This window comes from Lutra lutra, chromosome 8, assembly GCF_902655055.1.
Source record: "Lutra lutra chromosome 8, mLutLut1.2, whole genome shotgun sequence".
Lineage (NCBI taxonomy): Eukaryota > Metazoa > Chordata > Mammalia > Carnivora > Mustelidae > Lutra > Lutra lutra.
This window is the reverse complement of record NC_062285.1, coordinates 90,728,940-90,789,887: the sequence shown is the minus strand read 5'-3', so window position 1 is coordinate 90,789,887 and position 60,948 is coordinate 90,728,940. Positions and strand designations below refer to the sequence as shown.

Sequence of the window (60,948 nt, the reverse complement as noted above, 5' to 3'; positions counted from 1 at the left end):
CCTTTGTAGGGATGATGGGGTTCTGGAAGACTTTTATTCTCCACCTGGCCCAGCGCCTCCATTCCTTATACCACCTGGTAAAGAAAGGGTACATATGGGACTGGAGATCAGAGCAGCAGTGAAAAAGCAAAAGTTCAAGTTAAGTAGATTAAATCTCTGGGCATCTCTCAAGCAAGGCTTCCGTTTGAGTTACATGTGTGTATGACTCCAGAAGGGATGAGTTGAGCACTGTGGCAGAGATAACAGAATAGGGAGTGCCCCTAGGATTTTGGTCCTGGCTCTGTAAGGGGACAGAAACCCATTTTACCCCAACAGAGCAACAACTCCTAGTGGTGGTGATCCCTGTGTTTCTCCAGGGAGAGCCTCTCACGTAGCCAGTGCACTGAGCTCAAAGCAGTTTGTCTGGTGATCACTCATGAGTCCTGGTCATTAATCCTTTGTACTAACAGTGGGGCTGTTTTCAGAGGGATTAATCCTATGACTTGGACAATGGGAAGCCAAGGGATGGATGATGATACATAAACCCTTGTGGGGGCTGCATATGTGGAAAGACATTTGGGTCCATCTGCAAGAGCCTGTGGCACTCTTCGCTTTCCTCCATGTCCCAGCTCACAAGGAACGGATATCCCCTGGCCGTCAGAAAGCTGATACTCTAGCTCAGTTACAAACCCTAACTACTGACCCTTCAATAGATTCAGCAGATGGGGCGCATAGAAAGAGGGACCACTGGGGCACCTGGGTGGCTCAGTTGGTTAAGTGTCAGCCTTCGGCTCAGGTCGTGATCCCAGCATCCTGGGATCAAGCCCCGCCTCAGACTCCCTGCTCAGTGGGAAGTCTACTTCTCCCTCTCTCTCTGCCTGCCATTTCCCCTGCTTGTGTACTCTCTCTTTCTCTCTCTGTCAAATAAATAAAATAAAATGAAAGAGGGACCTCCACAGTGCCTGGTGGGAAGGCATATTGCCAAGGATGCTGGATTGCCCTTGAAATACAGTGACTTGGTTCATGAAGTAACAGCACACCCTCTGTATCCTTCAACAATGCCCAGGACAACTGCCGAAAGATTCTGGAACCATCCACTGAAGTTTCCAAGCTGTAAGGAACTGACGAACTGATTATATTAGCCACCTTTCTCCGAGTGAGGGTTCTAAGTATGCCTTAGTTTGTGTGGACACTGAATCTGACCTAATCCAAGCTTTCCTCTGTCACTGGGAAACCAGACTACCACCATTAGGAGATGAGAGAAGCTGAGTATTAGGAGAGATGGTAGTGAGGGGTCACATTTCAAAGGTCATGATGTACAAGACTGGGCAAAAAATTGACATTGGCTGTTCCATGTTCTCTATAAATGGCAAGCAGCAGGGTTGGTAGAAAGGAAAAATGAAATATTGAAACAGCAGATTAATTAACAGGTAAAACCACCTCGACTGAGTGGACTAAAGTACTATCCCAGGCTTTAATAAATTTGAATGATCAACCAGTAGGGCCTGTCACCCCACATGCCAGACTGGGGACCCTGGCTGAGGCACAAATACCATAGATGTATGGAAGTCTTGGGAAACAGCCATTGACCTGATTCTCACTGAGGATCAATGTTCCATGCTGTTGAGAGAACAAAGCCATGTTATGACTGGGGGAAAAAAAAAAAAATTATCTCCTGGAATTCGCCATGGTATATCCCCCAAGATGAGTGAGCTATTTGCACCCTCTGGGTGAGGGGAAATTATTCAATCTCCACTGAAATTCTGTTGTCCTGATGTAAGATGGACCATGTTGAAATATATACATGGAATATAACACACATCACTAAAAGAGAGGAGAAGATAGGGGTTCTGGTCTGACATATCCTGTCCCCAGGCCATCTCCTCATGCCTGGCAGTGCTGCCTCCTGCAGAGGTATGTACAACCAGGTCAGGTTCCTAAAACTGCCAACCTTCCTCTCCTCAAGCCAGGTGGGCACATTCTGTTTTCTACTGGTTTCTTATTTGGCTGCTATCTTTGCTCCCCATTGGTTTAGAGGAGGTTATGGAACACAGAGAAGCCCTTACTAAATTCACCCAACAAGCCTTAAATGATAGTCAACACAGCCTGTTCTTACTGAATGCCAAAATGACTCTAATGAGAGTCTTCAAAAAAATAGAATGGCCTTAGACATTATCCCTATGTCTCAAGGAGGCACCCGTGCCATTATCCAAACAGAATCTTATGTGTTCATACCTAATACATCTGCTAATGTATTATCTTTATTAAGTCACAGAATGATAAAGGAAATGCCCTAAATGATCCAACTCCCAGCGCAGGGGACTTAATAAACAGTGGTTGGGATCTTGGTTGCTTGGTTAAAAAAAAAAAAAAATGTGTCACTGATTTTGGACTCATTGCTTTCTCTTACATGTACCTGTGTTATTGCTGTGGCATCTGCCTCCAGGACAGCCAGAGGGCCACCAAAGGAGCCACCTTCATGCTGGTGAAACCCCTTGCTGACTGCTCAGGGCACACTGTAGAAGAAGGAAGTATGTGAGATTATAAGATAAGAGATAGTCATAAAGGATGGAGTTTTGGGGAAGGTCATGGAAAAGGCATGACCTTCAACTGACCTGTGAGCTGGACCAGCAATGTGTAGTTCCTCATACCCTTCCCTGTCTTTCAAATGTACGTTCTGGGTCACCTGGGTGGCTCAGTGGGTTAAGCCTCTGCCTTCAGCTCAGGTCATGATCTCAGGGTCCTGGGATAGAGCCCAGCATTGGGCTCTCTGTTCAGCAGAAAGTCTGCTTCCCCCTCTCTCTCTGCCTGTCTCTCTTCCTACTTGTGATCTCTATCAAAAAAAAAAAAAAAAAAATCAAATCAAATGTGGGTTCTGTTTGCCTTTCCTGCTCCCAGGAGCTGCTCCAAGGATTTGAGACAGTGATGTGATGAGAACACCTACCTAGTGTGCATGGTTGAGCCTAGTTAAGGCTTCTGTATAAATTTTTAATATTTGGAGGGTGGGTAGGGGATTAACTAGTCTTGCTGCCACCTGAGACAGGCCTTGTATGTAAGTTCCCTTTGCTTATTAAACCTTCCACCTAGTAGCCTGCCTGTCTTTTGTCCCCCTCTTGCCCTCTCAGTAAGGGAGATGAGGCTGTTTCAGATTTCAACCAAAAACAGGAAGCTCCCAAGGGCGTTATGAGACAAGAAACTAATGGGAAATTGGGGAAGTATTTGAACTGAATAAATATGAAAAATAAACCAGAATTTGTTGCATACCACTACAGTTAGTGCTAAAGGGGAAACATAAAGCACAGCACAGATATATTTAAAAAAAGAAAAACTCCGAAATCAATGAACTGAGCTTTTATCTTAAGAAATTATAACTAGAAGAGCAAACTAAAACATAATTAAGTAGAAAGAAAGAAAAAATCATTGAAGCTGAAGTTAACAAATAGAAAACAAAAGTAATAGACTTTATTTTCTACAAAAAAAGTAATTTCAATGAAGAAAAGAGTTTCATCAAGAAGAAAAATGAACTTTTCTTCTAAACCAAACTAATTTAAAAACAAAAGACAAAAATGAACAGTATCAGGAATGAGAGAAGTTGCATTAATACAAATTTCTAGAGATATTAAATGACAATAAGAAAATACAAAGAAGGGACGCCTGGGTGGCTCAGTTGGTTAAGCAGCTGCCTTCAGCTCGGGTCATGATCCCAGCGTCCTGGGATCGAGTCCCGCATCGGGCTCCTTGCTCGTCAAGGAACCTGCTTCTCCCTCTGCCTCTGCCTGCCATTCTGTCTGCCTGTGCTCGCTCTCTCTCCCTCGCTCTCTCTGACAAATAAATAAATAAAATCTTTAAAAAAAAAAAAGAAAAGAAATACAAAGAAAAATGTAGGTTAAGAAATTAAATATTTAATAAAGTGGACGAATTCTTTGAAAGACACTAATGCCCAACAAACGACACTCAAGAAAGAATTCTTTAAATGATATTACATCCATGAAACTGAATCTATTGTTAAAAATCTTATAAAAAAAAAAGAAACCTATGTCCAGATGACTTCAGTGATAAACTATATCAAACACTTAAAGAACAATAGTACCAGTTCCACAAAAACCTTCCAGAAATTGACATTGAGGAGTACTGCTCTAAAACATAAACCAGACAAAGCCACTACACGAAAAGCAAATTACAATCAATATTCTTCATTAACACACTTGCAAAAATTCTAAACCAAAGTTTAGCAGAATTAATCCACCAATATATTAAATGATAATAAATTCCAAGAACCAAGGTTGGTTTACCCTTTTATAATTATTCAATGTAATTCATCATGTTAAAAAATTAAAAAGAAAAAAACTAAATATCGATCATCTCAATAGATGTAGAAAAAGCTGATGTAGACAATCAATACCCATTCCTGATAAAAATCTCTCAGTATTCTAGGAATAAAAGGGAACTTTTTCAAATGAATAAAGAGTATCTAAGAAAAATATACAGTTAACAGCATACTTAATGGTATTAACACGGATTTCTTCCAAGATCAAGAACAAAATAAGGACATACTCTTTCACCACATTCTTTCAATGCTTGCTAGAGGGTCTATTTAGTATATGAAATCTAGCAAGGAAAAGAAATAAAATCATCCAGGAAGGAAGAAATAAAAATGCTTTTATTTATAGATGACATGATTATCTATGTAAAAATCCATGGAATACACCTACACACACACCACATACAAATTATTAGAAAAATAAGTGTTTCAAGATCTATGTTGGTATAAAAAAATTTTATTGTAATTCTATATACTATCAAGAGACATTTGGAGATTAAAATTACAAATGATGACAATGCCATCTCTAGTAGCATCAAAAATATGAATATATGCTGATAATCTAAGAAAATATGTAAAACATCTATACAGAAAAAATTGCAAAACCTTGCTTAAAGAAATTAGAAGAACACAAGTAAATGGAGAGCTATACCTTGTTTATGAGTTGAACAAATCAGTATTTTTAAAATTTCAGTTTTGCCCACATTTTTCTAATAAGGTCAATGCAATCACATTCAAAATTTCAACAGGATTTGTTTGTTTGTTTGTTTGTTAGGTTTAAGAAATTGACAAGCCAATTCAAAAGTTAACATGAAAATACAAAGATGTAGATTAATTGACACAGCTTTGAAAAAGAACAACATTGAAGGGTTACCGTGAAGGGTTACATGATTTCGAGAAACTGATATTCACAGTGGTGTTGTAAAAATCTATTAAGTAAGTCAACAGAACAGAATAGAGAGACAGAAATCGACCCATCCACATAAGTAATTGTTGACAAAAGCACAAAGGCAATGTAGCGAATGTAGTCTTTTCAACAAATGCTGCTAAATCGGTTGAGTATTTATGTGCAAATAATAATAATAGAAAGAGAGAGAGAGAGCACTTTAATACGTGACTCACAAACTAACCCAAAATAAGCTATAGATTTCCATGTAAAACCTGAAACTATAAAATGTCTAGGAGGAAACACAGGAGAAAATTTTGTCACTTTGAGTGTGGTAACAAGTTCTTAGAAACGCCAGTAAAAACACAAAGATGGACTTCATCAAAATTTAAAACTGCTTTTCCAGAGAATTAAAGTCAAGCCATAAACTGAAAAACAAAAAAAACGATCAAAATGAAATCTGATAAATTTAGGACTTTTACCCAGCATATACAAAGGGTTCTCAAAATGTAACAATAAAAAAAAAAAAACCCTTAAAACTTCTCTGAAGATTTGTATTAACGTTATCAAAGAAAATATGTAGATAATAAATAAGCAATATAAGCAAATAAAAAGACCTCAAGATGATTTTTCATTTAGGAAATGCAATTTAAACCACAGTAATATAGCACCAATTACAAGACTGACCATACCAAGTGTTAGCAAGGGTAGATGGAATTGGAACATTCATACATTGCTGTTATGAATACCAAATGGTACAACTTTGGTAAATAGCTTGGCAATGTCTCAGCTGAACATACACCTACTGAGTCATCCTGACATTAAACTCCCAAGCATTTACCCAAGAGAAGAGAAATTCTATGTACAAACGAAGACTTGTACACAAATGTTTATAGCACCTTTATTTGCAATAGACAAATACTGAAAACAACCCAAATGGACATCAACAGGTCATTTATCAACAGATTGGGGTATAATCATACAAGGGAGTAATACTCAACATTTAAAAGGAATGAAAAATTGATGCAAGCAACAAGATGAATGAATCCCAAAATGGTTATGCTAACTGAAAGGAACTAGACCAAAAATAAACAAAAAGGCATGCTGTTTGACTCCATTCATATAAAATGCTACAAAACATAATCTGAAAGCTAGCTGGTGGTTGTCTGAGGAGAAGGTATCGGGGAAGGGGATGATAAAAACAGGAGGGATGGAAATGTTCACTATCTTAATTGTGGCAACGATTTCAAGGGAACATGTTCACACATACGAAGATTATTGTGTAATTCAAACATGTTCAGTTTGTTATATGCCTATTAAACATCAATAAATGTGCTAAGAAAGGAAAATATCTTGTCTTCCTAGGAATGATACAATTTTTGTTTTTTTTTTATAAAGTTGGTGCTGGATTATGTACAGTAAAATGGAAAGGCTTCCTTTAAAAAGGAAAAGAACCTGTGAAGGAAGGTAGCAAGGGAATAAAAACACTGAAAATAGAAGGAATACTTCTGATTCCACCTGTTTCTATTCAGCTATATTTCCATACCTGGCTCAGTTTGTTTTTAGTTGAGTATCTTATTTTTGTCCTGTGTGTTTCTGCACTAACACACAGAGTTGGGAAGAGCTCATTTACAAATGGTGTTTGGTTAAGGAAAAATAAAATCTATTATTTTTACCTCAGGCCCCATGTTTCTAACAAAACTATTCTGAAGGATTAAAGAGATTAAGCTGTCCTTTGATAAAGGATGAAAAAAATAATTACAGATTTCGAAACCAATAATGAATTGTGATTAATTCACTGAAAAGATCATTCAATTTGTAATTACCTCCTGGGACATCGCAAATGCCCCAAAATGTGATGATGTGGGGGAGGGGGTGTTGTGTGTGCATGTGTGTATCTAGTGGAATCCAGAGAAAGATCACAATTTAAAAGACCAACAAGTGGTAGATTTTAACATTGAGAACCCAAGTTTCTGGATTCCAGCATGGCCTTTTCCCCTTTTCTGTTTCTTCTCGGGCTGTGTTTGCATGCATTTTTCCATGCATCCACCAGGTGGGCAAGTTCTCCATGTTCCATCTTCTATGTGGTTTAAGAAGGTGAGGGGAAGATGGTACTGAGGTAGAGGATTGAAGAGGAGTAAGACTTTAAAATAAAAAAAAGGGAAGGCAGGGAGACTTGGGACAAGCTAGGTGAGAAACACAGAAAGAGAGAAAGATGGAATTAAAATTTCTGATATCAAAGTGCTAGGCAGCCGAAAGCCCAGTCTCTGCTAAGGAGTTCTGCCGTCAGCTAATAACAAGCAGTTCTCGGGCCTCTCATAGTTTGCACCTCATTAATCGAAGAACAACTTAAATTCCAGAAGAGAATTCTCCTTCCTCCTTCTTCCAGAGTCTTTGAATTCACTGTGGTCTCAATAGATTCGCCTTCTTCTGACATATACTGAATGCCGTTAAAATGCAGTTGTCAGCAAAAACAGCTCCTCTTTGTAGATAGGCACAACTGCCTGAAGGATAGATCTGGGAAACAGGACCCTGGAGTCTGAACCTGCAGATGGCGGGGGGGGGGGGGGGGGGGGGGGGGGGGGGGGGGGGGGTAAATTTACTGCCACCTTGTGTCAGAAATTTAGCCTTGTCTTAAAGCTGCAGATCAGTAATGAATGTGGGAAGATAAACTGGAGAGAAGGTCTGAATGGCTAAACGGGCAAGTCCTTGTCTGACAGAGGTGGAGAAGGAGATGTTCCTGAATTTCCCCCAAGCTTCTCCCTGACAAGAAGAGGACATTATGTGGAATGTGGAAGCAACGTCACTAACACGTTCAGCAAAAAATAGGAAACTTACAAGTGGGGCATCAAAGGAGAGCCGTTCCCAGAGCCATGAGCTGCTGGGTTTCCTCAGAGACAACCCATCCAGAACGGAAAATTGGAATGGGCACTCGCTTGCCGGATGAATTCCTGTGGGGAGGAATGTTTATCTAAAGTGATGATAAAGTCAGTGTGGTCATTTTACATTAGATTCACAAAACCAAAGAACCAAAAGAGATCTTCGACATCCTTTCCATGGTTTTACAGACCTATTTACTGAAGCCTAGAGATACTATGTAAGCTCTCTATCCGAGGTCATGCAGTCATTAGCCAGATGAGGCTAGAAAATAAGTAATTTGATTCTCAAACATGTGCTCCTCTGCCAAGGGAGTAAACCCGATTTATTTCCCTATAATGCACCACTTCAGCCCAACGTACCACCATAAAAACTCACCAAATCATCTGTGCTATTAATTTTCAGCATCTGGGCATCCAAAGACAAGCAGTTCTCCTGGCTTTTTTCCCAATTAAATGGGCCAGAGGAAAATCGGTAACAGTTTCTTCATGCCAGAGCCAGTCTTGGGGACAAGGACCTAGGAAGTGTAGCATATCTGATCAGTGAGTGATGTCTGAGTAAAAATATTTCTACAATTCTTGAATCAATTTTCCCCTCAGGACTGTCACGTGCAAATCATCTCTCTTAATTAGAATGGGGGGGGTGGGCTGGGTGGCTCAGTCCTTAAGCATCTGCCTTTGGCTCAGGTCATGATCCTAGGATCCTGGAATCGAGCCTGGCATTGGGCTTCCTACTCCACGGGAAGCCTGCTTCTCCCTCTCTCACTCCCCTGCTTGTTCTCCTTCTCTCTGTGTGTTCTCTCTGTCAAATAAATAAATAAAATCTTTTAAAAAAATTAGAATTATGTCCAGTCTTCAAAGACCTCAATAGATCCATAGTCTTTATTTCTCTTAAAGTATCCTGATTTAAGTAAATTAAATGAAAAATAAGGCTGTTCCAAAGCAAAATTTGAGCTGAGACATAACTGTAGAATGTGACCTATTTTTTATAATTATGTTTGGAAGAATGGAAGTAAGAGCTCAGGGAATGGATCCATTAATAGTTACACTGCTATTAAGAAGATATGCTCCGGGTACGGAGCTGACTCACTCAGTGAAACATGCAATCTTAGTCTTGGTGTGGAGGCCCATACTGGGTATAGAAGTTAATTAGAAATAAAATCCAGGGTGCCTGGATGGCTCAATAGGTTAAGTGACCAACTCTTGATTTTGGCTCAGGTCATGATCTCAGAGTAGGATAATGCCTCTTGGGCTCTGTGCTCAACACAGTCTGCTTCTGGATTCTCTTCCCTCTGCCCTTCTCCCCCTCACAAAGTGTGTGCACTTTCTCTCTTTAAAATAAAAAAAAAAATAATAATAATAAAAATAAAAAATAAAAAGAAAGAAAATCTTTTTAAAAAGATACATTTATGCATTTTAATACTTCAGGTTTTCAAATAATGAATTTATGCTTAAATGTTGTGTTTCCTGTTCCTAGGCATGTGTTGTCCAATACATAGCATATGTGGTATTCAAACTACCTATGTTTCTTTTAATTAAAAAAAAAAAAAAAACTTGTTTTAAGTAAACACATCCAAGTCCCCAAGGTGGGGCTCAAACTCATATCCCCAAGATTAAGAATCGCATCCTTTATAGACTGAGCCAGCCTAGGGTCCTTTTTATTATTATTTTTTTTAAGGAACATAATAGCACTAGGTTGGCAGTACTTTTCACACATTAACACATTTAATCCTCCTAACAACAGGATGAAATAAATTCCATTCATTTTCTTCATCTGGCAGATAAAGGGGACCATGAACCTTGGCAGGCTTGCTCTCGTATCCATGTGTTTAATCACGACAGGCACTGCCTCTCAAACTTCTGAGTTTGAATCAATTGAGGAAATATCTTTTGGGGCCCTTCAAGATGTTTTGATACAGAATCTAGGGGTAAACCTGGAAACCGCCATTTTTAAAAAGCTGCCATAGTGATAATGTTGTCAACCAAAGACTGACAGCCACCACTAATTTCTGTCCTGAACATAAAGTCCCTGACTGAAGACTCCACGCCTTTCTAGCTAGACGACCTTCTGCAAACCACTTGTTTGGTAACTTTTCAGAATCTTCTCTCTTCATATCTACACTGTGGACTACAGACTTGTTAGTAAGAAAGATAAAACTTGTCTCAAACTTAAGGAAACCGGTCTGTTTTTTTCCTATGCAGTATTTTATTATTAATATTTTTGAGAAACTTCTCAAAGCTGCTTGATGAAAAGCAGTACTTTATCTGCTATCTCTAAATTGGCCTTTATCTGACACTGTCAAGGAATGGAACATGTTACCTGGGACGTCTACCAGTGAAAAACATTACTTAATATTTTTGATTGGTTGCCCATGCCTGGAATCTCTGGGAGATGGTTCTGGATGGTCCTGACGTAGATGTAATCTCATAAAACTGATAAAAAAATAAATTTTAAAAAAACCTGTTTAACAGCCCATCGGGGGAATAAATCATTGGTTGGTATGTAGCTATGTCTGTTTATATGAAGATTCCTATCTTTGCTAGATTAGGCTCCCTCCTTTATACCTTCTTAGAGACACCACATTTTTTGGTTTCCTCAATAGCTCTCTCCTTAATAAAGACATTAAATACAGGTTTGATACTTGCTAAAGGTCAGTTTGTCTAAAAATCTCTGCTTCTTTTGGAAATTTAAATAACCCTATAAATATTGAAGGGATTTATTAACTCCAAAACTTTATTTTAAAAAAGAAAAACTACAGGGGCGTCTGGGTGGCTCAGGTTAAGCCTCTGCCTTTAGCTCAGGCCATGATCTCAGGGTCCTGGGATCGAGTCTTGCATCTGGCTCTCTGCTCGGCAGGGAGCGTGCTTCCTCCTCTCTCTCTCTCTCTCTCTCTCTCTGCCTGCTTCTCTGCCTACTTGTGATCTCTCTGTCAAAAAAATAAATAAAATCTTTAAAAAGAAAGAAAGAAAGAAAACTATCATATTATCACCACTTAACTTCTCTGGCTATCAATTTTTTCCTCTATAAAATAAAGACCTGGGGTATTTGTGAACTGTTACTATATAATCTGTTTTCAAAGAAATTGCATAGTTCAGATCAAGTGAGATGTGCAAGCAAGAATTGGAGAAATCTCTGCTTATTAGTGGCAATTAGTTACTAATGCTGAGAATAGGGTACTCATTCATACACTGCCAAGAAAACAATGCATCTTTGAGAATAATTCCATCTCATATCCCTTAAATCTCCCTGTGATGAAAAGCATATACCTGATTTAATCACATGTTGTCCAAGACTAAATGACACAGATAACACTGTAATAACATCAGAGTTCACATCATCATCCCCTTCTTATAGATGCTAGTATTTCTACCTGCCTCCTAGATTAAGATTAACTTAATTCTTATATAAACTGACTTCCTGGGCTCTTTATATTTTTTTCTTACCTAAAGTATCTACCCAACACTTCCAAGTCAGCCTACCTCCATTCATTTTATTTAAATTGATTGTTGTATACTTTAAGAAATAGGGTTACAGAATAAAATTAATGTAGACCTTCCCAGAGACAAAGGAGACCCATAGGGAAAGAAATCAATGATTAAGATATTGGAAGAGAAGGAAATAAGAATTGATGTCAAAGGGTAAGGGCAGAAGAATTCTTCCAGAAAAATCTCAAATCTAGATTTTAAAAATAAAGAAGAGGTTCTTATGAGAAAAGAAAATTTAAATCTGCCAAAAAACTGCACTTAATTAAATCAGGTATCTCAAGAATTTAGCAGAGGGAAGGGTGAGGATGATAAAAATAGAGAACTTCTGGTGTCATACATTATGAATATATGTCGATATGTCAATTTTGTGCCTAGAGACATTTTCAAAACACAGTTAAGTATAAACAGAGCAGTTTCCACTACTTCTTTTCACCTCTCCATCCCTCATACCTGAAAAGTTTGCTGCTTTCCTCAGAGCCTCTTGGAGATTCAGGTTCTGCTGATGAAGTTCCATCTGTTTTTTGAAATTTTCATCCAGCTTCTGGGTAAGGGTTTCTATCTTTTTTTTGAGTTCCCTTTCTGACTCCTGGGAAGCTTTTTCTGTCTGGCGCTGTGCTAAGATCTGTCCCTCCAGTATCATTTCCTGGTTAGTGAGGTTTGCTTGCTGTTGCTTTAGGCGATCAGACACCTGTAATACTAAATGACAGCTGAAATAAGAACTCCATTACCAATCCTGAATAAAAATCCCTCCACTGGATTTTGAGGAAATCGAAGAATCAAATCAAATAATCCATTTTGACAACGATAAACTGCTGGAAAATTACTCAAAAATTATGGATTTAAAAGTTATTGATATTCCTGTACTATATTTTTTTAATGTCAGTAACTGTCACAGGCACATTTGATTAAAACAACAACAAGGATTTTGCTTGTTACTGATGGTTCCAGACAAGTTTAAAAGCAATCATAAAATAAAGGTATGTCAATGGCATAAATAAAATGCAGACAATCTGAAATAGATGCCAACCAGACTCAGTGATTAGTAATAGTTGTCATCAATGACTTACTCTATTTGTGTTTTATTCCTCTGCTAACTCTCTACAACTCCAGACTTCCTAATTTTATTTAAAAGCTGTGACACCCCTTTTTGAGACACCCTCCCACAGAATTATTTTAAGTTGCTATGTCATAACAATTTCAAGAATTTTTTGTTTCTTTTTTTTTTTTCCACAGTACATTTAGGAAGAATGGGGATGAAATGAAGTTTGTGAAACCCGGCAGGCAACTAATATTAAGAGTCAAATGTCTCAGTTCTAGAAGCTTGATGGTTGAGTACAAAACAGACCCTTTGGCTTGAAGGCTGGATCTGAGACTGTTTTAAAGTGATTCTTCTCATGGGAAGACTCATCCAATCACCACCACTGAGTCAAGTGCACTTCTCCTAGTTGTTAGGGAAAGCCCTAAGTGTTAACAGATTGAAAAAAATAAACGGTTGGTGACTTTAACCAACAACTGAGAATCAAATAGCACTTCAAAGGCCTTAATCATCTAGATTCTAGATGGACAAAAGAACTCAGATCTACAACCTGAATACACAGGCAGATTATATGATGATCAATATCATTTTCATTCCTTCATGGCCACTTCTTCTTATCACTTCTTTTCCTCTCAACATCCTCTTTTCTAAGTGGCCATATATAAATTTGAATTACAGTTATTTTAAATGTCTCATTTATTGATAGGGTATTTCTTTAAATTGGTATTTAATCATCTCTATTAAAATTCAATGTAGGGGTGCCTGGGTGGCTCAGTAGGTTAAGTAACTGACTCTTGATTTCAGCTCAGTCGTGATCTCAGGGTGGTCAGATCAAGGCCTATGTCAGGCTCTGTGCTCAACATGGAGTCTGCTTGAGATCCTCTCTCTCCTTCTCCCTCTGCTCCTCCCCCCATGGGATCTCTCTCTCAAGAAAACAATAACAACAACAACAACAACCTCAATGTGAACTATATAACATTCCTTTTCCTTTCGGGTCTCTCAGGGGATCTTGTGGCTTAGGAGTTTCAAATTATTTTCTTTTTCATCATTCCAGGATTTAAACAGACTTTGTCCATTAAGTTATAACAACAACAACAAAAAACCTACCATTAATAATCTTAAGTCCATGTCCCGGTCAATTTGAGGGACAAGCACAATGTACTTATTCATGTTCCCACTCATTCTAAAAAGTTTGCCTAAAATGTATCTGAATTGAGTTTGTTTATAGTTTATTATGAACCGATTAATAAACCATGTTTGTAAGTTCTCCCTTTTTCCCTCTCTCCCGTACTTACATTGCATGGTCAGTATAGTAAGGGTTACCAGTAATCCCAAGCAAAGGATCCCCAGGGTCACAGCCCATAGGGCACCACCACCACCGAGAAGAAAGAAATGAAGACCTAGAGTGACAGAGGATAGATCAGAAAGACATAAAAGATGGAAGCAAGTCATCAAACAATTCTTTGAACTATACCTTGTACTTTGCATTTCTTACCTTACTAGTCCTCCCAAGGCTCTGCATATAATTCATTGTCCATGACTTTCAGATGAAAAATATAGACAGAATTTAATTAATTTGCTCTTGGTTACACAACTGACACAATTTAAGAGCCAGAATTCAGTATCAGATATGTGATATTAAGTATCTGATTCTTAAGCTTATACTTTATCTACTTCTACCATAATGACTCTCTAAGAAACTCTCAGTCCAGCTTGGCTGGATCAACTTCATCCAAAGAACAGACAGCCTGGTACTTTTAATAGAGACCATGTCAATGCACACACACACACACACACACACACACACTTCATACACAATATGTTTATAAGCAGTATACCATAGAAGAATGTCAGACACCAAGAAAATAAGCTTTAGTTAATCAACAGATCACCTCAAAGAATTTAATTTTGTGTTTTCAAATTTTATTCCACTAAAATTACAATCTTAGAACTGAGGTTATTGACTGAAGAAAAGTAGGGATTAAACTTCAATATTCATTTGACTCATTAATGTCATGTCCTATACTTACACCAGCTATGGCTCTTGTTGTTATAAAAGTTCACCATTATTATAGAAACAATAAGTCCTATAGCTCACAGCTCCACCACTACAAAAGCACAGATATTTTGGTTCAATAGGAAAATATTTCATATAATCTATATGAACTCCTCACCCTGTACAATAAACAAATAGAGTACTGGTAGTGTTATCCTCTACATGCAGATAAGGAAACCCCAAAGTCTCAGTGAATTGCTTAAGATGACACTGATGTTAAGATCCAAACAGAGGTCTTTAATCCACTTTAATCCGCTACATAGCTTGGAACGTTACATCACAAACTTTCTAGTGCAAATGTGTAATGATCTAAATCAATCAATGGTCAAATATATTCACAGAGTCAAAAGCCTTCTGTTAGACTCTAGAGAAGAGACAGAAAAATAGAAATTTTAACAGGAAGAAAACAGTTCATTCACTGATTTAAAAGTCATTAAGTTGGGGCGCCTGGGTGGCTCAGTGGGTTAAAGCCTCTGGCTTCGGCTCAGGTCATGATCCCAGGGTCCTGGGATAGAGCCCCACATGGCTCTCTGCTCAGCAGGGAACCCGCTTCCTCCTCTCTCTCTCTGCCTGCCTCGCTGCCTACCTGTGATCTCTACCTCTCAAATAAATAAAAATAAAAAATCTTTAAAAATAATAAATAAATAAATAAAAAGGCATTAAGCTCCTGGAGTGTACATAGCAAGCTGGCAGAAAAGTAGAGAATAGTTGTGTCTCTTGCTTAGAATTCTAGCTTGAGGGTAGATATTTGTGTAAATCTGTCAACCAGTATTCCCTCTGGTCAATATTCATTCTATACTATAAGTGTATGCCTACCACTCTGAGTGTAGAAACTCCTGAATTTTTAGAAGCAAATCACAACTTCCCACCCGTGCAGGAAAGGTGCAACCCCCATTTTCTAAAGGACACCCTTTGTCCCATTTCTTCCGTAGGTAGAGACCATTAATCCAACCTGTTCCCATTAGTGATTTTCTGATCAGAAAGCAATTGGATTATTTTCAGTAGGTGACTGATCTAATCAGGTTCTGAGAGATTTAGCTTCATAATTGTAGTGAAATTCGGGCACTCAATATTTACAACATGAAGAATGAATGAATGAATGAACAAACAATGACTCCTGTTAACTTGGATGTCTGCTATAAATGCTGATTCAGAGAAATAATGCACGTAAAGTGAATAGCATAGAACCTAACTATGGTAATGTTTAATAAAAGTTATCTGAATCTATACATCATCATTCATACAAGTTAGTTCATTCACAGCTCATCATCATCATCATCGTCATCGTTATCGCCATCATCATCATCGTCATCATTATCACCATTGTATCTGAGTTGTTTTTCTTTTAAGTAAATGTTATTAATTCTACAATATTTTTCCATCCTTGGGCGTTTCAACTATCTAATCCTATATTCAGTTAATTTACATTTTGAGCTAATCTTAGAATTCTGTTTGCTGTGCTCATTCACCCACCCCTAGTACCTTTAGCTTTCTTTCCATTTGGCTCCTGATCAGGTTGATCCTTCATAGTCTTGTTCTTGAAGTCATCAAAAGTCATTTCTGAATTCATTCCAAGAATGAGAGAGGAAGCAGTCAAGGACTTCTGCAAAGTAAAAATTTGGAGTGTTTAAATAGCTACTGCTATCTAATAGAAGAATGACTCAATCATTGGTAGGAGGAAGAAGAGGTTTGCTTCATACGGGGAAGTTGGCTGACGCAAATTCTTGGGTTATGCCTATTGCAGGTGGGGAAAGTGGTGATTCTGCTAGGATTTCAGGATGTTTCACTAGGTAATTTATGAAAGGGAAAACTTTATTTTCTATGAGCATTAGAGGAGAGGCATTTGTATTCACTCTTCAGATAGGGAAACTGAAACTCAAAAGAATAAGTCACATTAAATTTGTGGAGGACTGTGCATTTAAACCAGATTACTTAATTCCATTGTCCATATTTGTTTACTGCACTGTAGCAGACCCTCTATACTGTGGCTTTTGTGAGCCTCACATTTTCCTTTTAATTTTGACTGTTTAAATCATCATTAGATTAGAAATGTTGGAGTTAATCATGTGTGACTCATCTCCAGCCATGGTGATGTGGGTAATTTTAGAAGTTAATTAGGAGTGCTGCTTCATACAGTGGCAGTATAACATAGCAGGAGTATAACAAAGCAGCAGAAATTTGAAGCCAGATGGAGCTGGTTTCGGATCTTTCCTTTCCTAGTACCTTAGTCTATAATCTTGGGGAATTACTTAATACTCTTAACTTATGTCTTTGTCCATAAATTGGGACATTGGAATTTCCACTGGATAATGTTGATAATTTGCTAGCAGATTCATATGAAATAGTGCATGAAAATGCTAAATACTATACTTCAAACATAAGAACTCAATAAATGATAGTTATTAATATTAGTAGTAGTAATACTCAGCACAATTGAATCGTCCATCAAAGGATACATTTTACACATAAATAACTGGAGTCTCAAAGACTCTTCAGCGAGCTCCCCATAAGGCTGTCTATATGAATTCATTGATAGAATTCTCACCTATTTTCCCTCCATAGCCTCCTAACCAGAGAAGAAACATCTCATTGCAGTTATACATGCTTTAAAAAAAAAAATTCTGTATTAAAGATATTTTCTGAAGTATTTACAGCCAAAATGATATGATATCTGGAATTTGCTTTAAACTACATGACGAGGGATGCCTGGGTGGCTCAGTTGGTTAAGCCACTGCCTTTGGCTTGGTCATAATCCCAGGGTTCTGGGATTGAGTCCTGCATCGTGCTCCTTGCTCGGCAGGGAACCTGCTTCTCTCTCCGCTTCTGCCTGTCTGCCACTCTGCCGCTGGTGTGGCACTGTCTCTCTCTCTGTGACAAATAAGTAAATAAATAATATCTTTAAAAAGTAAAATAAGGGACGCCTGAGTGGCTCAGTTGGTTGAGTAGCTGCCTTCGGCTCAGGTCATGATCCCGGCGTCCTGGGATCGAGTCCCACATCGGGCTCCTTGCTTGGCAGGGAGCCTGCTTCTCCCTCTGCCTCTGCCTGCCACTCTGTCTGCCTGTGCTCACTCTCGCTTCTCTCTCTATGACAAATAAATAAATAAAATCTTTAAAAAAAAAAGTAAAATAAAATAAACTACATGACGAAAAATAAAGGAGGGGATCCATAAAAGAACATTGGAGAAAAACATACAAATAAATATCTAGGAAACTATTTAGAAAAATCACTGATCTTGACAGCCTACTTAAGATTCCATTTCCCTCCTCTTTCCTGGATTACTTGTATTACCTTTTTCTGTGCAAGTATCTGAGACCAAATGGAAAATAGGTCACCTGTCATTTAAAGTTTTACTCTATGGGGTGTTTGGGTGGTTCTGCCTGTTAAGCGTCAGATTCTGGATTTCAGTTCAGGTCATTATCTCAGGGTCATAATCTCAGGGTCATGAAACCAAGCCCCATGTCAGGCTCTGCACTGAGTGTGGAACCTTCTTAAAGATTCTCTCTCTCCTGGGACGCCTGGGTGGCTCAGTGGGTTAAAGCCTCTGCCTTTGGCTCAGGTCATGATCCCAGGGTCCTGGGATTGAGCCCCGCATCGGGCTCTCTGCTCAGTGGGGAGCCTGCTTCCTCCTCTCTCTCTGCCTGCCTCTCTGCCTACTTATAATCTCTGGCTGTCAAATAAATAAATAAATAAATAAATCTAAAAAAAAAAGAAAAGATTCTTTCTCTCCTTCTCCCTTTGTCCCTCTGCTAGCTTGCTCTCTATATATAAAATAAATAAGTAAATAGATAGATAAATAAATATTTTTTAAAATTAAATAGTTTTACCCCATGATACAGTTCACTAAAAAAAGCTCAGCCTATAACAAGTATATCCTAGTCAAGCCAGCTTGTAACAAATAATGCTACTTACCTTTATCACTCAAGCCCCACAACACCTCCTGATCTTGAGTGCCAGGAAGCAAAATTGCTACCTGCATTCACCATGCTGACTTTCACATAAGTAGAATCTCAGGGAAGTGTTTTTATTTTTTATTTATTTATTTTTAAAGATTTTATGTATTTATTTGTCAGAGAAAGAGAGAGAGAGAGAGAGAGAGCACAAGCAGGGGGAACGACCTGCAGAGAGAGAAACAGATTCCCCGCTAAACGAGGACCCCAATGCAGGACTTGATTCCAGGACTCTGGGACCATGACCTGAGCTGAAGGCAGATGCTTAACCAACTGAACCCCGGGCATCCCAGGAAAGTGTTTTAATAATGAATTAATACTGAAATCATGTCACAGTGAAGAGAACACTTTTTCATTCCCCAGTGACTCAATTATTTTGCATGCCATTAGTATTCTAGTGGATTAAGATGTGATATGGAAGCACACTTGTTGATATGACACATTTTTTCCTTGTGAGCTCGTCACTTCCTAGTAACCTTTTATGGATTGTCCTAGGAAGAACTGTCTTGGAAGGACATATATGACTATATACCTAAACATCCAAGGATACACACAACACTAGAAATAACTACATTCTTTAGAGAAGGTCTCCAAGATTGAGCTAGGTCTCTCAGACTTCAGTTATTCACTTTCATACCCCACCCATGAAACCCAGGAGAGAATAATCATCCATTGTGTTTTTGGGTCCACACTGATAAAAACATCACTAAGCAATCCAGGACCTGGTGATAAGGTCTACAAATCCTGTACTCCCTTCAAATACAATTCATTTTTTTTTCTTTAAAAAATCCTCTGTATGGGGGCGCCTGGGTGGCTCAGTGGGTTGGGCCGCTGCCTTCGGCTCAGGTCATGATCCCAGGTCCTGGGTTCGAGCCCCACATCGGGCTTTCTGCTCGGCGGGGAGCCTGCTTCCTCCTCTCTCTCTGCCTGCCTCTCTGCTTACTTGTGATTTCTCTCTGTCAAATAAATAAATAAAATCTTTAAAAAAAAAAACCCTCTGTATTCAAAATCTCAAGGTAGGATTGCCAGCATTTTTTACTCTCTCATTTTATATACTCTGATAGTGCACTCTATTGATTTTCAATTCCATTACAATTATTCCCTTTCTAAAATCAAATTACAAGTTCTTTAGAAATAGATAGATCTCCTTCTATCAATAAAAACTCATTCTTTCCTATCACCTTGGTGTACCATATAAATTGTAATATTCTGTAATATTCTGCAAGCGGTAAATAGTTAACACTTGAGATTCTTAGTGATTAAGACATCACCCAAGTAAGTTAGGTTTTAAAATATAAAGAAATTTAAGGAAAATATATCTCGGTTCTTATTTTGAGAAGGTGGAGATGAAGCCCAAAAAATGTAAATGATTTACTGAACATCTCTTTTCTATCTGATGCCAATTAAGAACTCAGCTTACTATTCTTCTTCTCCAACTAAAAACTCTGTATTCATTAAATAATAATTCTGGATGTTTAGTTTTATGTGTCACTTGTCTGGGTCATGGGGTGCCCAGTTATTTGGTCAAATATTTTTCTGAGTTTCTCTGAGAATGTTTTTTGGGTGAGATTAACATTTTAATCAGTAGGGTAATGATTTCCCTCCATAATGAGAGTGGGCCTTATTTAATCAGTTAAAGACCTGAATAGAACAAAGACACTGATCTTCCTCCAAATAAGAAAACATTCTCCAGCAGACAGCCTATGGGCTGGCACTTCATCATTGGTTCTCTTGGGACTTGAGCTGGCTGATCCACATAACAGGTTTGGATTGCCAGTCTCTATAGTTGCATGAGTCAGTTCCTTATATAAGTCTTTCTCTATAAATATTCACATCCTTTTGATTCTGTTTTTCTGGAGGACCTGACTAATATAACTCTCCATTCTTTTTTCTCCTAGTTCCTGGAAACCACCATTCTATTTTCTGTGTCTATGAATTTGACTAAGTACCTCATGTAAGTGGAAACATACAATATTTGTTCTTTTTGCATCTGGCTTATTTCACTTAGCATAGTGTCTTCAAGGTTTATCCATGGTGTAGCACATATCAGAATTCTCTTTATTTTTAAGGCTAAATAATATTCCATTGTATGTATATACCACATTTTGTTTATCCATTCATCCATTGAGGGACATTTGTATTTCTTCTGTTTTTAAAGATCCATGGGATAGTTTATATAATCCTGATGTAGCAGATAGTTGGACAGGTTTTACAGACTAAGTGGTTCTCATTATCCCTGCCTCATGATGTTCATGCCCTTGTGTAATCTTCTCCCCTTGAGTGTGGGTGGTATCTGTGGCTTGGAATGTAGCAAAGGTGATAGAACATATATGATCATTATATCTGATTACCTAAGGTATAGTGCCTATCTTGCTAAAGGTGCTCTCACTCCTTTCTTCCTCTCTGGCCAGATTTAAAGAAACAAGCTTACACAAATCAATAGCCGTAAAGAAATGAATTCCTGCCTGACATAGCTTGGAAGTATATCCTTCCCCAGTTGAGCCATCTGATGAGAACACCACCCAACAGCTATCTTTATGGCAGCCCATGAGATCCTAAACAGAGAGGACCCAACTAAACTGTTTTTATACTTCTGATCCACAGACGCTGTGAGATAAACAAAAATGTGTGTTGTTTACATTGTTGCTCAGATAATTTGTGGTAATGTGTTAGATGGCATATAAAACTAATAATCTTGTGATAAAGTTAATCCTTCTGTTTTGTTGAATTTCATATCTAATCCTGATGGTCAACAATTCTGAGTTTGTCACTCAGTGCTTACACTGCAATCTTGATTCATAAGATAGAGGGACTTCCTAGTGGAGAAGTTGCAATATGGAACTGATCTCTTCTGCTTTATTATCTATTTTTGAAGCCATGGATATGGCCTAACTTATTGCTCAATACTCTATAACTCATGCTTGATGACTCACAGTGAGGGTAGTCCTGGCCTCTATTTCACTGAGGCACAGAAATAAAAGAAATTCTTAGTTGGTCACCTGATATAGACAAGGTCAAAAGGAGAATAATCAAAGGGGCCAGAAATAAGTAATTTTTTAGCTTCACTTGTTACAACTTTTGTCTAACAATTTCCTGAGACATAGGTGAAAAGGTCTATGTACATGCACCCTCCATTGGTTCCACTCCAAGTCCTTAACAACCTGGGTATAAGCTAATGATTCACTAACTTAATGGAAGTACAACAAGATTGTGTAGGATTGAAATGAGGTCATTCCCCTCTCCCTCAGCTACTTGCCCTTCCAGTGCATACACTCTTCAATCTTCCTATGGGGACCTTTCCTCTGTCATTGTTCCTGACATGGAGGCTTTGGCAGGGACTGAACTCAGCATTAAAATTGACACAAGCCATGATCACTTGCATTAGGATAAATAGGAAGTTCTATTCCTTCAAGGAATAATTCAGTGAGAACAACAAAAACAAAATGGCAGTAATAATTCTGAGAAAGAAAAGTAACGAGGAGGTCATTAACAGAATCCCATTTTGTTCAAACCTGTTAGAAAGCTAGAGGGCAAAACAATTATGGCAATCACATGCAGGAAAGTGTAATGGGTGAAAATCATGTTAATTGGCAAACCTGTTCATGCAGGTTTGGCTGGTATGATTGGGAGAAGATATGACCAGAACAGCAAGGGGAAATACTCAAGAACTGGAATGCCAGGAAAGTTAAAACATGGTCATGGTAATAATACACTGAGAGGACTTCAATTATTCAGCATATTGAAGGTGAAGGTCATTGGCAAAACTGAATGGAAATCAAGATAATGCTGATTAATGCTTATAAAACACTTGTTGCATCAGGACAATTGTACGCATTTCACACACATTAATTTACTTAATCTCTATAAGTCTATGAAGTAACATTATTATTACTACCCCATTTTGAAAGAATGAAACTGACCCAACAGAGATATGATAACTTGCTCAAGACTGCACAGCGAATATGTGACAGAGCAAAAAATAAATAAATAAATAAAAATAAGTGACAAAGCGAGTATTTAATCCCAGATGAGCTAGCTGGATTCTTAGCTACGATGCTTTCCTATCACTCTAACAAGAGAAAGAGCAGGGAAAGATTAGTGATGCTACTACCATGGACAAGCCAATCTAAGTAGAAAGATTCTAATCAAAATGACTTCATATCTCTGGTAGTATTTTTTCTATGAAACAACACCTAGGGCAGGTCAATGGAGCATTCCCCTCCTGTTTTATAAATGGGACAATGAAGGCTTGGAGAAACCACAGAGAATTTAGTGGAGGGCCAGGATTTTTCTGCCCTTTTTGTCCTAAAAAATACCTCCCACCTTGTCAAGTTTTCTGCTGAAATTTGGAAAGTACTCTTCATCCTATCTCTGTCTTATTTACATTAAAAAGAAAAATAATGTAGTGCTCATTTAGTTTTGGAACTTAATGATGTCCAATCACCAGTATCATACCGGGCTTTTCTGTCACTATTTGACTCCCTTAGCTAAGAGGAAAAAAAGATTATAGTCGCCATACTGATATCATATTTTAATGCTGTGTGAGGACTCTTTGAATCAATCCCACACAACAGTTGCCTTCAACAACTCAGTAAAATTAGACTTTCAGAAGTATATATGATCTGAAAGATGGTTTTATTCAGTTCTTCTGAGATAGATCAATCTTCGTAAACTGATGTCTAATTTTCCTATGAAATACTTTGGATTTAAAAAAAAATTTTGAAATACTTTGCATTAAGCAAAAACCTACTGACTTAAGTATAAATCATTTATACAGTATTCACTCATTCCTGTAGGGATGTGTCTTGACAATATTCTCTTTCCATGTGTGCTTATTTTTACTCTGACCTTAGATTTTATTTGAGAGAGAAATCTAGAGACCCATAGATCTTGGAACCCAGTTTATTCGTTATTTTTTGGAACCCAGATTAAAAAAATATGTGTGTCTGTCTGACTAATGTGTTTCAAAGGAAACTAAAGTCAGGGTAGAGGGGACCTGCTTTCCTCAAAGGTGGGAGTGCTTTCCAGTCCATTTGTCAACCTCTCAGGGCTACTGCAATGGTTAAAATAAATGACCCAGAACCAGGAGAGTTGATTATCAACATAGCGAAGGGGAGGGTTTCAAAGAGCAAGAGAGGAGGGCTAATCACATGGAGAGGGGAGGGAATGGAGATTGGCAGTTACTCAGTGGTCCCCCGTGAACTGCCGCAGCGAAGGACCAAAAATTTTACTCCTTTTTTTGATGGAGACGAGAGAGTTTGTTCCGTCACCAGCTATTTGCCTTTGAGCTTCCTCAAGTCAAGTTTCTCACCACTGCCTATAAGAATACCTAATTCTGAGGACTGACGTGTCCTCCCTGAATGTTTTCCTTTTGGGGACAGTTGGGAGAAAGTAAAAGACAAATAGAAAGAATTGCTAGTAGAAGGCAGAGAGAAGTCGATGTGGAGACCGTAACAGCAGAATAGACGTAGACAAAGAAGCCAGGATGAAAGGGGAGAGAAAGACCACAGAAAATAAAAGCCCAAAGGAGTAAGGGGCGAGAGAGAGCAAAAGATTTACTGCTGAGATAAGTTTGTCTCCTTAAGTCCTCCAGGTCAAGAAGACAGACCAACACAGAGCATGGAAAGGAGGCAACAGACGTGGACACTCTGCACCTGATCCTGGAGAAGCCGTTTGGCCCCATGGGGGTGCGAGCCCAGGCCGTGACAGCCTCTGTCCTGGTGTACTGCATCCAGGTGAGTTGAGAAAATGCAAAAATAAAACTTTTGTTTGTTTCTCAGACAAATCAACTCTCAGAAGGACCATGGGGGAAATGAATAAGGGGAAGGACATAGACTGAACCAAAGAGGTAGTGGGGAAAAGAATTACTGAATGTTTCCTTAGTGTGATAAGGATTCATGGCCCCTGTGTGGCTGATGGCATTGGTGAAATGGGGGAACAGAAATTAGGGTAAACATAGATACATGCGGGATAGCTATGGTAATTTAGAAGTGCCACTTATCTATATTTCTCTCTTTTATAGGGATTTTATTTATTTATTTGACAGAGAGAGAGAGAGATCATAAGTAGGCAGAGAGGCAGGCAGAGGCAGAGGGGGAAGCAGGTCCCCTGCTGAGCAGACAGCCTGATGCGGGGCTCCATCCCAGCACCCTGAGATCATGACCTGAGCAAAGGCAGAGAGGCCCAACACACTGAGCCACCCAGGCACCCCCATTTCTCTCTTTTAGCATCTTACCATTCATCCCTCAAGATCCCAAATAAAAGATCAAAATGAACACATAATTCCCCTAAACAGAGTTTCCACATCAGCCCTGATACAATTCTAGCAACTTACATGCTTCCAGATGATGTAACTCTTAAAACTCTTAAAAAATACTTCTGACCTTTTATTTCTCCCCACCAAAAATCAGAAGGCCCTAGGTAATTCATTCACCAGAAAAAGGTCAGTAGGGTGAGGATTCTGGACAATTGTCAAGGGGAAGTTTACACAGCGATGAACACTAGTAAAGAGGAAAAGCGGGGACACCTGGGAGGCTCAGTCAGTTAAGCGTCTAACTCTTGATCTCAGCTCAGGTTTTGATCTCAGGGCTGTGAGTTCAAGCCCAGAGTGTTGAGCTCCATGCTGAGTGTGGAGCCTACTTTAAAAAAGAGAGAAAGAGAGAGAGAGAGAGAGAGGAAAGCAAATGAAGCCCTGGCTTGTATCAGATTCCTGTACATCTCCTAGCAGAGAACGGACCGACTGTTTTGCTTTCTATATCGCAGTTAAATTATTGTCTGTAAATCCATTTCTTCTTGTATTTTCCTTTTGCTTCCTCTTCTTTTCCTTGCCCTGAACTTTCTTTCTTTTTAATTTTCTTTTTTTTTTCTTTTTTGGCAATAGTCACAAAAAGAAGTATTTTCTCTGTTTAGCACTTTAAGCTTCTCAACTTCAGAGTCAGAAAAGAGAAACAGAGAACCAGAGGTGGGTTAGAGGTAGTACACACTTTGTCATCTTTAGTGGCCATTTTAAATTAAAAGAAAAAAAAAAGGAGCTTCTTAAATGCTGTCTGCAGAGGACAGCTCTTAAGTCCTTTTACAAACCCTTTTCACCTGGTATGTCTTGAGTTTGTGTGTCCCCTCTTCCTCCCATAAACTCTCAATAAGTACAAATATCTGTCCCTTGTGGGTCCCTTGTTGTTGATTTCCTGAGAATATTAAGTCATTTGATTTACTGGAAGAGAGATGCAGTTTCTAAACAAAAGTTCCTCTATGTGAGGGAAAAAGTCAACTGAAATACAAGGTAAAAGAAGGAGAAGAAGCTTTCATCATCAGTAGCAGGAGGGGTTTGATAGCAATATCAAGGTGTTGTCAGAGCAGATTTAGCCCTTGTTCTACTAATTCATTCAGCACACATATATGATAGAGTTGGATTTGAATTCTGGCTACATCAATAGAAGCGTGCGTTTGCTCATGTTAACTTAAACCCTTTTGCCTCTGTCATGTAACCTTTCAAAATAAGGTTAAATATACCCACCTACATGATTATTGTGATGAAATGTTATGACATACTGAAACTTCTTAGCAGCCTGACTGGCATAAAGTGGGATATTCAATAAATACAATTGTTCCCCTCCTTTTTCTCCTTCTTTTTTGGGGGGCAGGGGTGGGTTATTGATGAACTAAGGGAATAGAAAAGAGGAGCGGGGTAGAATTCAATTTGTAACTGGGAAAGATTTAGGAAGGTGATAACAATATCCTGAGGGATAGATTAGGACATTTCTAGGACAAATTGATTTAAATGTTGCCTCTGCCTCTCATTCACAAAAGTTGTAATGCTTACCCACCAAAACAAACAAACAAACAAACGAAAAACCCCCAACAGATTAGATATTTGCTCTTCTAGTTTCTCCCACTTCAGATATAATAATCCACAGGCATGGGAGCTATGAAAACAAACAGGGCTGACCCTATGACCTTGTCCTCATATTTTCCCGGCTCTCACCAAGTAAACTAACAGAGCAGAGTCATGGGGAAGTGATGGCAGGCTGCTGAGCAGAACAGATGAGACATTTCCCTGTCTGAGACTATTTCCCTTCCTGCAGCTTCCCCCAGCAAGATGTGAGGAGAACTGCGTGAATCCTGAACAGTAAGTATCTGAGACCAAACTGGGAAGAAGGAGAAACAGACAAAAACATTAGTACCCAAAACAGGAGGTCAAGAGGTCATTAAATATCTCTGACTTCCCTTTATCTTTACTTAAATGGACATCAACCCACCGTCTGGTAAACGGATCATGCAAAATAAAGACATGCCCTTGTGTCATCCTAAGTACTTAAAATAACATCACTGAAAGCATTTTTTCCAAAGCCTATCTTCCCATTAAAATAACAGAATTAATCTCAATTCATACAGTCACAGAAATTTGCGAATGGCTTTCCTTCCTATGCTTCTCAGTGACTCATCAGGACCCACTGGATTTAAAATCTCATCCCTGGCAGATATGTTTGGGTAATTCCAAACTAACCTCACCATCTTAACTATGATGAGCATTTTCTATATTTTAGGGCATGTCAATACTTCCTGCAGACTTCATGCAGCTATCACATTGAGGTTGTAATCCCTTAATCTAAACCTATCACTATTAGGTCTTACATAGATACAGAGGACATAAAAGGGGAAGAGATTCATTCCACTTGGAGGTAAATTATTAAGAAAGCAGGGGCAGTTGGGACAAAACACTTGCTCAGCCTGAAGGAAAACAAATATTTAGCCATGGGAAGGGTTTCTCAACGGCCAAGACTGTTAAACCCAGGGGAAATGGTGGTGACCTGGGTTGCTTGTCACACTGTCTGAGGCTTTAGAAACCTACCACTTGGGAAGAATCACTTTTAACAGACTCAGAATCATAACTCTAGAACTAGAAGAGGCTTTAAATAAATGGAGAATGCAAGAAACCTACAGGAGACATTGTTTATTGAAAAACAAACTGTATGTTCTACAACTGTGCAACCAAAGAGAGGATGTGAAAGAGAATTTCAATAGATTTCAACAGTTCAATATATCAGAGAGTATTATTAGGTTTGTTCATCTTCGAAGATAAATATTTCCTTCCTCTCCCCTTCCCACTCCTGAGCTTATCCCATACTCCTTCTTCCATGCAATCCATAAAATTTTGCCATCTCTATAGAGAAAATTCAGTTAGTTAACTTTTAACATGGGGAAACTGGTTTCTACATTTTTCCTCCTTCCTATTCGGCTTAAGTGGGTGTGCATATCAGTTTTGATAATGGATGTGAAAGTTTAGGGGTTTTTTTCATGGTGAGAATTTTATGGTATAATGGGGACCCTTTTTGCAGCAATTTGCAAGACATAAATTATAAACTTCATTGTATTACTTTCATGCTTATAACTGAAATTTTCTTTATGTTTAAATTTTACTGATCTCAAATATATATACAAACCTTAACTTTCATACCCATTTTCAAACTTTGTAATTTTATATTCCAAATTCTTTCCTGGTAATTGTCATCATAACTGTTTATAGTGGTCATGGTTATATTTTCTATTAGCACCAGTTTCATAACCACTAGTCTATCTTAAAATGATTTACAAAAATATTACACAATGCCATCTATAGTATTAAACACTTAAGGCATCCCATTTTGCAATAGATTCTGCTGGTTATATTAAAGTTAGTATAACTTGTTGTATGTTAACTAATGGGAATTAAAATGCAAACTTAAAAATATACATATAGGTTGTAATGCTATTATTATAACAAGGTAGCATACTATATTGTAACTCATATTCAGATTATGGAACTACAATAGGCACCGACTATGTTTCATTGCAAAAAACTTTATTCTTTCTCCATAGTTGCCTACCACAGATTGGGTACATCTCTGGTATATATGGTAAGTTTCAGCTATCATACCCAGAAAGACATTTCAAAGGAACTTTATTTTCTCAGGGGCATTCATTTTTACTTTTTTAGCTTTTAAATAAATTGACGTCAGGAAAAAAAATGTATGAGACAGCCAACCTACTTACTTAGCATCTCATGGAGTCAAGTTTCTTTACCTCATTTTTAACTGTGTGACAATATGCTAGGATTTCCTATTTCAATACCATCTCCTCAGCCAACATCAAAAAGTTATTATGTATTTTCTCAGTTCTAGAAATGTCTATAGAGAGGAGAATATAGAGTAGAAAGCAGACCCTCCAAACCATATTAGATCTCTTATTGTTTTAATGAACTGATTAAGTCTTGCTGACAAAATAGTATGCCTGTGAAGTGAAAGTGTTGGAATTAAAATCTTAGATTATTGGTGTAAATGGTCAAACAAAATCAAAATGTAGACACTGAAGACCAGTTAGGGCCAGTACTGGGAAACACACCAGATCACAGAGCTCTCATCCGGGGGAGCGGGGGGGTCTTCCTGCAGGCTGCTGGTGGTCATCGGGCGCTGCTTCTCCTGTGCGGCCTGACTTCCGCGTGCTTCCGCTGCTGTCTGAGTCGCCAGCAAAATGGGGAAGATGAGGGCCGGCCTCCCTATGAAGTGACAGTTATAGCTTTCGACCATGACAGCACTCTCCAGAGCACAATCACTTGTGAGTACTCTGATATTATAACCTGAGTGGGGGTTTGAAAGGATGATCAAGGAGGTGGATGTTTGGCAGTCGATTAAGTGTCTACCTTCCACTCAGGTCATGACCCTAGAGTCCTGGGATTGAGTCCCTGGTCAGGCTCCCTGCTCAGCAGGGAGCCTGCTTCTTCCTCTCCCTCTGGCTGTACTCTTTCTTGCTGTCTCTCTCTCTGTCAAATAAATAAAGTTTTTTTTAAAAAGGGTATGATTGGGGGCGCTTGGGTGGCTCAGCTAAGAGTCAGACACTTGATCTCATTCCAGGACTGTGAGTTCAAGTCCCTCACTGGGCTCCATGCTGGGTGAGGAATCTACTTAAAAAAAAAAAAAAAAAAAAAAAGACAAATAAAAAGAATGATCAGGACGATGAAATAATATAGAAACATGGATTGAATTGCATTAAAGATGCTAGAACTCAGGGTTATTTTAATTTCCAGAAGCCTGATGGTGTGGTGACCTGGACTCTCACTGATGCTGTGTTCTCAAATATTGGTCTAATGATAGAGTGAAGAAAAAGTAGAATGTTGAAGAAAATATTGGAAAGGTCTTACAGGAAGAATTACCCAGTTCATAAAGTGATTTTGATAAAACTATTTTAAGCTCTGAGTGTATCCTTTTTCAAAAATGTCTTGGATTTTGTGAGAACCTGTTTTTTTTTTTTAAGATTTTATTTATTTATTTGACAGAGATAGAGCGAGAGAGGAACACAAGCAGGGGAATGGGAGAGGGGGAAGCAGGCTCCCCACTGAGCAAGGAGCCCGATGCGGAGCTCGATCCAGTACCTTGGGATCATGACCTGAGCTGAAGGCTGACGCTTAACCGACTGGCCACCCAGGCGCCCCGAGAACCTGTATTTTTTATTACCTATATATTATTTTGTATCTTTGAAGAAATTAATCATTTGTACTTTCCATTCTTTGTTCTGTAGTGGATCTGTTGATACATTTAAATGTTAGCCTAACATCACCTTGATGATTATAAAACACCTCCTTTATGTCCTTCTGTTCTCTTTTTCATATTATATTCTTTCCTGAAACGGGAGAAGAGAGACCAGGCAGAACAGCCATGGCACAACATTGTGAAATTTCTTTTGAAAAGAGGATACATTGCTGTCCACCTTTCCTGCTTCACTAATTGCCCTTTGGGAAAAGATAAATAAGACAGAAATAAATATTTCTAAGGAGTCTGCATTATCAGTGAGTTGGCATAAAGGGCCCCGATTCTGTAAAAGGGAAGGACAAGGTTGTGAGATATGGGTCACAATTTAGATTAGCTGAGGACCCCAAAGAAGACAGGATCTCTCAGCAGAGTGAAGCGGATTTCCAAACAAGCTTCACAGCATTTTCATAACATTTGTGGCCGAGAGTGACAATGGTTTGGACACTCGCTAAAAATGAAGGGGAGTTAAGTGTGTTGTAAGTCCCTGATTTTTGAGGATGTCACAGTTACTTTAGCTCTATTCCTTCTTTCCTCCCTAGCCCTGCAGTCAATATTTGGCCCTGCAGCTCGAAGAATCCTGGCTGTGGCTCATTCGCACAGCCCCCTCAGCCAATTGCCCTCCTCTTTGGACACCCTCCCAGGGTACGAAGAAGCCTCTCCACATGAGTCGCTTCAACTGTGGCCAGGTGTGGACAGAAAGCACCTGACCTCCCCCCTGTGCCAGAGGAGAAGCAGCTGCCTCCAATGGATGAGTTTCCTCGGGTAGAACACCCTTCAAACTGATGGCAACTCTGGTTTTATAAATGGGGTGGGGGTTTCTCCGCCTTTGCTACAGACAGACAAATGTAACTTTTTTCTCCCCCTAACTTTTGGAAGATTTAGGATGACAACTAAACATTATTCAGTGAAAAGGATGGGTTCCAACTCTTCATTTCCAGCTGCATCTATTTTCTAAGATGAAATTGCTCTAATTGGGAACTCTTATTCTTTATTCAGTGACCAAAGTTTGCAACTAAGCTCTAGCAATGCTGATTACTACTGAACCAAGAAAGCATCAAAAGTATCTTGAATTCTTTTAGCAGTGGAGTTCCTTCACCCATAGGATACTGCAAGTGTTTTTTCCTCCTATCAGCTATAGCACAATAATAGATCGTAATACACAATAGCGTAGGCACAGCCACAGACAGGAATGCACCAAAGTCATGAATTCTTCCTCTTGAGAAAACATTCCCTTTTATGCTGAGTGACAATGATACTCTTGGACATCATACAATACCTATGTGGACGTCCATGATCCATCCTTACAGATATGGGCTAAGAGAACACAGTATAGTATCAAAGAGCCAATAATCAAGGTCTTTCTTTCACTCTGGTCCTACCCACTAGCAGTGTGAGAAACCGCATAGGGGGCAGTGAGAGTTTCTATTCATTTTTCAGTTCCTCTGCCTAGCAAACACATGTGTGCGCGCGCGCACACACATACACACGCACACGCGTGCTGGCATGCACATGCACACGCAGTCTTTTCCTAAGTCTGAAAGAATGGCATTGTTTTTGCTTTTCTCTTTAGTGACACATTATAGCGGGGTGGCCTTCACTGCCACCTAGTGGAGACATGGTAGAAATAGCTGTCCGCGCCGCTCTACAGTTCCTAGAGCAACTAGAGTTCCTGGAACTCAGCCTGGAGGGGGATCCTTCCCGCCCGGGACACATTCCTGCCATATAGTGCTAACCGTGTAGTGCTAAGCTGTGCACCCCATGTAATACTGGACATACGAGGATTTAATGTATTTTACTGGACAGTTGAGGAAGTGATGTGTATCGGAGAAAAATGACTTGCCAGTCACCTTAGATAAATCACTGAAAATCTCTAAAGCAGTTTTCCCACCTGTAAAACAGGATTGTTGTGCAAATCAAGTAAACTAAATATAAATGACAAGATTTGTAAAGTATTATGCACACGTATTTGGTATTCTTACTATTGACATCAAATTTTCCCCTTTCTGCTAAGATTCTCCTGGAGGTATGGTCTTATTTTTCTTTTCGCCAGCAGCCTGTTATGTTATCACTAAGTCGCACCGAAAGTCACTTTATTTCATCAATAAAGATTGTTGATACAGGTTAACAACTAAAGATATGTGATTCCTTTGAAATGGTCTGTAAAGGTAAGGATATTTGAGAAAACACGTTTATTCGGCAATTAGCTTCAGCACTCATAGAGAAATAGACCCAGGGAATGGCTGGTTAGTATAACACCTCATTAAATACGTTCTTAGAATGCTCCCTTAGCCCAAGGGGAACATGTTCTGAGTATAAGCTGCTGGTGATCTGAATTTATCCTGAGTCATTATCAAATTGCCTCTGGAAATTTTAAGATGCTTGAATTGTCGAATGACCCTGTGGTGGCCTTGTTTTGCTCTGGCCAAATGAATCACTTCATTATCACACATTCTATAAAATATTCTAGGCTCTTTTGTCCTTCAAGACACCCAGTCTTGAGGAAGTTAAAACATCATTTGGTAGAAAAAGATCTTGGAAGAAATCCTCCCGTAGGTATCTTATTCTGAAGAGATCTCTCAGCCCCACCTCTCTCCTCGACCTCTCCCTCTCCTCAGGCACCTGGATACTTGCAATCCTGTAATCTTCTCATTTGGCAGAATATTAGCAGCTGTTTGGCTTTGTTTGGCTTTTCTCTACTCCATCTAAGATCTCTGTTAGTCAGTGCCATCACTTTCACCACTGTTCTCAATTTTTTAAAATGCCTTTTTACTCCCTTTCCACCTATCCTTCAAACTTTAAACATTGGTTCAGTGAAGCTGATTTCTCCCCAAAGCCTATGCTGTGAGCAGTGCTGTAGAAACTCTCAACTCTACTAAGAAAGGTCATGACAAGATCCTGGTCCCCAACACCACCTGTTGAACCACCTGTCATTTCTTCTAGAGTTTCTTTTGTAATTCTCCTACTCTTTTTATTAGTTATTCAGATTTCAGTGGCTCTCAGGATGCTTGGGTGGCTCAGTTGGTTAAGCAACTGCCTCTTGATTTTGGCTCAGGTCATGATCTCAGAGTAGTGATACTGAGCCCCGCCCAGGGTTCTGTGCAGAGTCGGCTTGTCCCTCTCCCTCCCTCCACTTGAATTTTCTCTTTCCCTCTCAAATAAATAAATAAAATCTTCTTAAAATTTTTCAGGGGCTCCCTTCAAACCCCATACCCCCTCTTCTACTCATTAATTCTAGGCAGGGAACTTGTTCTCATTCAGAAAGGAAATCAAGCCTTCCCTTTGATAACTTCCTACCCCAAAGCTATAAGCCCTTAAGACCTTCTCTTTCCTCCTTCTTTCCAGTCTCATTAAATAAATGTCCTTCCTTCTCCCCACTATAACCCTTCCAATTAGGTTTTGCATCACATTGATTCAAAGTTTCTGTGTTCAAAAGGTACTGTTTAAAAAAATTATCTGCTGGGAATAGTGCAGAGGCAGCTGGGGGTAAAAGAGTAGGCGAGACAGTCAGGGACTCGGACTCGTGGTCATCACAGAGCTTAAGAAAAAGTCAGAAATTAAATGATAGCATCATGAATAGTGCAGAGAACTCTTGGAAAAGGCAGAGTGAGGGGAGGACCTTTTCAAAGATGAGGGAAAGTTTGATAAGTTTGAGGAACTGAACAAAGAGTAGCTGATTCTGGTAAGCTAAAGAGAGAACTCCCCAAATGGAGTCCGAGGGGAAAGGAGTCTTGGGGGCAAGGAGTCTACACTGTATTTTACACAGAGAAGCCACCGGAAAATTTTAAACATAAGTCACTTGATACAAGTTGAATTTTTTTTTTTAAGATTTTACTTATTCATTTGACAGAGGAAGAGAGAGAGACAGAGAACATGCATAAGCGGAGGGAGTGGTAGGCAGAGGGAGAGGGAGAAGCAGGCTCCCCACTAAGCAGGGAGCTCAACATGGGGCCGGATCCTAGGACCTTGGGATCATGAACCAAGTTAAGCCAGATGCTTAACTGACTGAGCCACCCTGGCATCCTCAATGCACTGTGAATTTTAAGGCAAAGATTCTTGAATCTATAGAAGAATGGACTGGAATAGGACAAGTATGAAAGCATGAAGACTAGATGGGAGATATTAAGGAAGAGTAGACAAGAGGTGATTGTGGCTAGGAATTGCGATTGTGGATAGTCCATGACTGTGGACTAACATGGTGCTGTTAGAAGTGGAATTAGAGATAATGTAGGATTTTAAAGATATGTTGGGGATAGGATCATCCACATTTGCTGATGGATTGAGTAAAGTATGTAGTAAGGGAAAGGAATGAAAAATGACTCCTTGAGCCAACACATGGAAGGTGTAGCTGTTGATTAGGGTTAGGGAAGGTGTAGCTATCTGTTGATTAGGGAAGATTGCACAAGACTAGATTTAGGGGAAAATTCAAGGTAGTGATTTCTAAAATGGGGAAAAGGCATTTCATGACAAAACATACACAAAGTTAATCTAAGGTAATGCCTACTTCACTAAAGCAGCAAAAAACGTTCAGATGTTCCAGTGGGAAAAATCAAAGTTTTTCCTGAGATTAAATGAGGAAAGTCTCAATTTGTGAAAAAGAAAATAAAAAGAAATTTCATATTAGGCCTTCATAATTTCAATATTTATAAAATAATCTACTGGAAATGGCAGAGATTATTGGATATGCCTATCTGGGACAGTGGGGTCTGGATAGGAAGGTGCAAGTTTAGAAGCCCATCAAGTTAAAATGTCCATTTATATTGTGGAAATAATTCCAAACGGAATTCGGAAGTCCTGAGACAGGAGCTCTCAAGCATGTACCCCTCATTATAGCCTACAGAACCAGCAGGAAAACGGAAGATAAGAATTATTTTCACAAGGGAGGACATTACATCTCCTGATTTTTAAAAAAGGAAGGGAGATCCCTCCCTGCCCCAGCAACAACTCAATAACAACCACTTGTGGACAATGAAACACCACTACAACCTTGAACTCTTATTCTTCTGTAAACTTGTTCAAACAACTATTCCCAGGTTCCTCCTAAAACCTAATAAAAGCTAACCTTCCCTTTGTCTCTTCAAACCTCCCTACAGTTCACCATAGCTTCCTGTTCTGAATTGTAATTCCTCCTCTGTTCCCAGATAATCTTGTTTTTTTTTTTTTACTTAAATAAAATCATCTTTGTTATGTTTAAGCTTAATAATACACAGTTGACCCTTGAACATCAGTTGGAATTGTGTGGATCTGCTTATGCATGAATTTTTTTTTTTGATACGGTGTAATACTATAAATGTATTTTTGCTTCCTTACGATTTTCTTTCTTTTTTATTTTTAAGATTTTATTTATTTATTTGACACAGAGAGAGAGAGAGAGATCACAAGTAGGGAGAGAAGCAGGCAGGGGGGGAGGGGGAAGCAGGCCCCCAGCTGAGCAGAGAGCCTGATGTGGGACTCGATCCCAGGACCCTGGGATCATGACCTGAGCTAAGGCAGAGGCTTAACCCACTGAGCCACTCAGGCACCACACTCCTTACGATGTTCTTGATAATATTTTTTTTTTCTCTAGCTCACTTTATTGTAAGAATACAGTGTATTAGATATATGTTAGATAGAAACATAGAAAATACACGTTAATCAACTATTTATGTTATTGATAAGGCTTCCAGTCAATAATGGGCTATTAGTAATTAAGTTCTGAGGAAGTCAAAAGTTAAACATGGATTTTTGACTGCATGGGGATCAGCACCCCTAACCCTTCCCCCTTCATTGTTCAAGGATCACCTGTTTATGGGTATAAATGAGGTAATTAGTTCCCCATCTTTATCATCCCCCTTCTCCCTTTTTCTTATTCTGTAATTATTTACTTACTACTGGCTTCCTTCCTTTGTTATATAGTAGTTTAGAATAAATTACATATTGCAAAACATGGAAGCTTGGAGTTAAAGAAAAATGTCATATTGTTAAGGCTTAAATTAAGTAATTCAGATACTGAACTTGAAGACAATGAGGACTACTTAATGTCTTATTAATGAGAGACTTTTATAACATGATCAATATTTAGAAAGATACTCCAGTGAAAGTCTGAGGTCTTGGGTGAAGTGTAAGGAATTCAGGTCTTCATTTCAGCTAGGAACATATTGTAAAAATCCTAGTTAAAGATGGTGAGAGTCTGGAAACGAGCATTGCAGGTGCTGATGAAAAGGACTACAGTTATTTCTTTTCGTCAGCAGAATTCTAGGTTCTTTTGGTCTTTCTCTAGATCTTTCCTCTGATTTTATTTTATCTTTTTAAAGATTTTATTCATTTATTTATTTAAGAGATAGAGAGTGTGAACTGGGTGAGAAGCAGAGGGAGAGGGACAACCACACTCTGCACTGAGTGCAGAGTCCAATGCTTGGTTCCATCTCACAACTCTAAGATCGTGACCTGAGCTGAAATCAAGAGATGGATGCTCAACCAACTGAGACACCCAGGTGCCCCTTTCTTCTGATTTTAAGCAGTAGAGATTCTCTCCTACCTCTTTCTTAGCCCAAATGACACAAATATGTGTGAAACCTTCTGTAGCCCGGCGGTGAAGCTGCACTATCCACCCTCTACTGGTTACTTTGGCTTGTTGGGGTGATTACACTGGACAAACCACCACCCCCATATTTTCCACAGTTTTGTTTTTTTTTTTTTAACTTGGCCCAACTACAACTCTTGTAAAGGGTAGTGTCTAGTGGGATATCACTATCTGGGAGAAGGTGTCTGTACCTACGCAGTGGAAGGAATTGACTCTGATAGCACAAAGCTTCCAATACAAGAGGGAGACCTGAAGGATGGACATGTATTGATTTACAGAAGAACAATACAGAGTCTCCCTCCTGGGCCAGGCGGATGGGTCTGAGAAATGATTGACTGTGCTATGCTGACTAGTTTATCTGTGGTTTGGAGGCAAATAGAACTGTACAGGTTGCTTTGCAGTGGCTTATGGAGAGAAGGACAAATAATTTTGCCTCTATGTTTCTAAGTTCTTGGCTGAGACACCCCAGGGGTAAAAAAAAATCAGATTAACAAGAGAAAAGTAGAAATTTAATAATATGTATACCTACTGTATACAAGGGAGAGACCCAAGAAAATTGAGTAACTCCTTGAAATGGCCCAAGCCATCATCTTGAATACCATCTCCAGCTAAAGATAAAAGAAGATTGGGTGGGGTAGGGGGTGCATGAGAGGTTACCTGGAAAAGCACGGTAATCAAAAGTATGGTTGTTATGCAGATTTAAATCAGGGTCTTCTCCATTGTTGAGAGTTTCTAGAAATTTAGTCATCCTCCTTTTCTTGGGAAAGAGGAGACACCCTTACAAATGGAGATTTCCCTTATAAATGTAAATGTCTCTTACAAAGTTTTTAGAATTTCTCCTGTCTGTTGTTTTTAAAAATAACCAGTTTAGGATAATCCTTATGCCAAAGAAACCTATTTTGAGGTTACAGTATTGAATCTTATTGAGTTAGTTTATTAAGTGTGGTCTGTAAGAGTTTACACATTAGGAGTATACTTGATTATGAGAGTAAGGAAATAAAGCAAAAATGGGATTTATGTAATGAATTTAAGAGGTTGAGGAGAAAAATTGCAGAGACAGAAAATAGCAAGTTTTGTTTTCTTTTCCTTGGGTAAGCAGATTGTCTGGAAGGCAATAAGGAGGCCAGAATAGGAAGTTTGCCCTTGAGCTGGCAGACTGACTGGGAAAACAATTACAGTGATTTATGGACTGTCGAAGATACACTGAGAGTTCAATTGTGGGAAATATTTTACATGCTGTCTCTGAATGATGTTGGCCAGTGTCTCTCTTGGCACCTTCACCTTAGTTAACCCATAATTGCACTATATGCCACCTCAGAATTCCTCATAACATTAGAAGTTTGGAAAGGGCATTGTGAACGTGGTAATACTTGAGTTGAACCCTACAGGATGATAAAATTTTAAACGTCGAATATATAGTATAAGAGCATTTTTTTTTTTTTTGTCTGTGAATAAAGAGGAAAAATGAGAATGTGAAGCATGGAGAATGTTAAAAATACCAGGAGTGATATAATGGGAATGAATCTGGAAGGACAGGTTAGCATCTTTGTGTGGAAGGGTGGAAGGCATTACATGGGAGCTGAAGCACTTTGATATTTATCATGCATTCTGTGAAAGCCATTGTAAAGTTCTGAAGACAGAAAAGAGATCCTGTAACTTGTAAAATGGTTTGGCTGTGGATGGAGCATAAGTAAGAGGGGAGATCTGTAAAACAAGGAGACCATTATAGTCCAGAACTACCCCAAAGACAATACTTCTTCCCTGTGTTTCATAAAAGGTTAGTTATAAGCAAAATTATGATATAAGGCCAACTAAATATTATGACTCTTCTCTATATTTCAGCATCTCGGTACTTCTTCTTTTTTTTCCCTGTTCTTATTCTTTAATTGTTTCTGTTGCCCTTTGGTTATTGTGATCCTTATTTGACAAATGTTATCAGTGTTCCAAGTGTCTAGACCTTTCTTGAGTCCCAGTTTGTATGTCAATGGGTCATCTCTTGTACCCCTTCTTACACTAAACTTAGAACCTGCTGTCCCCCCATGATGTTAATACTAATTACTATAGTTGGTAAAGCTGGGCATTGCCCTTTCCCTCCTCCAAAAGGGTCAAAAATTCAAGTAAATAAATACCAAAGTAGATCATAGAAATTCAATTTAAAGGGGACAAAAGTCCATCAGGAGTCAAATAACCGGTAAGTAATCATAACTATTTGAATGCCTGAAGTGCAGCATTTAATTCATTAATCATCAGCTTTGGAGGCTGAATGCCAGAGAAGGGGTACACCCTGCAGAGAGCTGAGTTGACTGGACTGGTTTTATACTCAAATTACTTAAACCTCAAACTCCAAATTGAAAAATCTGCTGCTCTTCTTTTATTTAATTAAAGCTTTATTCCTTTTAATCAAATTTAGCCTTTCATACAGATTAAATTAAGGATTTCCTTTCTGAAGTCTGTTATTGGTCATTTGTCACTCTTCTTTTTTAGACTCTAAAATGGTTTTCTATTTTCTCTCTTTCTCTCTCTCTTTCTTTTTTGACTTTTTGAGTTTTGACTTTTTTTTCCTTGTACAGTCTTTACAGTCTGTATTTGTTTCCTCCAGCTGTAGGATGCTGACACCAGCTCCCATGCTTGGGTTTTTCCCCCATGCCAAGCAATTCTCTGACACCAACAGTGTGTCTTGAAATTCAACTCAATTCAGATACTATAGTCATCTGAGAAGAGTGGCAAAACTGAAAAAGAACAAAGGTCTTTATTTGAGGCCTCTGAATTGAAATTTGGGGAGCAGACCCTCAGGTAGAAACCCAAGTACTGTCCCACTGAGGGAGTGAAATTGTCACTGGCGAGTTCCTAAGATCTGACTGACTTTCACTGCCCACCGGCTAGTACTCACTAACCTGTGTTTTCCTTAAGCTCTCCTTTCCAGCTCAGTTCTTAACTCAGGCAAACAAAATGTGAAGCCATCCCTCAGGTGATGTTGCCTGCCCTGACAAGACCTCCCTTGGCCCAGACCTTTTGACCTAAACTTGTGCTGCACAGATGGACCATGGCGTAACCCCGGGGAAATTGCCTTTACGTCTTTATAATACTAAAAATAATAATAAAATGAAAAACTAAAAATCTCCATACAAGGAGGAGCCTCAGCCTCATTTACATAACATACAATGTTTGTAGAGGCATGTTTCCTTAAGGCACACATGAGACCTTAAGGCCCACCTCTACATATGGTGACAAGGCTTCCTTATCTAAATATTCATCCTAGCCTTAAATAAAAGGAATCCATTCACCCTTGTGAGGGAGTCGCAGTCTTTGGAAATTATTCCTTGTGATCTCCTTATTTGTTGCAAGTAAAGTTTGTTTTGTGGGACAACTTGTCTGATGTATCCGACTCACTGAAGAGCAAACTCACATTGGTCCAGTTATAAAAGCAGGGATTGGGGCGCCTGGGTGGCTCAGCGGGTTAAAGCCTCTCTGCCTTTGGCTCAGGTCATGACCTCAGGGTCCTGGAATGGAGCCCTGCATCTGACTCTCTGCTCAGCAGGGAGCCTGCTTCCCCGCCTGTCTTTGCCTGCCTCTCTGACTACTTGTGATCTCTGTCAAATAAATAAATAAAAATCTTAAAAAAAAAAAAAAATAAATAAATAAAAGCAAGGGGTTTTTATCAGAAAAAGGAAAGAGGGCAATTATATGACCTAGATTAAAAAAGAAAAAATAAGTCAATTGGCACCAACAGGCTGAGCTGCTTTTGTTTGCACTTTGATGGACTATTCTGTCGGTGCTAAACAAAATTATTTCTGGTATGCGTTAGCTAACTATCTTTTCTTCAGAAAGTCTGCAATCAAGTCTTACCATCAAGATAACTCTGGTTCTGTTGACTTTTAAAAACAATTCCTTGTAAAAGAATTGTTGCTTCTGGCCCAGTTCAAGATTCTTTTGGCCCAGTTCAAGAATTCATTAGTTTTGGAAAGGACAACGGAGCTTTTCTCAAAATGGAGTCTCTCATGTCCCCAGGTCTCATACAATTTTATTCTATCTGCCTGGAAATGGTGTGAGAACATATAGGTTAAGGACTCAGTCATGTAAGACTGCTCTCCTCAACCCCAACTTCAGATGCCAGTTGCAAATCCAGATTGTCACCTGAGCTTCTGTAGTTTGGAGGTTCTGAAGACCTCCTCCTTGGGTGATTAATTTGCTCCAGTGGGTCACACAAGTTCGAGAAACATTTTACTTATGGAATTGACGCAAGGGGAGGGTATGTGGGAAGAGGTGCTGAATTTTCCTGTTCTTTCCAAGCACGCCACTCATCCAGGACCTCCAGGAACTCAGCCAACCCAGAGGATCTGAGAACCCTGTCCTTTTGGGTTTTTATGGAGTCTTCATTACCTATGCACAACTGATTAAATAAATCATTGGCCATTGGTGACTGAACTCAATTTCCAGTCTCTTTCCTCTCTTCAGAAGTGGGGGGGTAGGGTGCGACTAAAAGTTCCAATTCTTTAATCCCTTGGTTGGTTCCTCAGGTGACCAGCCCCGTTCTTATGTTGCCTAGGGGCATTCCAAAAGTCACTCATTAACACAACAAAATACACCTTTATTGCTTTCCTCACTTAAGAAATTCTAAAGGTTTTTAGGAGCTCTGACAGGAACTAGTTAAAAGACCAAATATATATTTATTATTATAAATCACAATATCACAGACTTCCATAACTAAGTACCACAAACTGGACGGCTTAAACAACAGAAAGATATTCTCTCAGTTCTGGAGGCCAGACATCTGAAATCATGGTATAGGTACAGCTGGTTCCTTTTGAGGTCTATGAGAAAAACTATTTCCTGCCTCTCTCCTTACCTCCTGGTAGACTCCTGCATTTTGGCTTACAGATGGCATTATTCCTGTGACTTCACATACTTTTTTCCCTTATGCGTGTCTGTCCCTATATCTAAATTTTTCTCTTTAAGAACGACATCAGTCAGGGTGCCTGGGTGGCTCAGGGGGTTAAGCCTTTGCCTTTGGCTCAGGTCATGATCACAGGGTCCTGGGATTGAGCCCCACATCGGGATCTCTGCTCAGCAAGGAGCCTGCTCCCCCCTCCCCACCACCTACCTCTCTGCCTGCTTGTGATCTCTGTCTTTAAATAAATAAATAAAATATTTTTAAAAAATGACATCAGTCATAATGGATTAAGGCCTACCTTAACAGCCTCATCTTAATTTTATCATCTACAAAGACCATTATTTCCAAAGTCACATTCACAGATACTGGGGCTTAGAAATTCAGCAACTTTTGGGGGGATACAGTTCAATCCATGACACTGTTGCTTTAGGTGAGTTTCAAGAGACAACAAAAGCAAATATATCATTTTTCATCCGATATCTTAAATTTAAAAATCTACCCTTTGTTCTCTTGACTATGACACACTCCACATTTTTTGTCCTTATTTTGCGTCCAAAGCACTCAGGATATAAACACAAGTAATGTTAGCGTAGACAGCAGTTAGTTCAGGTCGAACAGGATAACTGGAGGCCAGCAGAGAGGAAGCCAGGGCCAGGTATCAGGAAAGTCAGAGCCTGTCCTGGCAGCACTCTGCAAGGACCCAGATCAAACTAGACAGGTCCAAGATGGCGGGTGCCATGATAGGAAACCCTTGACCAAATGAGGGAGAAAAGGTGCAAAACCCTCTTTTCAAGAAATCCCTGCCCCAAGTAATGAGTATTCCACCCCTCTGTTAACAACTACCAATAAAAGATAGAAACCCAAACACGGGGGTACTCAGCTTTCTCTCTCTCTCTCTCTTGAACTTCCCTATTCTTGCATCTCAAGAGTGTACCTTTGCTTTAATAAATTTTATTACTTTTGTTGCTTGTTAACTGTGCTGTGTCTGTTCTTGAATTCTTTCTTGTGACATGACCAAGAACATTCCATGACATCTTTGGGATGGGGGGGGGTCATAGCCCCAAGGCCTGGCGTCTCCCTAGTTCACTGGGCAGCAGTAACATGCCATCAAATAGCACAAAGTGGGGCACCTGGGTGGCTCAGTGAGTTAAGCCACTGCCTTCGGCTCGGGTCGTGATCTCGGGGTCCTGGGATTGAGTCCCGCATCCGGCTCTCTGCTCTGCAGGGAGCCTGCTTCCTCTCTCTCTCTCTGCCTGCCTCTCTGCCTACTTGTGATCTCTGTCTGTCAAATAAATAAATAAAAAATCTTAAACAAACAAACAAACAAACAAACAAATAGCACAAAGTCTACTGGGAAAGACGACCTGGAGCTAAGGATTTAGATGCCATTAGGACTCCCTCTAACTCTGTATTTATCTCTCTATATCACTTGCATCTCTGAATGTCACTTTCTTAGTCTTATCTCTGACTGGTGCATTTGGACTGCATGAAACTAAAACGATGCCTATTATAAGCCTCTGATCTTATAACATCCAATTTCATCACCAGAGAAGAAGCTTACTTTGTTAAAAAAGAGACAAGCCCTGGATGCCTTGGTGGCTCAGTTGGCTAAATGCCTGCCTTTGGTATAGGTCATGATCCCAGGGTCCTGGGATCAAGTCCCACATCGGTCTCCTTGCTCAGCAGCATATCTGCTTCTCCGTCTTTCTTCCACTCCCCCTGCTTGTGCTCTCTCTCTCTGACAAATAAAATCTTAAAAAAAAAAAAATAAAAAGACAGAGAGAAAGAGTGAGAGAGAGAGAGGGTGACAAGCCCCAAATGGTGTGACTTGTACTAAGCCCACATCACCATAGACTTAATGCCTAACCTAATTGCAGTTTCACTTTCTCCCAGGAATATGACCTTTCCCCAGTCAATCTGGAACTACCTGGTTACCACTAGTGATGTAATCTGCCTAACAGACCCCCCACTTTCTCCCAAAGGAAGGTGACCTTGCCAATACTAACCCTCTTTGCAAAAAACTTTTTCTTCCTCCTTCTGCCACAAAAACTTCCTACTTTATACAGCTCCTTGGAGCTCCGTTCTATCTGCTAAGATGGGATGGGATACAGCCTGGCTCAAAAAATCATCAAATAAAGTCAATTATATCTTCAAAGTTATTCTTCTGAATTTTTCTTAACATGTTCCTTAGTTCATACGTAAGAAACTTTAAGGAAAGATTCTCATTAGTCTTGTTTAAGTCATGGGGCTTTCTAAATAGTCAAGGCTATCAAGTTTAGTGGGACCCACAGGAGGAACTATGTGTTTTCAGTGTGGGAGGTGGAGTCCCCTGAAATCCTGTATATGCCCCCCCTCCAATGAGGAGTAATGGGCATGGTATTAGCTAATGTACATCATTATAAATACTAAGACAAGATAAGAACACAGGGCTTTGGAAGTGCTCTGAAGAGTTAGAGAACCCAGGCAAGTGAGATGAAAAAGTTTCCCGGGGAAGGTGAACTAAACTAAACCTTGAACTAAACTAAGCCCGAACTAAACCTTGAATGATTTACAGGAATTAGACAGAAAAAAATGGGAAGAACTTTGAGAATATCCAATGGCCAGAAACAAAGGCCGTATAGGGGAAGGAGTGGCTTCAGTCAGTCAGTCTTCATGCCTGGAATGCAGAGAGCAAAATAGGCCATGGGTGAACACGAGGCCAGAGGGAGAAACAGCAACTAGATCATAAATAGTCGATTTTTCTAAGGAATTTCCACTTTTCCCAAAGACTATGGAGAGTTTCTGGCCACTGAATGATATTAAGAAGAGAATTGATGCAATGAATATGGCTTTATTGCATTTATTCTGGTATCAGTGAGCTTTCTCTCTCTGTCTCTCTCTTTCTCTCTCTCTCTCTCGGATGATATTAAAGACTAATTAAAAATGGGTTTGAGTAATATTAGTGGTTTAAAAACATGTCCATAAATTCTTTAACACTTTTCCATCTGAGGAGGTATGATTGTCCTCTCCCTCTGACTCTGGGCAGAACACTGTGACTGCCTTGAGGAATAGGATGAGGCAGAAGTGTCACATCAGAGCTTAAAAGATGAGGTTTCAAAGGCCATGTGCTTTCTGCCAATTTCTTGGGGGGAAATTTGCTCAGAGAGCCTTCATCTGCTATGGGAAAAGCCTACCTAACTTGTAGCTACTATGTGAAAGACCCGTGGTGAGACTCCATGAGGAAAAAAGGTCTTGGTCATCCACAAGATGAGTAATACATTCTGCAGTCTCACCTCCTTGAAACCTGCTTCTGTGGCCCTAGGGAGTGGGGACTACGTGCTGGAAGGCCATCCTGGAGGAAAAGGCTTGAGAATAGTGCATCTCCAAAGCAGATCAAGGATGTTATGCCCCAAGGCTGTACTTTAAAGTGTGGTTAAGCAGCAGGAAAAAGAGAAGGGGCAGGCTCAAGAAGGTTGTGAGTCACAGAGCATCATCAGGCAGATTTGTCCAAGATAGCTGTAGTCTGGGTCATACACATCTCCTAAAGGAAAGTGACCCTGCCACAAACAATCCACTCTAATAACTTTTTTGTCCCACCCTTTTCTGCCTATAAAAGTCTTTATTCAAGGGATGCCAGGGCGGTGAAGTGGGTTAAGCTTCCAATTCTTGGTTTCAGCTCAGGTCATGCTATCAGGGTTGGGAGATCAAGCCCCGTGGTGGACACCACGCTCATTGTGAAGTCTGTTTGAGATTCTCTCTCCTTCTCCCTCTTCCCCTTCTGCTTATGCATGCTATCTCTCTTTTTTCTCTCTAAAATAAAAAAGTAAACCTTAAAAAAAAAAAAGTCATTTCATATAGATCTTCAGAGCTCCTTTCTATCTGGTGGATAGGATACTGCCCAATTCAGGGATCATTGAAAAAAGCCAATAAGATCTTTATTATTATTATTTTTAAAGATTTTATTTATCTATTTGTCAGAGAGAGAGAGAGAGAGCACAAGCAGGAGGAGTGGCAGGTAGAGGGAGGCTCCCCACTGAACAAGGAGCCTGATGTGGGACTCAAACCCAGGACCCTGGGATCAGGCCTGAGCCAAAGGCAGATGCTTAACTGACTGAGCCACCCAGATGTTCCACAAATAAGATCCTTAAAACATACTCAGTTGAGTTTTGTTTTTTAATAAAACTAAACTAGCATAGTGACACTTGGGACAGAGCAAAGTGAGCACATTCAAATTATTAAGAAGGAAGATCCACCTATGCACAGTCCTGGGGCAAGAAAGTTTCCTGATCTTGGAGCCAACCAGGCTCATCCTGATGGTACCTGGCACTGTTTTGCCGATGGCAGCTTATCTAAAAATTCAAATTAACTAACTGCTCTGTTTAAATTCCAAGCTTATCAAACAATTTTGGCAAGTGGTTATGAGTTGCTGAACTTCGTTATTGTGTTTCTCATTTGAGATGAATACATTGAAATTCTGGTTTTATACATGAGTTCCATTTTATTAATTTATTTTTTATTAAAGTTCAGTTGACATACAATGTTATATTAGTGTCAGGGGTACAACATAGTGATTTGGCAATTTTATGCTTTACAGCCTGTTCATCATATTTAGTCACCACCGGTCATCATACAACATTATTACAATATTACTGTCATTATTATTATTATTATTATTGCTTTGAAGAAGAGAGAGAGTGAGGGGGCAGCAGAAGAAGGGAGAGACTCTTAAGCAGGCTCCATGCCCACCATGGAGTCCGACATGGGGGTCAGTCTTACGAACCCGAGATCATGACCTGAGCTGAAATCAAGATCCAGATACTTAACCAACTGAACCACCCAGGCACCTCATAATAACCATTATTACAATATTATTGATTCTATTCCTTCTGTTGTATTTCTCATCCCTGTGACTTATTTATTTTATAACTGGAAGTTTATATCTCTTAATCCCTTTCACCTCTTTTTTCCATCTTTCCAACCCCTCCCTGCTAGCAACCACCAGTTTGTTCTCTGTTATTTATAATTCTGTTTCTGTTCTTGTCTGCTTATTTGTTCTGGATTTTTGATTCCATATAAATCTAAATTCCAAAATCACATGATATTTGTCTTTCTCTGTCTGATTTATTCCTTTTAGCATAATACTTTCTAGGTCTATCCATGTTGTCATAAATGTCTCATTCTTTTTTATAGCTGAATAATATTCCACTGTATGTACATATACCTCGTCTTCTTTACCCATTTATCTATTGATAGACACTTGTGTTACTTCTGTAACTTGGTTATTATAAATAATGCTGCAATAAATAGGGGTACATATTTTTTTTCAAATTAGTGTTTTCATTTTCTTGGGGTAAATGGTCAGTAGGGGAATTATTGGATCATATGGTATTTCTATTTTTAATTTTTGAGAAAACTCAATATTGTTTTCCATAGTGGCTGCACCAATTGACATTCCCACCAGTGATGCACCAGGTTCCTTTCTCCACATTCTCACCAACACTTATCTCTCGTCTTTTTGATACTAGCCCTTCTGACGGGTATAAGGTGGTATGTATTTCCCTAATGATTAGTGATATTGAGCATCTTTTCATGTGCTTTTTGATACACATTAGTTTAAATGTGATAATATAAAAATATCCTGAATAAAAAAGAAATCTGACCTACCTATATGGTCAATTCCAGCTGTTTCCACATTTTGATGACTGTGTGAGGGGAAAATATAAAAAAGTATTTTAAGAGTAATTGAGAAAATGTGAGTATAAACTCTGTATTAATTTTGAAAAATATTGGTAATTTTTTTAGGTGTAATAGTATCATGATTATGTTGGAACATTTCTTATTCTTAGCAAGATTATATTGACTATTTTGAAGTGAAGAGTCATGAAGTTTGTATTTACTTTCAAGAAAAATTCAAGGTGGTGGGTATATAGGTGTTCTTCATACTATTTTTTGAAATTTTTTACCTATTTGAAAATGTTCAAAAAAGATCAAAAAAATTCTCACCCTTGAGAATATAAAAAAATTAGATTACAAGAAAAAATTGAATTGTATATTTGAGAAAATGTGACTTTAAAAAAAAAGACATTATTATTTATTTATTTTCTTTTTAAGATTTTATTTATTTGAGAGAGAGAGAGATCAAAAGTAGAGTGGAGGGGCAGACAGAAAAACAGGCTCCCTGCTAAGTAGGAGTCAGATGTAGCTCCATGGGGGGCTTGATGCAGAGCTGGATGCAGGCCTGGATGCGGGGCTGGAAGTGGGGCTGGATGCAGGGCTCCATGGCGGGGCTCGATCCCGGGATCCTGGGATAACGACCTGAGCCAAAGGCAGACACTTAACTGACTGAGCCACCCAGATGCCCCAGGACCTTATTATTTTTGGAGCAGTTTTAGGTTCACAGCAAAATTATGATATAGAAGAGAGAGGATTTCCCATATACCTACTTCCCCCATAACCTCTCCTATAATTAGTATTCTCCACCAGAATGATGTATTTGTTACAACTGAGGAACCTACACTGACACACCATAATCATCCCAAATCCAAAGTTTATATTAGGATTCAGTTTTGGTGTCATACATTATACTGGTTTGGACAAATGTTTAATGACATGTATCCATCATTGTAGGATGATCACTGTAGGAGAATGTTCACTATTTTCCACTGAGTCACCCACCCGACCCCCAACCCCTGGTAACCACTGAACTTTTTATTGTCTCCATAATTTTGCCTTTTTCAGAAGGTCATATATGGTTGGAATCATACACTATTTAGCCTTTTAGATTGACTTCTTTCACTTAGATATATGTATTTAAGATATTTCCATGTCTTGATAGTTCATTCCCTTTTGGTACTGATAATATTACATTGTCTGGATGAACTACAGTTTATACATTCACTTATCAAAAACCATCTTGATTGCTTCCAAGTTTTGGCAATTATGAATAAAGCTGCTATAAACATCTGTGTGTAGGTTTTCATGTGGACAGAGTTTTAAGTGTCTTTGCATAAATACTAAGGAGGATGGTTGTTGGATCATATTGTAAGAGTATGTTTAGTTTTCTAAGAAACCACCAAACTGTCTTCCAAAGTGGCTATGCCATTTTTCTATTTCTCTCAGTAATGAATGAGAATTCCTGAAATGTGAGCTTTTTAATATAGTATTTTATCTCTGGTTAAAAGAATGAATGTTGGGATATTTTATCTGATTAAATGTGTTAATTTGTAAAATTACTGTTTGCATAATATTTTAAATGTTATGCTGATAATAAAGGTAGAGAGCAAACTTTGGAAGATACCAAATTGTGTATTCTAAGATTAGCTTGCTTGAAACTGAGTTAATAATACTAATTAAATTTCATCTTTAAATTATCTTTCATATGTAAGTTGCCTTGTGCTTAGGATTTTTTTTGAAATAAAAGTTAAAATCAGCATTTTTAACAAGCTATGATTTGATCAGAGAACACCACCCTCAAAATATTAATCTCCATCATGATTACCTTTCTCAATTGGTTGTGAAGTACTTCCTTTACAAGATCTTGGCTATATTGGGTTAAAACTGAAATGAGCTAATAACTTCAACTTGAAAATAAGGACTAAAAATGACAAACATATAATGTGATATAATAGTTCCTGGATTTTAATGCAAAAAAGGACTGAAAAATGCCATAGAGAAAAATAATTAACATCAAGAAGCAAGGCTATATTTTTCATTTTCCTTTTTTCAATGGTGAAACTTATATATACATATAATGATGAAACATACATATATAATATATGTAAACATATTATATATACATGTAAACATATTATATATATATACATATATATGTGTGTATATATATATATATATATATATATATATATATATATATATTTAACTTTTTGGGTTTTTTAAACTAGACACTGACGCCGTGATAAAAGAAGATAGGTGACTGGGACTGCCATTGTATATTTCAGAGCTCAGGGGTCTCATCAGAGTAAAGCGGTCCTTCCCGTCTCTTCTGTATCTTTTACGGTCTTTGCTGCCCTCGCCCTACAGGTCCCTGGAATCACAGCAGTGTGGTCGTAAAGGCCTTAGATTTTTAGGAGAGGAGAGGGTCAGAGGGAGGCAACGATGTCACCTAGCCCACCAGTTTTCCACCAGCTCTTTGGGTGGCACTTTATTTTCACCTTAGGGACACTTCACAAATAGTACCATCCTTTGGTGAATTTTTGCAGAAAACAGAAATGTTTAAGGAGTATCGAGTTAACCTTGATATTTTCTTTTACAGGAGACAGGCCCAACTTCTGAGTTAAGAGGAGAAAGTGAATCATTTCTATATTGGAACATGAGCGAAGCCCTTAGCAGTCATGACTGACATCATTTCTCCAGACCTTGATTACATCGCTTGCCCTTCACCTTGTGCATCTCCTCAAATTCCTGAGTCATGCTTTGTTTTTGCTGCTGCTCTAGGAGCAAATTGCAGCAAGGAACCAAACAAAATGACGCCAGCGTGGTGAAGGGGGGGTCAGGGTCGAAGGGAGCCAGCCCAGCATCCCGGGAGCTGGCGGCGCGACGGAAGGAGCCCAGGGCAAAATGCAAGCACCCGGAAGTTCTGTACTGGTCAAAGTAATTACAGGACCCCCATTCCCTCCTTCCCTACACTCCAGATCCCAATAAGCAGGAAAAAGCTGGATTTTCGCCCTCTGTGTTTGTTTTTGGATCAAACCAAGAAACAGCGAGGAGGGAAGAACATATCTTTATAGCGTATTTTTTGCACTCAAGCCGTTTTTAATATCACAGTCACAATAAGAATTCGAGATAAAATTTTTTCATGTTTGCAACAAACTGGACACAGGAAAGTTTAGATTGAAAGAGAACTCCTCGAAAATAGATCGCGTTCGTTTCTTCCCCCCACCCGGCGCGGTCCAAACGCTGGGGGCGGGGTGGGGAGGCGGGACGTCATGACGTCACAATGCCAACGCGCCGCCGTGTTGTTTTTGTGCTCCCGGCTCTCGGGAAAAGCCGCCGGGATTTCTCTACCTGAGCGAGTCCGTCCTGCGTCCGAGGGGCCCAGATATCCCTTCTGAGAGCTCTGCCAAGCAGCGTTGCGACGGGAGCTGACATTTCTGAGGCGGTTCTCATACCTCCCGAAATTTGGCGGAGGGAAGGGAAACGGGAGACACGCAACCATCAGCGAGGAAGGCAGGCCCCGTCCGGGGATCTTAGAAACCCTGCGGTCCATCATGAAGTTCCAGTATAAGGAGGACCATCCCTTTGAGTATCGGAAAAAGGAAGGAGAAAAGATCCGGAAGAAATATCCGGACAGGGTCCCTGTGAGTGCAAGGGGGAACGGGGAGAGGGAAGGAAGAGGATGAGCGGGGGTTGTGGGGACGGGGGGAGTCATGATGGCTGCCCTTAGGCACAGGAAGAAGGGTGGTCTCTGTGATGACTGAGCCCTGAACGCCCTTCACTGCTAGGAGAGCCCGTGGAATGGATGTTCTCACTGCAGATTTTTCAAAACGCATCTCCCCAGGGCCCGTCATCTTTAGAGCTGACCGCATCTTCAGAGCGGAGCCTACGTTTGAGTGACTCAGCAGTCTTCAGAGGATGTGCAGGTTGAGATGTGCTCAAAATGTGGCCCTTTTATGAGAGAAGGATCGGGTTAGGACCCTATATTTGTTCGCTTTAAGACCCCAGGGAAAATGTTCTGGAAATAACTTGATGCGATGAGGATTGCGTCCATCCGTTTCTGCCTTAGGGGCTTCTCCCTTAAGTTGACTTTGGCCCTCATAACATTGGGTTTGGGAGGAAAAGATTCAGAAACCAGGGGATCCTTTCTTTTATTCCATAAGAATTAGAAAAGTATGTGTTGGGGGTGGGGGTGGGGCGACACAAGACAGGCCTGGCCCAGAAAACAAGGTCACGTTCTCTGCGCAACAGCCGGATTGCCTCATCATTCTTGGCTCCGGGGGCATTTGTGGATGCAGCAGCCTCTCTCCGGTACTCATTCTACTAGATTATACCTGGACGCAATAACGAGGACTGAGGCCCTTTTCTTGACGTCTTGGAAGCTAGTTTAGGTGGTTAAAATGAGTGCCGGCAGTCAGGAGGAACAGAGGAAACATTAAGGTAGCTTTCTGCATCCGGGCGCTTTTCCCGTCACCCCCTCCCCCACCACCACTTGCCTGGTTTTCTGTAATGTAGGCTACGCACCCGGATTGGAAGGCAGAAGACTTTTAAGTGTGGTGGGGGGAACAACAACCCTTAGGTTTTGAAGATGGTGGAGCAGAGACTTTCAGACTGTGATATATTCAGGCGGGGATATTAGGATAAAGATTACATATTATGTACAGGTAAAGTAATTGTGATTATCTGGTGTCAGTTCTTAACCTGCGGAGGCGGGGGGTACTCTTGGGGACTCTTCTCCAATCCTTACCTGATTCTCACGGTATTACAGCTACTGGAAGCCACTTGGGCCTTCTGTCAGCAGTAGAAATGCCCTGCAGTGCTTTATAAGGAAGCCAGACCTTAGGGCTGTTCCATTCACCAGAAATGCACACATGGATGTTCCGGTAAAAAGGAGAGCTTAGCCCAGTTACCCACTGACTAAATGATCCTTCTACTTGTTTAATATCTGGACCTTGGGTGGCTGCTTCAGAAGCTCTCCCGATTGTAGGATAGCAATCCTACTTTCTTAGAATATTTTAAAATGATAGCTTTCATTGATTGATAGTTAACTCTGTACCTGGCAGTATTGTACGTGCTCTGACGATATTCAGTTCAACCCTCACACCATTATAATCCCATTCTACAGATGAAGGATCTGTAGCTCAGAGAAATCAAGTATTCCTAAAGGTTTCCTGTGGGCTGGTGTGTGGCAGAGCTGAGATTCCAGCTCTGGTTGTTGGATTCTCCATGCCGTATCGTTTCTCAATTTCTAATACAGTTCTATCAAACAATTAAGGAGGCACTGTGTACCTCACACTGTTAGGTATTGGAAATCAAGAAAAAAACATCACAGCCCTCAAAACGTGAGAGTCCTATGATGCCAGAAAACATCACGGACTACCGTTTACTCAGAATTTTCTTAAATATGAGGCTCTGTACCAGTAGCTCTGCCTAAGTCACAGACTTTGAAATGTACCTGTTCCTAAATCTAGTTAGAATTCCCATGTGTGTCTTCACAACTGAGACCTTCCCATCTCAGTCATTTACATGAATTGACCTAGAATATTTCAACTAATCCTCCCTACTTTCCTGCTTATTGTTTGATGTAAAAAGTGTTTTACCTGTGCGATAATTTGTAAGCTGTTAGAATCATCACTCAGATCTCATGGTTCCTCCAGTTGGATTTTAATTTATAAGCCTCCTAGCTGCTGCTCGGGTGCTCACCCTGTGACCACCTTTGTCGTTGTGATGCAGGAAGAAGAGCTCTCTGCTCTGAGTTGAGAGATTTTTGTTCTAGTTCTGGGCAGGATCCTTAACCTTGCTGTACTAAAGTGTCCAGTATACAGAAAAGAGGCTTAAGCGTAAGTGATTTCTAAAGCTCCTTCCAACTAGACCATTGGTGTTACCAAAGCAGTCAAGTACCCTGACTGCTCACATAACTCAATTTGATTTGGCCTCAACTTACTTCTTAGCTATCATGGAAAGAACAGAGGGCTCATAACTTGGGAGGCTTTCTTGAGATCTTAAAGTATCTTAATAGCTACAATGTATTGAAAACCTGGAATACTGCAGGAAATTTAGGAACAGATTGTCTAGCCTTTAAACTTTGTCAAAGGCCCTGTGGAATATTGACCACATTGCACAGAAGAAAAACCTTAGAACCAAAGAGGAAATGGATCTAGTCAAGGGCCCACAGGTAGAGGTGGGATTCCTGAAAACCTCAAATATTTTCTGGTAAGCCAAGGCCTTAATGATTACCCAACCCCCTCCTGTTCCTCTCCAAATCCTGCCCTCCTGTCTGGATGTCTTACTTGCTGTATATTTTATTGCCCCCCCCCCCCCCTTTTGCTCTCTTTTTGCTGTTTCCATCGCTTCCTACTGATGGGAGCTGGCAGCTCTCAGGGTCCTTTGAGACACTGCTAGGCTTCCTCTCTTTTCCCTTTGATTTTAGTAACCTGCTGCCTTCTGTCCATCCTCATTGTTGGGCCTTCACTGGTCTCTCCCCGAACCTCTTCTTACTTTTTCTTTTAAATTTCTGATTAATGTATTTTTTTCTCCAGTTTTCATTTTTAAATTTTTAGTGGGATCGTGTCCTGGTTCAGTATTCTTTTTCTCCAGAAACAAAATAATGTTTTTTACTATTTTAATGTGTTTCTTTTTTTTTTTTTTAAAGATTTTATTTATTTATTTGACAGAGAGAGATCACAAGTAGATGGAGAGGCAGGCAGAGAGAGAGAGAGAGAGGGAAGCAGGCTCCCTGCTGAGCAAAGAGCCCGATGCGGGACTCGATCCCAGGACCCTGAGATCATGACCTGAGCCGAAGGCATCGGCTTAACCCACTGAGCCACCCAGGCGCCCCTATTTTAATGTGTTTCACTTAAGAACTTCAAGCCACAAGTCCCTCCCTTTAAGTCAATTCATATATTAAGATAATTCTTTATAATTTACAAGTCATTTTCACATAAAATTTCATGGATCAAGGTTATTGTAGCAGTACCGTGACTGTAAAATGCCGGGAACAGCCCACAGTCCCTGTACTGACAAGCGGAACGCTTGTTCCAGACTTCGCTGTAAAAGAGAAGAGAAGGCAAAGGGGTCAGTACTCCAAGAGGAAGACCCTTTGCTCTTCTTTGCTCCCGATTTTATTGGTCCTTCAGGATAGTCACAAATCCTTATCACTGTTTTTCAAGCACAGGATGTGTGACTAGGGGTCTTACTGAACATGCTAATCTGCATGTTCTATGAGTTCTGCTAAATTTAGCCTAAGGGACAGTGCGTACATCTGTTCTATCTCAGGGTGGCTGTTGGGACTAAGAACTCCCTGCGGCATTCTAGTGGCAGAGTGGTCCCAGGCCCGCCATTCCAAAGGAAGGCCTACACCCTTCTCAGAAACCTCCTATGCCCTCAGCAGCCTCCATGTTAACATTTTAGCAAGCCAGATATTATGGCTGATTCCATCCTCTACATTAACCCCAACAATAAAAGATGTGTTGGAGAGTTACTGTCTTACTGGAATGCTGTGGCTCAGAGAAGTTAAGTGACCTGTTGAAGCTCACACAGTTCCTCAGGATACTTGCCTAGTGTTACTTCTACTTCTGTTAACTCTCCATGTGTTTGATCAGGAATGATTGTATTTTCTAAACTAAAAATCTAAAGCTAATGGTTTTACAAAACATTTTAAATATTTATGATTTCCATTATGTAAGCTATAAATACTAAGCATATTTTTGTAATTATTCCATAAATATAAATGTTATTAAATGAATATTTAAAATTTTATGCTTAAAATCTTTAATTTTTGTATATATTCTTTTTTCTTTTTTGTTAACAGAAATATATGATCTGTAAAATTTCAAGTAATCTAGAAATATTTAATGTAGACATTGAAATCCCTTTAAAATACTAACACCTAATCAATGTTGATAAATGGGTTATTGGAAGTGACATCATAATACAGGATCTCATACTCTTAAGTATGATTTGGTACTTTCTTTCACATAAAATGTGCCTAGAACATTTTTTGCCAGTCATTCTTGAAAATTTTAATAAAGTATAAAATTGAAACCACATTTTATCTATACCTTTAATAAGCAGCATTCATTAGTATAAAACTAGTAGGTACTTGGGAGCCTCGGAGGAAATGCACAGTCCTCTTTTTTTTCTTTTTCTTTTTCCCTTTTTTTCTCCACCTCCCCCTTTTTTATTGTGTTATGTTAGTCACCATACAGTACATCGTTAGTTTTTGATGTATTGTTCCGCGATTGTTTGTGTATAACACCCAGTGCTTCATGCAGTCCATCCCTCCTTAATACCCATCACCAGATTTACCCATCCCCTCACCCTCCTCCCCTCTCAACCCTCAGTTTGTTTCCCGAAGTCCATAGTCTCTCATGGTTCATCTCCCCCTGATTCCTCCCCTTCATTTTTCCCTTCCTGCTTCTCATGTCCTCTATGCTATTCCTGAACATTCCACAGTCCTCTTTATGCTCTCATTAAATACCGGGAAGTACAGATCTATACCTGACAGGTAGCTTGTAATTACTTAAACTCAAGGTTCTGTTTACATTTTGGCACTCTCCTTCTATTCTTACTGCAGTAATAGAACTATAACCTTACTATGGAAGCCCTTGTTCCCATAGTTTTTCTAAGAGGTAAAGGAGGATGAAAAATGGGAACATTTTATTGGGTCTAGACAAACGTACCTCAATAGGGTAACTGTAGAATGTGGAAAGAAAAATACTAGATTGAGTCCTGTATTTTTCATTCTCCCCCTCCTCTCTCCCAGGTGATTGTGGAGAAGGCTCCCAAGGCCAGGGTGCCTGATCTGGACAAAAGGAAGTACCTGGTGCCCTCTGACCTCACCGGTAATGCTTTCTCCCTCCTCAGACCCTCCTTCCCATGGAAGAGCCTCTTTGGTCCCTCCTGTGTGCGTGAAATTGTGGGATTGAAAGGAAGTAGAGTTGAAGAAAGTGGGTGGGATTCTCCCGAGAGAGGGGGACTCAAACAGGAATGACTCAACCGTTCTCCTTTGCCAGTTACCTTACTCATTTTCCCTCACAGTGTCTTGTGTGATTTAGATAAAGCAGAATGCGCAACATTGAAAGCAATGACCAGATGCCTGTGTTTTAGAATCTGCTCTGTTACTGTACTAACAATTTATTCCAAAAGGAAAGTTAGAGGGAGGATCACATTTTAGAGATTCTCAGCTGAGTACTTTGTCTCCTTAAACTACTGTTTGTGGGAATATGTTTTGTAGATACTTTTGGGGGTTACAAAGACTATATTCTTCACCTTAATGATCCTTAATGGAATAACCAGTGAATCTAGAAAACCCTGGAAAGATTTTGAAGATGTATTTGCTCCAGAGTTGTTAGATTTGAATGTCAGTCTTCGAGAACCTTTTCAGTATGTTCGATAGAAGGTGCAGTGTTGAACCCAACCCCACTTACTGCCCAGACTTTGGGATGAGTGACCATGCTGAGATTACTGGAGTCCAATAGAGCTCTCCCCATAACTTGTTTGTCATAAGGTGGGAATGGGGATGGAAGTGCCTTTCAGATCCCATTTAGACAATGATGGTCTGGATGTACATAGGATTCCCTCAGAGTCTCCTCGGGCTTTGAGTGGAGGTGCTGACATGATGTCTGAAATTGAGTAAAGCGGGAAAGGATTGAAGGTAAACTTGGTGGCACATCAGGGAATATAGAGGCTTCTTTGAGCTGTAATTAATTCCATTTCTGAAGTTACAGGACAGTATTTGATTCTGCTGAGATTCTGTTTACTACTTTAAAGGGCACAGGTGCAGTAGAGTCCTGTGTCCGTCCCATCCATCCCCCCCACCCCCCCTTCCCCTTACGTAATCCTTTTCTGAAACCCTTTTTCCAGTTGGCCAGTTCTACTTCTTAATCCGGAAGAGGATCCACCTGAGGCCAGAGGACGCCTTATTCTTCTTTGTCAACAACACTATCCCTCCCACTAGCGCTACCATGGGCCAGCTGTATGAGGTAAGTGTCCTGGTCACAACAATCCCGTGCAGGCTTGTGTTCTCCAGCCTTTGTTTCAGGGTCTGCTGATAACACACCTAGGAAGTAGGGCAAGAGGTGTTACTGTATCCTCTTACACACCACAGTGTACGGCTGTGGGCGGTTAGATGTCACTTGTCCTCTAGGGATTGAGCAGCCTACTAGATTCATTCTTTTTAAATTCTCAGTTTTGCCTTATTCTAGGGTTCTCATCTTGGATCGTCTTTATTGAAACAGCAAGAAATTGTTTCCGATTGCAAATTCCAAATAAAATGAAATTTTAAAGTACAAGGTGAAGCCTTTAAATTGTTTCATGTGTCTTAACAGATAAACTGAGTTGGAGACAATAATTTGCTGACTTCATTTGGTTTAATTGGTACACTATTCAGAATCTAATGAAAAAACTATTGTAAAGGACTTGCTCATGCTGTATCACCCAATTTTGTGGCTATATTATTCCTTAAAGGATTTCATATAGTACTTCCTTCTTATTATGCCCTGTGAGTTGTGTAAACTTGTTCTAATAATCTCTTAATCTCATTTTAATTCTATAGCATATATTCTCTGTTAGTGTATATTGTAGTATATATATATATATATATATATTTGTATCTGTGTTCCCTTGCTGGAATGAGCTTTCTCAGGGGTCATGTTCTTATCTCTGATAATCTGTATGTACTGATGTTCTCCTTGAAGATTCTTTGTGAACTCAAAAGTTGAATTCCAGTCACTTCTGCGTATTCTTTATTCTTTTCTCAGTGGAAGCTAATGATGCCTTGCATACCTACCTACCTTGTGTGAGGCTCAGAATCCTGAAGCTAATGAGTGTTATGTTTTCCTCTTGTCTCTTCCCTCAGGACAACCACGAGGAAGACTATTTTCTCTATGTGGCCTACAGTGACGAGAGTGTCTATGGGAAGTGAGTGGTGGAAGCCCAGCAGATGGGAGCACCTGGACTTGGGGGTAGGGGGAGGGGTGTGTGTGGGACTTGGGGAAAGAGAGGGAGGGCTCCCACCGTGGAGGAGACAGAGGGGAAGACATCTGGAAACACTACACCGCACACACTGTCATCATATTTTCACACACTCAGTTGATATTTTTTGCTGCTTCCTCAGCCCAGGGAGAAAGCTTGTCAGGACAGAGGTGTTGGATTGGCTTTGATAGAGGAATGAAGACGATTTAATTTCACAACCTTCCTGTGAATTAATTTTTGTGTGACTTCACAGAAGAGGCAGGAGGCAGGAAAGTTGGGGCCAGAGATGATTGTGGACCACCAGTAACTTCCTGCTCTCCTTCCTCTTTGGGCAGAGATTCTATTTTTGACATTTGCACAAGATAGGTAGGGAAAAGGGATGAGGATGTTTTAGGACTACTGGTAGTAGATCATTCCTAGGGACCAAAAGAAGCCCATTGTAATTAGAGCATTGTGACCCTGACCTATCTCCACGCCCCCACCCCACCCCATTCATAATCCCACAGCCAGACATCGCAGTGCCGCCCAGTGATGCTGATAGACATTAGGCAGACATTGAGATGGCGCTCTCAGCACTGGAAGATGGGGGCCAGGCATGAGGGACGGTATGGTTTTGAAGATAGTTTTGGTAGCATTAAACTGGAATTGACTAAGTTGAGCATCTCCGTCTAACCTGCTCTCTCTCTGGTGCCCCTTACCCCACACCTCTGTGGGACTGCAGTGAGCCACAACCATTTCCAGTTACGGGCTAAAACCACTCCTTCAGCATTTCCCAAACTTCACTCCAAGTATAGGGACAGAGATGTCTTACATGTGGAAGGGGCAGGTAGGAGGTGAGACAGGTTGTCTGTGCCTCTCACTCGGCCAGGATTCTTGCTCCCTTGTCCCTCAGTCCCAGGCACACAGAACTGCTAAGTGATGGCCAGCTGCCTCCTGATTTAGGTTTTCACGTACTGCAGCTGCTAGTTAGACAGGTGTGAGGGGATGATGTAATACTTCACAGGGATTCTAAGGATTCTGATTATTTTCACTTTCGGGGTTGTGTGGGTGGGGGTGGGGAGCAGGAATCGCACTCAAGACATGACATTTCAGTTCATCTCTGCTAATGAAAAGGGTCCTTCCTGTGGGAGAAATCTGTGTCCGTTCTGTCAGCTGCAGATTTTTGTGTAATGAAGTTTATGCTGTCAGGCCAAGGAAATAAAATAATTGCATACCTTGAAAACCAACCGTGTGTTCAGAAATGTTGCTTTTTTGGACTGTACATGTGAGTAGATGGTGTGTGGACTAGGAGCAGAAAGCTTTGAGTGAGGGCAGCTGATAGAAATGTGAACGCTCCCGTGTGGTCAGACACAGACAGGTTTACTTAGCCTTTAAAGTTCAGAGGTGAGTGTGGTGGGGCAGTGTGCCTGGTGCCTGGGTGATATGTGTGTGATTGTCTGCTCCACAGATAATGCCTTGTCATTGCTTTCTGTGTTTCTCCAAGCTGAGGCTGGAACACTGCCTGGGTGAGACTATAAGGGGTAAGGCGGGGGTGTGCTCATTGAAGTGCAGATAATCTGGGCCTCATTCCAGGTTTAGCGGACTCAGAATCTCAGTGGAGGCATCTGTGCTGTTAACCAGCTCCTGATTTCTGCTGCACGCTCAAGGTGGAGAGGCATTGCTCTTTCTGCCTGGTTTTAGTCTGAGTCCCAGCCAGACCTGTTCTGTCACATCTTGGTCATGAGGCCACCATCTCCCAGAGGAATAAATGGCACAGAGGTAAGACTTCTGGGATTAGAACAAGCTTGATGTCTTCTGACCATATGAGTCTCTCATTTATTCATTTGGGACCAAAATGTAGGTGGGCAGTGAGGGTGCAAGTTATGAGACCATGAAAAACCAAGGAAGTAGTAGAAACTCCTTTTTTAATCTTAAAAGCTATTTCTAATCCTGTTTCATCTCTTGCAAGCCATGTGTCCAAGCGGTGTCTGTCTCTGCAGACTTTTGTGGACAATATCACAGTCACCAGATGGATAGAAACAGGTGGTTACAAAAGACCCATGGGGGGATTCCACCCACCACCAAACCATTCCCAGTGCATTGATGGAAAAAGTTAAGTCAGGATTGAGAGAAGGACGAAGCCGAGGCCCAGCAAGCAGAGAATTATGGAAAGCTCACAGGAATTTGGATTTTTGACATCAAAGCCTTAAAAATGAACACCTTGTTGGTACTGACAGAAAAGCCTCAGGGGGTGTTTCTGATATAGTCAAGTGGAAGCTAGTATTTGAATTGACAATACAAACTATTTTGCAATGAGTAGACTTAACCCAGTGGTTAGGAATGAGATTAGGTGAATGTTTAGAAGCTAACAAATGCATGGCAGATCCAGCTCCCTGCATGTTGGAGACAGTCCCCGTAGCACAGGAGACCTGTCATTGCCAAACCAAACTTGAGTTTGGAGATTCTCCCCGAGGCGGCTTTTTATTTCTGTCCTCCTTATACCTGGATACTCCTGGTGGGGCAATGCCCCTTGGGTGGGACGTTTCACGTTCTTTTAGATCAGCCTTCTGATTTAATAGGTCCATAAAGTTGAATAACTTTTTTTTTTTAAACATTTTGTCAGAACACAAAGGGGGGGAACAGCAGGCAGAGGGAGAAGCAGACTTCCTGCTGAGCAGGGAGCATGAAGTGGGACTTAATTCCAGGGCCTTTGGATCAGGACCTGAGCCAAAGATAGACATTTG

General features: G+C 39.9%; 3 protein-coding genes across 3 annotated transcripts; 2 read left to right on the top strand and 1 right to left on the bottom strand.

Moving 5' to 3' along the window:
• Positions 1-6,071: 6,071 nt before the first annotated feature.
• OLR1 (oxidized low density lipoprotein receptor 1) lies at positions 6,072-16,244 on the bottom strand. The gene is given in 7 exon segments (XM_047743595.1): positions 6,072-7,731; positions 8,025-8,137; positions 8,442-8,551; positions 8,554-8,580; positions 11,999-12,244; positions 13,880-13,984; positions 16,123-16,244. Coding segments are annotated over 7 exon segments (834 nt in total). The 5' UTR covers positions 16,211-16,244; the 3' UTR covers positions 6,072-7,586.
• Positions 16,245-23,733: 7,489 nt separating this feature from the next.
• Positions 23,734-32,274, top strand: TMEM52B (transmembrane protein 52B). The gene is given in 8 exon segments (XM_053447870.1): positions 23,734-24,323; positions 26,670-26,717; positions 28,444-28,481; positions 29,013-29,029; positions 29,032-29,178; positions 30,689-30,804; positions 30,806-30,823; positions 30,825-32,274. Coding segments are annotated over 8 exon segments (546 nt in total). The 5' UTR covers positions 23,734-24,269; the 3' UTR covers positions 30,933-32,274.
• Positions 32,275-50,540: 18,266 nt separating this feature from the next.
• Positions 50,541-59,451, top strand: GABARAPL1 (GABA type A receptor associated protein like 1). Its single transcript, XM_047741968.1, has 4 exons — positions 50,541-50,895; positions 56,016-56,094; positions 57,116-57,234; positions 58,110-59,451. Exons 1-4 carry the CDS (start codon positions 50,806-50,808, stop codon positions 58,173-58,175), a joined length of 354 nt encoding a protein of 117 aa, XP_047597924.1. The 5' UTR covers positions 50,541-50,805; the 3' UTR covers positions 58,176-59,451.
• The last annotated feature ends 1,497 nt before the right edge of the window (positions 59,452-60,948 follow it).

What these genes read in the sequence shown, in the direction of transcription:
- GABARAPL1 (XM_047741968.1), top strand. Translation starts at nt 50,806, where the DNA reads ATGAAGTTCCAGTATAAGGAGGACCATCCCTTTGAGTATCGGAAAAAG. An exon ending in AATATCCGGACAGGGTCCCT is followed by an intron (nt 50,896 to 56,015) that starts GTGAGTGCAAGG and finishes CCTCTCTCCCAG; the next exon opens with GTGATTGTGGAGAAGGCTCC. An exon ending in GGTGCCCTCTGACCTCACCG is followed by an intron (nt 56,095 to 57,115) that starts GTAATGCTTTCT and finishes CCCTTTTTCCAG; the next exon opens with TTGGCCAGTTCTACTTCTTA.